Source organism: Triticum aestivum, chromosome 2B, assembly GCF_018294505.1.
Source record: "Triticum aestivum cultivar Chinese Spring chromosome 2B, IWGSC CS RefSeq v2.1, whole genome shotgun sequence".
Taxonomy (NCBI): Eukaryota; Viridiplantae; Streptophyta; class Magnoliopsida; order Poales; family Poaceae; genus Triticum; species Triticum aestivum.
The window spans coordinates 527,042,818-527,102,495 of NC_057798.1; the positions used below are offsets into that span (position 1 = coordinate 527,042,818).

Consider the following 59,678-nt stretch of genomic DNA (forward strand, 5'->3'; position numbering starts at 1 on the left):
AATGCTCATTGTTCATCCAATCGATCGGCTTCAGTTAGCAACAGTAGCGAAGGAATCGCTCGATCGGGTTCAGTTAATAGCCATCAATCGATCGCTCGGGTTCAGTAACGCGTAGCCTGTAGTGCAATCGCTCGGGTTCAGTTAGAGCCCATCGCCTCGCTCGGGTTTAGTTAGAGCCAACGCCTCGCACACACACGCGTACATGTACGAGAGAAACGTGCATCGCTCGGCCCTCGACCTCCCACCGTAACCGGCAACTCCCCGAAATTTTTCTCCCCCTCGCTTCTACCATGTTTTTTTCCGTCATGGACGGCCCAAAGAATGTCATGCAGCTGCGTCTCTGGCCCGCCCAGGATGAAAAGCCCATTTTTTGTCATGATTTTCTGTCATAGAAGTAGGAGCCCACCACATCTATGATAATACCGGGTTTTGTCACAATTATCATCATAGAAGTGTCATATGTATGACAGGAAAAAAATTCGTTCGTCCCAAAATGTCACGGATGTGTCTTTTTTTTTGTAGTGGTAGATCTATGTATTGCCATCTTCGGTATGAAATTCTTCAATTGAACACACATAACCTTTAGGAGGTTCTTTTGTTTTGTTAATGATCAAACTCCTAGGCAAGAAATCAAGGAATTCATTTGTAGCAAAAGGTTCCTTAAAGATATCGAAAAAGTTGGGGTGAACACTTATTGCTTTGAGGTCTTCATTTTCCTTACTAGAAGATTCACCCTTATTCTTAGGAACATAGATAAACTTGGCAACTTTGGTAGGAGGAGGATTTGAGGTATTTTTAACGGCCGAAAAAGCGGACCCCAAGTTGGTAATAATATTTTCAAGTTTATCAATTCTAGTAGAATCTTGATCTATCTTCTCATTAACTATGGTTTCCTTTTCCCTGAGATTTTTCAGAGTAACTCCTACCTCAGATCCATATTGGGTAACTTGGTTGTGGATATTTTTATCCAAATTTTTGATTAACTCAATAGTGGCAATTCTATTTTCAATAATATCAAGCCATTGCATCACATGTTCCAAAGTTAAAGTAGTTCCATTGACCAAAAGAGGTGGTGGGCCTAACAAATCTATCATGGCATTATAAGAATCAAAAGTATGGCTTCCCAAGAAATTCCCTCCGGTAATGGTGTCAAGAACATATCTATTCCAAGGAGTGATGCCTACATAAGAATGGAAGTGGATTGCTTTCTAGTAGATCTGTTTTGAGCATTGCAAACTCTATACCAAGCATCTTTTAGATTTTCTCCCTCCCATTGTTTAAAATTGAGAGCTTCATTATTGGGAGTACTAACAATGATAGGAGGACTAGCCATGATGGCGGAACAAACAATCTAAATCACGAACGCACAAAAAGCAAGCAAAAAGAGACGAACGGAAGGGGGGCAAACAAAAGGCAAAGGTTTTCGAAAATCGTTTTAGAAGTGGGGGAGAGGAAAACGAGAGGCGAATGGAAAATAATGTAATGCGAGGGAGAAGATTTTATGATGGTTACTTGGTATGTCTTGACTTGGCGTAGATCTCCCCGGCAACGGCGCCGAAAATTTGCAAGTTGACGGGAGATCAAATCTTGACTTGACTTGGCGTAGATCTCCCCGGCAACAACGCCAGAAGTCCTTCTTGCTACCTCTTGAGCATGCGTTGGTTTTCCCTTGAAGAGGAAAGGGTGATGCAGCAAAGTAGCATAAGTATTTCCCTCAGTTTTGAGAACCAAGGTATCAATCTAGTAGGAGACAACACACAAGTCACCTAGTACCTGCACAAACAATCAAGAACCTTGCAACCAACGCGATAAAGGCTTGTCAATCCCTTCACTTTCACTCGCAAAAGTGAGATCTGATAGAGATAGTAAAGTAAATATTTTTGGTATTTTTGTTGTATAGATTGGAAAGTAAAGATTGCAAAATAGTAAATGAGATGCGATGTAAATAAAAGAGATGTAATATAATAGAAAAGAGACACGGGGGCCATAGGTTTCACTAGTGGCTTCTCTCAAGATAGCATATATTACGGTGGGTGAACAAATTATTGCCGAGCAATTGATAGAAGAGCGCATAATTATGAAGACATCTAAGGCAATGATCATGAACAAAGGCATCACGTCCATGTCAAGTAGACCGAAACGATTCTGCATCCACTACTATTACTCCACACATCGACCGCTATCCAACATGCATCTAGAGTATTAAGCTCATAAGAACGGAGTAACGCATTAAGCAAGATGACATGATGTAGAGGGATAAACTCAAGCAATATGATATAAACCCCATCTTTTTATCCTCGATGGCAACAATACAATATGTGCCTTGCTGCCCCTACTGTCACTGGAAAATGACACCGCAAGATTGAACCCAAAGCTAAGCACTTCTCCCATTGCAAGAAAGATCAATCTAGTAGGCCAAACTAAAATGATAATTTGAAGAGACTTGCAAAGATATCAAATCATGCTTATAAGAATTCGGAGAAGAACCAAATAATATTCATAGATAATCTTGTTTATAAATCCACAATTCATCGGATCTCAGCAAACACACCGCAAAAGAGTATTACATTGAATATATCTCCAAGAACATCGAGGAGAACTTTGTATTGAGAATCAAAGAGAGAGAGAAGAAGCCATCTAGCTAATAACTATGGACCCGAAGTTCTGTGGTAAACTACTCACGCTTCATCGGAGAGGTAATGGTGTTGATGTAGAAGCCCTCCGTGATCGATTCCCCCTCCGGCAGATCGCTGGAAAAGGCCCCAAGATGGGATCTCACGGGTACAGAAGGTCGACGATGGAAAAGTGGTTTCGTGGCTCCCCCTGATGTTTCTAGGGTATACGAGTATATATAGGTGAAACAAGTACATCGGTGGAGCTACGAGGTGCTCACGAGAGTGGGGGTGCGCCTACCCCCCTAGGCGCGCCCTCATGCCTCGTGGCCTCCTTGTAGAGTCCCAGACTTCAACTCCAAGTCTTCTCGATTGCTTTTAGTCCAAGAAAGATCCTCGCGAAGGTTTCATTCCGTTTGGACTCCGTTTGGTATTCCTTTTCTGTAAACTCTAAAATAGGGAAAAGGACATAAACTGGCACTAGGCCTCCGGTTAATAGGTTAGTCCCAAAAATAATATAAAAGAGCATATTAAAGCCCATTAAACATCCAAAACAGATAATATAATAGCATGGAACAATAAAAAATTATAGATACGTTGGAGACGTATCACCTTGCAAGCAATGTGACTAATGAGTTAGTTGCGGGATGATGCATTACGAAATGAGTAAAGAGACTTGTCGGTAATGAGATTGAACTAGGTATGAAGATACCGACGATCGAATGTCGGGCAAGTAACATACCAATGACAAAGGGAATAACATATGTTATCATAACAGTTCGACCGATAAAGTTCTTCGTAGAATATGTGGGAGCTAATATGAGCATCCAGGTTCCGCTATTGGTTATTGACCGGAGAGGTGTCTCGGTCATATGTACATAGTTCTCGAACCCGTAGGGTCCGCACGCTTAACGTTCGATGATGATTTGTATTATATGAGTTATGTGATTTGGTGACCGAATGTTGTTCAGAGTCCCGGATGAGATCCCAGACATGACGAGGAGTCTCGAAATGGTCGAGAGGTAAAGATTGATAAATTGGATGATAGTATTCGGACACTAGAAGTGTTTCGGAGAGTATTGGGTACATATTGGAGTACCGGGGGGGGTACCGGAACCCCCCGGGGGAAGATATGGGCCATAGGAGGGAGGCACACCAGCCCACAAGGGGGTGACGCGCCCCCCACAGGGAAGGAGGCTGAATTGGACTAGGGGAGGGGCGGCGCCCCCCTTTCCTTCTCCCCCTCTCTCTTTCCCCCTTTCCCCTATGGTAAAATGAAGGGGGGGGCGATTCCTACTAGGAGCCCAAGTAGGATTCCTCGTACTTGGGCACGCCTATGGCCGGCCTCCTCCCCCTCCCTCCTTTATATACGTGGGGGGCGCCTACAACACACATCAATTGTTCCAAGCCGTGTGCGGTGCCCCCCTCCACAGTTTACGCCTCCGGTCATATTCTCGCAGTGCTTAGGCGAAGCCCTGTGCGGATCACATCACCATCACCGTCACCATGTTGTCGTGCTAACGGAACTCGTCTACTTCCTCGACACTATGCTGGAGCAAGAGCTTGAGGTATGTCATCGCACTGAATGTGTGCAGAATTCTGAGGTGTCGTACATTCGGTACTTGATCGGTCGGAACGAGAAGACGTTCGACTACATCAACCGCATTAAGCAAAGGCTTCCGCTTTCGATCTACGAGGGTACATGGACACACTCTCCCCCTCTTGTTGCTATGCATCTCCTAGATAGATCTTGCGCGAGCGTAGGAATTTTTTTGAAATTGCATGCTACATTTCCCAACATTATTGGAGCAAATACCTATCAAAGGGGGCCCACTAGGTGGGCACAACCCACCTGGGCGCGCTAGAGCCCCCAAGCGCGCCCTGGTGGGTTATGCCCTCCTCGGTCCACCTCCGATGCCCCTCTTCTGGTATATAAGTCATTTTGACCTAGAAAAACAATAAGGGGAGGACTTTCGGGACGAAGCGCCGCCTTCTCGAGGCGGAACTTGGGCAGGAGCACTTTTGCCCTCCGACGGAGCGATTCAGCCGGGGAAATTTCCCTCCCGGAGGGGGAAATCATCATCATCATCATCACCAACAACTCTCCCATCTTGGGGAGGGCAATCTGCATCAACATCTTCAACATCACCATCTCCTCTCAAACCCTGGTTCATCTCTTGTGTTCAATCTTTGTACCGGAACCTTAGTTTGGTGCTTGTGGGTGACTAATAGTGTTGATTACATCTTGTAGTTAATTACTATATGGTTTATTTGGTGGAAGATTATATGTTTAGATCCATTATGCTATTTAATACCCCTCTGATCTTGAGCATGATTATCATTTGTGAGTAGTTACTTTTGTTCTTGAGGTCAAGGGAGAAATCTTGTTGCAAGTATTCATGTGAACTTGATATGTGTTCGATATTTTGATGGTATGTATGTTGTGACTCCCTTAGTGGTGTCATGTGAACGTTAACTACATGGCACTTCACTTTATTAGGGCCTAAAGGAATGCATTGTGGATTAGTTATTAGATGATGGGTTGCGAGAGTGACAAAAGCTTAAATCCTACTTTATGCGCTACTTCGTAAGGGACTGATTTGGATCCAAAAGTTTTAATGCTATGGTTAGATTTTATCTTAATTCTTTTCTCGTAGTTGTGGATACTTGCGAGGGGGTTAATCATAAGTATGAGGTTTGTTCAAGTAAGAACAACACCTAAGCATCGGTCCACCCACATACAAATTATCAAAGTAGCGAACACGAATCAAACCAACATGAAAGTGATTAGATGAAATTTCCGTGTACCCTCAAGAATGCTTTTGATGCGGAGCATCCCATGATCATCCCTATGGACGCATCTACATCTCCTACAACACCACTTGGACCTATGACTAGAGCACGTGCAAGAGCTCTCGAAACCGAGGTGACATCACTCCTCTCACAACTCCCTTCGATTCACACGAGACAGGGCTACTACCTCAAACGGAGACGCTTTGCATACTCAGGTACCAAGGAGTTAGTCATGGAGAAGCTAGGAAGCAAGGAGAACCGGAAGTGGAAGACATGCATGAAGATGGAGAGGAAAACGCCAAGTCCCAGGCTGGCCGGACGATTTAGACGAGGGCCCAGACGATCCGGACAGAGCCCGGACAATCCGGACCCCGGTCCGGACGATCCGGCGAACTCGCCCAAAGACACCCGAAGCTGAACCCTGAAGCCAGACCATGCGGACGCCGACCCGGATCATCCGGACATCGCCCAGATATTCGGACCCCTAGACGGACATTCGGACCTGCACCGCCACCGCTTGCGTCACCAGCTCATCCAGGCCACCACCCGGATCATCTGGACAGAGCCCGGATCATCCGGCTCCTCACCCGGATCATCCAGACCTCGCCTGCGTGCACGTGTTGGGCTGAGGCCCATGTACCCCTTCGCCCCCCTGGCCTATATATAGGACTCCTCCTCCTCTCTTCGAGACTTAGTGTTGATTTAGCTCATTTGTGAGATAGAGCCTTGCTCATCCATCCGGATCTGCTCCTCGTGAGGGACCGACACCTCTTCGGAGAAGATCCACCTGGATTCAAGACCTCCATCCGAAGAAGACCATCAAGACCTCCTCACGGAGAAGAACCGGTTACCTTTTGTATCGTCTCTTGTTGGATTTGGATCTTGTATTACCTCGTGCCTCGATGATCTAGCACATGTGTGACTTTGTTCTTGTTGGTTGAGTGATTTCTCGTGATTTTCTCTCGTTCCCCTCCTTGTGTTCTTCGTGTTCCTCGAAGGGATCCACTCCAAACGTGAAAGATCGGCCTTTAGGGTTCTACCCTACATCATCTTGGTGTCATGAGCCATGTTGATCATGTTTTTGGAGCCCCTATCCTTTGTTTTCTAGCTTGATTTTGTTGATTTCGTCCTAAATCCAAAAATCCCCACCAAAAATAGCCCCCAAATTTTGTTGTGATTTGTTGGTTTTGATGATGTTTTGGTGATTTTGATCCATGGATTCGTTGTGTAACTCATGGATCTTTCTTTTCCCCACCATCTCACCCTCGAAATCCATCCAAAATCCGCAAAATCTTCGAATTTCTCCCCGTTTTCGAGTTCATCCCGAGCCATCCCGTGCGTAGTTGACCTGCCCGGATCATTCGTACCCTGACCCGGATCATCCGGACTTGCGTGGATCATCCGGCTCCTGGCCCAGATCATCCCGCTTCATTTGCCAAAACTGCATTTCTGCAGTTTTTCTCCACCACCACCTACGCCTCCGCACACCCCCCACTTCGACCACCACCACGTTCATCCGCCAACCCCATGACATACCCCTCCGTACCACCATTCGACTTCGGGTTCGATAATTTGAGTTGTGGTTTCCCGTGTCCTATTGTGTTTCAGCTATATAGGTACGGCGCGACATCAAGATCACCACCGCTCATCTTTGTCGACTACTCATCATCGCTACGGACGGTAACTTCGACGACATCTTTGTCTATGCCTTGCCATTGCACTGATAACCACCATAGCCTTACTTTTGCGTTGCTTACCCATCGAGACTAGCCATCGAGTATTGCGGGCAACGTGACTTGTGCACATTAGTGATCACACTCTCCATAAGCATACATACCATATCATCTCTTGTGTCACAAAGTTGTCATCGCATACACAATTGCTACCTCGGTTCGTGAAGCTTTGCATGAGAAAAGATCTCAAAAGTGAAAGAGTCAAACAAGATTTTAAGCAAAAAGAGAAAGATAAGCAAAGAGCTTATAAGCAAGAACCATATCATCATACTACATGAAGATTGTCATATCCGATCATCTTGGACCATATCACCGAAATACCATACATATAGCATACTTGGGATATAGGTCGTTGCATTTTTGCCTAGTAGGTTGTGCACAAGTTCCGTATCCGCCTATTATGCAATCGTGCTAGCGTCTCTCTAGTATTGTGCAACAAGAGCATTTTCGTGGACTCCACATTTTGGCTCATTTTTGGTTTGCACATTCCCATTATTCTATTTGCGTGTGTGTTTCCGTGTACCACTACTTGCTTGGTCTACTTGTTGCATTTGCGAATTTGCGAATCTTTTTCAACATCTTTGAGTCAAACTAACAATTGCATCAAATTTTGTGCCACCATCCTAACCAAGCTCCACCATAAGCTTTTACTTGTGTAGGTGTGAGAACCGACAAGAATTGGTACCAATTGTGCTATTTCATTGTCCGCACTTGAGTGATCTTGATCCATCTCCAACATCGGGCGAGGTACATTTGGTATAAGTTCTAATCCCTCTCCCACTCACATTTTGCTTGGAATGATGGATAGGCCAAGTTCTTCTACAAACCCGCTCTTCATCGAGCAAGACGACGACATGTCATCATTCGTCACCAAGAGCCACCTCTTTGGTGCACAACGAGCGTTGCATCAAGAGCAACAAGCGATGACCGACCGCATCAACAACCTCGCCACCGACTTGCGACTCTTTGAGCAACATACAAGGGACTACTTCGACAACAAGCTCGACGCTCACAAGCAAGAGAACGATGCAAGAATGGACGAGATCTATGCCTTGTTGGTGAACCGCCCTCCGTCCACTTCTTCCTACTCAAGACGGAGCCGCTCAAGTCGACACTCCGACGACACCTTCTCCGGCTCAAGTACATCGACATCGAACACTCTTCGACGAGCCGCACGTCAAGACCGTCATGAATCCCGCAATCCTCTACACGGCAATCATCCGCAAGAGCAAGTCGACGAGCAAGTCCTTCGTCATCAAACTCACCAAGATCCTTTTGCACAAGCTCAAGAATGACAACGTCAACGTCGCCAAGAGGAAGAACGAGCGCGTCTACATCAAGAGGAACAAGACGCCGAGGCATAACATCTTCAACAACAACAACGTGAAGCACAAGCTCTTGAGGCGCAATGTGCCCTTCAAGAATCAAGTTGAGCCATCGCCAAACGCAACCGCGATAGTCTCAATCAAGAGGAAGCACTTCGAGAAGAAATCCAAGAGCGGAACTACCAACCAAGAGTGCAACGTCAAGTTCCTCAAGCTCCTCCTCAAGCTCGACAAGCTCCTCCACAAGCTCGACAAGCTCCTCCACAACCTCAAGTTCAACATGAGCAAGAAGACGACGGACATCCTCCACGCCAAGAGCAACATGAGGTTGATTATCCTCCACGTCAAGGGCATCATCATCACCCTCGACAACAACACAATGAAGAGCAACGCTATGGCAAGCTAAAGTTCACCATGCTCTACAAGTTCAATGGAAGCAATGATCCCGAAGAGTACCTCTCATGGGCATTGAAGGTCGACAAAATCTTCCGTTAGCACAACTATGAGGAAAAGAAGAAGATCACTATGGCATCACTTGAGTTCCAAGATTATGTGCTCATATGGTGGGAACAAGTCCTTGAGCGCCGAGAAGAAAGAGGTGAACCACCAATCACCACTTGGGATCAAATGAAAGATGTCATGCGAGCACGTTTTGTGCCCACCTACTACAACCGCGATCTCTTCAAGAAGCTCCAACTCCTCAAGCAAGGGACAAAGAGTGTTGAAGAATACTACAAGGAAATGGAGATAGCCATGATACGAGTCAATGTCACGGAAGATGATGAGCAAACTATGGCACGCTTCTTGAATGGCCTCAATCATCCCATCAAGAAGATTGCCGACTTCCAACCATACTCCAACCTCATTGAGCTCGTGCATCAAGCTACCAAAGCAGAACTTCAAGTGCAAGATGACTTTAAGTACGCCAAGTACTCATCCAATACCTGTGGCTTCTCCAACACCCAAGCTTCAACGACCCCGCCAACTTCTACCTCAACCAAGCCATCTACAAGCAACGATGACAAGTCAAGTTACAAGAAAATTTCGACTAGCTCAATTCGTCTTCCTCCTACTACAAGCAACTTTAAGCCACGCGCTTCATAATCTATTCCAACTGATGAGACCGTCAAGACAAACTCCTTCAAGTGTTTCACTTGCGGCGGTCGAGGCCACAAGTCCTTCCAATGCACAAACAAGCGCACCGTGATCCTCAACGATGACGGAACCTATGACTCCATGAGTGAAGAGGAAATGGAAGCCCTTGAGCAAGTGGCCATGCACCGGCGCGTGAACAAAGATGAAGATGATCAAGTCTTTTGTGATGAGGATTCGAGCCCCGCTCTCGTTGTCTCCAAAGTCTTGACTCTTCAACATCAACAAGACGAAGACCAAAGATGCCACATCTTCCACACAAAGGCCGACATCAATGGAAGGTTCGTCAAGGTCATCATCGATGGAGGTAGTTGTCACAACTTGGCAAGTGAAGAACTATGCTCCAAGCTACAATTGGTCAAGATGAAGCACCCGCACCCATACAAGGTCCAATGGCTAAGCGATTCCGGCACTATAAAGGTTGAGCATACGGTCAAGGTTTCCTTCAAAATTGGAGCGTATGAGGACACTTTGGAGTGTGATGTCGTCCCGATATCCGTTTGCCACCTCCTTCTTGGTCGACCATGGCAATTCGACCGCGGAGTCATCCACAATGGGTGTACCAATCACTATAGCTTCAAGATGAAAGGGAAGGAGTTTGTGCTACGACCTATGTCCCCTAGTCAAGTGGTAGCCGACAAGCAAGCCACCCATCGTGGAGAGAAGAGTGAGAAAGTGATCCACCCAAAAGAGAGTGAGAGCCACAAGCCAAAACAGAGCGCGTCCATGATGAGTGAAAAGAAACACTTCGTCCTATTTGCCACAAAAAGTGAGATGAGAGAAGTGTGTGAGAACCCATCGAGTGTTTATGCACTTTGTCCTTGTGTGCAAGGATGGGGAACCAAAAACTAACACCTCTCACGATCTATCTTTAGTGTTATCTTCTCTTTTGCAGGAATTCCAAGACGTTTTCCTCGATGAGCTACCTCCGGGACTACCTCCACTATGAGGTATTGAGCACCGAATCAACCTCATCCCCGGAGCACCTCTACCAAACAAAGCTCCATACCGCGTCAACCCTGAAGAAACCAAGGAGATCCAACGGCAAGTACAACAACTAATCAACAACGGACATGTACGTGAAAGCTTAAGCCCTTGTGCCATTCCGGTTATACTTGTGCCCAAGCAAGATGGTAGTTTTCGCATGTGCTCGGATTGTAGACCCATCAATGCTATTACCATTTGTTATAGGCATCCCATTCCTCGCTTAGATGATATGCTTGATGAACTTAGCGGTGCCACCTTTTTCTCAAAAATTGATCTTAAAAGTGGCTATTATCAAATCCGCATACAAGAAGGTGGTGAATGGAAAACCGCTTTCAAAACCAAATTTGGCTTGTACGAGTGGTTGGTTATGCCTATGGGTTTATTGGAAGCTCCCGATACATTCATGCGTCTTATGCATTTTGTGCTTCGTCCTTACATTGGAGTGTTGGTTGTGATTTACTTCGATGACATTCTTTTTTTAGCAAATCCATGAAAGAGCATCTAAAGCATGTTAGGGCTGTTTTGCAAACTCTTCACAAGGAACATCTTTATGCCAACATGAAAAAAATGCACATTTGGTGTTGACAAGCTTGTTTTCTTGGGTTTCGTGGTTTCTTCCAAGGGTGTCCATGTTGATGAATCTAAAATTGAAGCAATCAAAACTTGTCCCCAACCCACCAATTTGCAACAAGTGCGTAACTTTCTTGGCCTCGCGGGTTTTTATCGTCGCTTTGTTTAAGATTTTAGCACTATTGCCGCTCCTTTGCATGCTTTGAGTAAGAAAAATGCTCCTTACCCTTGCAATCTACCGCTTTTGATGAGCTCAAATCTTTGCTTACTCATGCTTCGATTCTTGCTTTACCCAACTTTGACAAAACTTTTGAGGTTCATTGTGATGCAAGTGGTACCAGAATTGGCAGAGTTTTGATGCGAGAAAAATGAGCCATTGCATATTTTAGTGAAAAACTCTCCGGTGCTCAACTTAACTATCCCATCTATGATAAAGAATTGTATGCTTTTAGTGCGTGTGCTACATGTTTGGGAACATTATCTTAGACCTCATAAGTTTGTCATACATATCGATCATGAAACGTTAACTACTTGAAAGGTCAAACTAAGTTGAACAAGCGCCATGCCAAATGGAGTGAATTTATTGAATCTTTCCCCTATGTGATCAAGTACATTAAGGGTAAGGAAAATGTAGTTGTGGATGCACTTTCACGCATATGCACGCTTGTTACTAAACTTGAGTTGAATGCTGTTGGCTTTGAGCACGTAAAAGACTTGTACGCGAATGATCCTTCCTTTGCTACTCCTCATGCTAAGTGTTTGACGCATACATCTTGGGAACGATATTACATCAAGGATGATTATCTTATGAGAGCTAACAAACTTTGCATTCCCGAGTCTTCTCTTCGTTTGCTCCTTTTGCAAGAGGCTCATGGAGGCGGACTCATGGGACACTTTGGTCGCGACAAGACATTCGCCACGCTCTCCAAGAACTACTTTTGGCCCAAGATGTTCCGCGACGTCTCACGCTTCACCAACTGATGCTCCACATGTTGCAAAGCTAAGTCTAAAGCTCAATCCCATGGTCTTTACATGCCTCTTCCTATTCCTTATCAACCTTGGGAAGCCATTAGCATGGATTTTGTACTTGGTTTGCCTAGAACTCAAAATGGAAAGGATTCCGTGTTTGTTGTTGTGGACCGATTTTCTAAGATGGCACGTTTCATTCCATGCAACAAGATAGACGATGCTTCACATGTTGCCAATCTCTTTTGTAGGGAAATCTTGCGACTTCATGGAGTACCAAAGATAATCGTCTCGGACCACGACGTCAAGTTCTTGAGTTACTTATGGAAGACGCTATGTGCCAAGCTCGGAATCAAGCTCTTGTTCTCGTCCGCATACCATCCTCAAACTGACGGACAAACGGAGGTGATGAACCGTACGCTCTCCACTCTACTTCGCGTGTTGATCAAGAGGAACATCAAGGAGAGGGAGGAGTGCCTACCCATCGCCGAGTACGCCTACAACCGCGCAAGACATTCGACTACTGGAAAGTCTCCCTTTGAGGTCGTCTACGGCTTCAACCCATTGTCCCCATTGGACATTCTACCTCTACCACTACAAGAGTGCACCAACTTGGGCAGGAGCACTTTTGCCCTCCGGCGGAGCAATTCCGCCGGGGAAACTTCCCTCTCGGAGGGGGAAATCATCATCATCATCATCATCACCAACAACTCTCCCATCTTGGGAAGGGCAATCTGCATCAACATCTTCAACATCACCATCTCCTCTCAAACCCTAGTTCGCCTCTTGTGTTCAATCTTTGTACCGGAACCTTAGTTTGGTGCTTGTGGGTGACTAGTAGTGTTGATTACATCTTGTAGTTAATTACTATATGGTTTATTTGGTGGAAGATTATATGTTCAGATCCATTATGCTATTTAATACCCCTCTGATCTTGAGCATGATTATCATTTATGAGTAGTTACTTTTGTTCTTGAGGTTAAGGAAGAAATCTTGTTGCAATTAGTCATGTGAACTTGATATGTGTTCGATATTTTGATGGTATGTATGTTGTGACTCCCTTAGTGGTGTCATGTGAATGTTGACTACATGGCACTTCACTTTATTAGGGCCTAAAGGAATGCATTGTGGATTAGTTATTAGATGATGGGTTGCGAGAGTGACAAAAGCTTAAATCCTACTTTATGCGCTACTTCGTAAGGGACTGATTTGGATCCAAAAGTTTTAATGCTATGGTTAGATTTTATCTTAATTCTTTTCTCATAGTTGTGGATGCTTGCGAGGGGGTTAATCATAAGTAGGAGGTTTGTTCAAGTAAGAACATCACCTAAGCATCGGTTCACCCACATACAAATTATCAAAGTAGCGAACACGAATCAAACCAACATGAAAGTGATTAGATGAAATTTTCGTGTACCCTCAAGAATGCTTTTGATGCGGAGCATCCCACGATCATCCCCATGGACACATCTACATCTCCTACAACACCACTTGGACCTATGACTAGGGCACGTGCAAGAGCTCTCGAAACCGAGGTGACATCACTCCTCTCACAACTCTCTTTCGATTCACACGAGACAGGGCTACTACCTCAAATGGAGACGCTTTGCATACGCATGTACCAAGGAGTTAGCCATGGAGAAGCTAGGAAGCAAGGAGAACCGGAAGTGGAAGACATGCGTGAATACCAAGAGGAAAAACGCCAAGTCCCAGGTTGGCCGGACGATTCGGACGAGGGCCCGGACGATCCGGACCTCGTCCGGACGATCCGGCTAACTAGCCCAAATACACCCGATGCTGAACCCCGAAGCCGGACCATCCGGACACCGACCCGGATCATCCGGACATCGCCTGGACATCCGGACCCCCAGCCGGACATCCGGACCTGCACCGCCACCACCTACGTCACCAGCTCATCCGGGCCACCACCCGGATCATCCGGACAGAGCCCGGATCATCCGGACCCCGCCTCCGTGCGCGTGTTGGGCTGAGGCCCATGTACCCCTTTGCCCCCCTAGCCTATATATAGGACTCCTCCTCCTTTCTTCGAGACTTAGCATTGATTTAGCTCATTTGTGAGATAGAACCTCGCTCATCCATCCTGATCTGCTCCTCATGAGGGACCGACACCTCTTCGGAGAAGATCCACCTGGATTCAAGACCACCATCCGGAGAAGACCATCAAGACCTCCTCACGGAGAAGAGCCGGTTACCCTTTGTATCGTCTCTTGTTGGATTTGGATCTTGTATTACCTCGTGCCTTGATGATCTAGCACATGTGTGACTTTGTTCTTGTTGGTTGAGTGATTTCTCGTGATTTTCTCTCGTTCCCCTCCTCGTGTTCTTCGTGTTCCTTTTAGGGATCCGCTCCAAACGTGAAAGATCGGCCTCTAGGGTTCTACCCTACATCAGCTTTGCTTATCATAAGAGACCGTTTTGGCCTGGCCTTTGCCACAAAAGGATTGGGCTACATTGTTGCATATTATTGGTCGTTACAGTTATTTGCTCGCTATAAATTATATTGCTATCAAACTACTCGTTACTTATAATTTCAGTGCTTACAGAGAATACCTTACTGAAAAACACTTGTCATTTCCTTCTGCTCCTCGTTGGGTTCGACACTCTTACTTATCGAAAGGACTAGGATTTATCCCTTATACTTGTGGGTCATCAATTCTCTATACTTGCGGGTCGTCACAGAGGTGCTTTGTGATGGGTTCGATCTTGCGGTGTTCAATCCTAGTGACAGAAAGGGACGTGACACATATTTGCATTGTTGCCATAAGGATAAAAAGACCGGGTTTATTCATATTGATTGTTTACTTTGTCTACATTATGCCATCTTGCTTAATGCGTTACTCCATTCTTTATGAACTTAATACTCTAGATGCATGATGGATAGCGATCGATGTATGGAGTAATAGTAGTAGATGCAGGCAGGAGTCGGTCTACTTGTCTCGGACGTGACACCTATATACATGATCATTGCCTTGAATATCGTCATAACTATGCGCTCTTCTATCAATTGCTCAACAGTAATTTGTTCACCCACTGTATGCTATGTTCAAGAGAGAAGCCTCTAGTGAAATCGATGGCCCCCGGGTCTATCTTTATCATATATTAAAATCCAAAAATACCTTGTTGCAACTTATTACCGTTTTTTTATTTTGTGTTTTTATTTACCTGTCTATCACTAAGCCAAGGTAATGGCACCCCCTTGTTTGCGGTGGTTGCAAGTTTTCTTGTGTGTGTAGGTGTTGTTCATGAGGTCATGTGTGGTTCTCCTACTGAATTGATAACCTTGGTTCTTAACTGAGGGAAATACTTATCTCTACCGTATTGCATCATCCTCTCCTATTCGAGAAAATCCCAACGCAGCTCACAAGTAGCAGCGTGATGGGACTTGCAGAAGAAGACTCTGGAAGGCTTGATGTTCAAGACAAGGAAGTCAGAGACGTGGAGGACCCGCTAATCGATAGATCATCCTACAATCCGTAGGTATTATTTGTACCTTGTACACCTCAATCGCAATATACAGTGAGCGGGAATAGATTTGTTCTCTATCAGAGGGCCTGTACCCGGGTAAAATCGTCTCATGTTTCCCCTTCGACCTAATCATCACGCCGGGATACCCTACTGGGAGTTCCGCCGGAATCATCTCCGACAATGGTGGCCCATGTAGGTTCCGCGTGGTGAACGCAAAGGTCTGATGGGATCTCGATGAACGCCAGTGTGATCGACGCGCCAGGTCAAATGTTCGTCTTTGGTGCCATCACTCTTGTCGCCGACTCGACCGGCCAGATCGGCCAGGTCGAAAGCTACGCTCCAGGCCAGATCATTAGATTTGGCAATCTGAAGTACGTGGTGGATTCCTGTGGTAAAATATCATCGATACAAAATAAATTATCATAAAAAATAATGCAAAATGGACGTATCAGTGTCGCTATCTCCCCATGGCTACGTGGACCTGACTGGTGGGCCACCCTTATTATACAGGGTTAGAACGCCGAAAACGGTACCTATGAGAATGTGATAGTTTTTTTTGCATCATATTATTATTACCCGTAGAGTGGTAGTATTTTGTTCAAAAAAAGTTGTAGAGTGATATTTTTATACTAGTATTTACTCGTGCTCCTTCACACAAGGAGCACTCAGAAGTAACTTTTGCGCATTGCCCTTGGATGAGCCTTCTAAATTTCTTAGGCCTATGCTTGTAACCAACTTACTTTTTACCTAGCAAAAAAGACCCCTAAATAAATCTGAGAAAAAAGAGTCACATAAATGATATAGAAAAAGAAACACATTGAAACGACCTGATCCCATAATAAATGATAAAAAACGATGTTGCAGTGAATTTTGATATCCCATGAAACTGGAGCATAAGATGTCAATCATTTCTTGTCGTAAAAAAGAAGAAGATGTCAATCATTTCTTGTCGCAAAGAAGAAGAAGAAGAAGATGCCAATCATTTAAAAAATTTAGGGAAAGTATTTGGAGTATTTTTTTGAGAGATTCGAAGAAACCACCACCAGCCCGGAGTTCGGCCGCCAGCCCAGCCCAACTCCGACCCCCAGGACTGCCGACCCCGGAATCCTTTGATGAAACACGTTTCGAACAAAACCACCAGGAGCCTGGACCCACCAACCTCCCGCAGCCGCTGTCCCCACCTGTCATCCACCTGCGAAACCACGTCCCCAAAGGAGCCCGCGGGTTTCCCAAGTCCAGAAAGGGAAAGCCGCAAAGCCGGCCGCGGCCCCGCACCAACGCGAAGCGGCGCCTACCCGCTCGCTCGCTTCCGTCCCCGACTCCCCCTCCCTCCCCATCCTATTCGCTCCGCCGCACCACCCACCACATCGCCCGCCTCCCGGAATCCGCTCTCCTGCCGCCGCCGCCGCCGCCGCCGCCGCCACCCCGGCCGGAGGCCACGCGCCCCACGCGGCCGTTCGAACCCGAGGTCAGATCCAAACCCCAGCCCCAGGTCCGAATCGCGCCGCAATTTTTCTAGGTTTTGGTACGGATCTAGGGTTGGCCGTGGAATTCCGGGGGCGGGGGCGGTTCGCTCTGATTCCTCCGCGGCTCGGATTTCGTGCTCATGGCCGCCGGGCGCCACGGAGGCTACAGGGACTACGAGGCCAGGGAGCGGGAGCCCGACGCCGAGGCCAGGGAGCGGGAGCCCGACGCCGAGGCCGCCAGGAGGAGCCAGAGCCTCGGCGGCCGCCACCGGAGCGACGCCGACCGCCGCCGCGACGGCGGGCGCAGCAGCGGTGGCAGGGAATTCTCCAACGGCTATGGCCACCGCCGTTCGCATCCGCCCAAGAGCCGCCTCTCCACGAGGCTTGGGGACCGGGAGCCCGGTGAGGTGCTCAGCGGGAGTGCGTCAGACGACTCTGGTGGGAGGTCAGGCAGAGCGGCGGGGGAGAATACCATGTCCAGTTCTAGCAGGGAGGGCGAGGTGGCGGTGGGGGCGCCTGCTGCCCCTTCGCCCAGCAAAAAGAGGAAATTTTCGCCCATAATTTGGGACAGGGATAGCCCAAAGCCGCCGCCGTTACATTCTGGTGCAGTTACTGTAAAGGGAGTGGTGGAATCCGCATCTGCTGATATAGCAAGTGACAAGAAAGTGGTGGAGTCCTCTTCTGCTCAACTCCCTCCCCCTCCCCCGCTGCCTCCACAGGGGCACATCCCAGAGAGGTTGGTCGTGGAGAATTCACCAATGGATGTGGACCTCGCCGTTGATACTGACAACACTGAGCAGTTGCACGAGCTGGAGGATAGTAAAGTGCTTGAGGTAGAAGAGAGTAAAGTAAAGGAGGAAGAGGAGAGTAAAGTAAAGGAGGAAGAGGAGTACCCAACAATGAGGAACATATCAACTTCAAGGTGGGCAGGTGCTAACGATGACGACGAGGAGGGTGTAACACTGAGGAAGAAGAAAGGCTTATCTCCTGCAGATTCCGCTGAGCTGGGGCAGGGTAAGAAGACTCCTACTCCAGAACTTGGGGAGGTTGTGACCAGTGATATGTCTGGACGGAGGACCATGTCAAGGTCATCTGATTCAGGGAGATTGGGTAACGACGAGAAGGAAGATTTGGAATTAGGTAAAGGTGACTACATGGATGTTGATAGAGGGGAGGCTAGTGTTAATGGTTCAGCTAATCGTCTATCTTCTGACTCGGAGGATGAAGTGCGCAGATCTGAAACCCCTGAGCCAGTGAAGCCAACTCATCGATGTATCAATATGCTGCAAGGTTGCAGAAGTGTTGATGTGTTTGAGAGGCTCAACAAGATTAATGAAGGCACCTATGGTGTTGTATATCGAGCAAAGGATAAGAAGACTGCTGAGATTGTAGCATTGAAGAAGGTCAAGATGGAAAAGGAGAGAGAAGGTTTCCCGTTGACCTCTCTTAGGGAAATCAATATCCTTTTATCTTTCCATCACCCTTCAATTGTTGACGTTAAGGAAGTAGTAGTTGGCAGTAGTCTTGATAGTATTTTTATGGTGATGGAGTACATGGAGCATGATCTTAAGGGTGTCATGGAGACAATGAAGCAGCCATATACCCAAAGTGAGGTCAAATGCTTAATGCTTCAGCTATTAGAGGGTGTAAAATATCTTCATGACAATTGGGTACTTCATAGGTAATGGTTAGCTTACCTTTTGTTCTTGTTCTTCAGATATTATATAACCAGGTTCCTGTTGACTATGTACTGATGATATGCATCTCATTTATTTCAGGGATTTGAAGACTTCAAATCTATTGCTGAATAACCGTGGTGAGTTGAAAATATGTGATTTTGGACTGTCTCGTCAATATGGGAGCCCACTAAAACCTTATACTCAATTGGTTGTGACTTTGTGGTACAGGTAGGTCACCAGCCAACATCAGATTCCACAGCAGCGCTTTGGCTACCTTAATTTTTCACTGTAAGTTCTTTTATTTGTAAATCACACTAACGTCTGTTTCTCCTCCTTGGCTACAGGTCACCTGAACTATTGCTAGGAACAAAGGAATACTCTACTGCTATTGACATGTGGTCCGTGGGCTGCATTATGGCAGAGCTTCTCGCCAAAGAACCACTGTTCAATGGAAAAACAGAGTTTGAACAGCTAGACAAGGTACTCCATTTGTCTTATGTATGCTTTCCATGCATGTCTCACAGTGCATATTCTTCTATGTTGCTGATAGCTATAGCCGCCAATATAGATATGTATTCAGTGATAGCTTATGGTGAAGCTACTTTTCTTGTAGATATTTAGAACACTTGGCACACCTAATGAGAAGATATGGCCTGGTTATGCCAAGTTACCTGGTGTCAAAGTCAACTTTGTTAAGCAACCGTATGTTTCTTATACCTGCTTTTGTTGTTTCTCCACCGAGCGTATATGATTGTATGATTGCATCATATTTTGAATTTTTTTTCTTCAGGTACAACAGATTAAGGGATAAGTTCCCAGCTGCGTCTTTTTCTGGGCGTCCAAACCTATCTGAAGCTGGTTTTGATCTGTTGAATAAGCTCTTAACTTATGATCCTGCGAAGGTAAAATTAATACTCTTCAATGGAACTCGTAACTGCACGAATCTTGCATTGTCATTTTTTTACGCTTCATTCTCATTTATATTACTGACTAAGCACACTTGATTTTTCTTGTACAGCGTATATCAGCGGAGGCTGCATTGGAGCATCCATGGTTCAGTGAAGTACCTCTACCTAAGTCGAAGGACTTCATGCCAACATTTCCAGCTCTAAACGAACTGGACAGGTAATTTTTTTACCCATTATTTTTGCATATCCTATGCTTATAAACATTTATGTCCAATAGTTCATTTATATCTAATGTTATAAAATATACAGGCGTACCAGACGGTATATGAAGAGTCCTGATCCTCTAGAGGAGCAACGGTTGAAAGAACTGCAAGCAAAAGGCAACCGTGGCCTTTTCGGCTGAGCTCAAACCGCTTGCTTGGGTTTTGTTCGTACTGACTGCTATGCTTCAACCTGAATCAGTGAGGTCAGATGGCTTCTGAGGTGAGATGTGCCATGGACATGAAGTATCAGATCTTCTTGGTGTCTTCAAGCAACTGACAGCGTTCTTTAGCAGGCTTTGTGCTTAGTGACTTGTGGCCCATCATAGAATTCTTTTCACAGGATTAGCACTCCGACCAGATTGATCATGAAAGCAAATCTAACCTGCCTCCATCGTAAGGTTTGGCCTGTTGGCTTTATTGGCTACACACTTACACCTGTTTCACCTTTGGAACCTCTGTATGTAAAATATTCCAGATTGATACATTGTAAACAATGCTCAGTGTGTTGGATTTACAATAAGATCATAAGAATCTATCATTTTTCTCTGTCTGCTCCTATAGTGCTCTTTTCTTTTGATCTTTGCATTTTGTTTGCAAGAAATGAAAGTGGCGAAGGGGAAGGATGCCTTTAGCTTTTCTTCAGGAAATCATGGACAGTAATACAACTTGAAAGGTAAATATATTCAAGAGTCATTTACCTCAAGACATGTATTGCTGATTAAAAATTGATGAATACATGTTCTGAAAGATCATACCCAAGGGCTCTGTTTTATTATTCATAAAGAAACACCGTTTTAAATCTTAAACATGTTCGTAGCATTAAGAACTCCCAATTCTGAAAAAGGTGAAAAAAAAGAGAATGATAGAGAATGAAGAAAAGTGCCGAAAAAAGAGAATGATAGAGAACGAAGAGAAGTGCAAAACCTGACTTAAATGAGGACCCGGCCTGGATGGGTGTATTCTCTTTTCCACCTTGACGATGTATACAAGTCAGTGTTAGTATCTACTCCCTCCGTCCGGAAATACTTGTCATCAAAATGGATAAAAGGGGATGTATCTGGATGTATTTTAGTTCTAGATACACCTCTTTTTATCCATTTTGATGACAAGTATTTTCGGACGAAGGGAGTAACAGACATTGTATTATTCACCAAGAATTCCTTTATCTGAGCTGTCCTTCCATGCCTGTGCGTCATACGTAATCGATTTAGGATACGAGTAAAGAATGCTATGTTTCTTTAGTCACTCTTTGCGTTGTTTTCTATTTTATATTTATCGTGCCATTTTGGCACGCATGTATTTGCCGAGCAAATTGAGAACATGGAAGGAGCACTTGGATTTCATTTCTATCCTGTAGTTAGTCTACAATGCCGTTTTACGAAGCTGGTTACTTGCCCATGACAAGATCGAAGATCAGGGATATTTTTTCTTGAGCAATGTGGTTTGCTTGTTAAGTTTTGCCCCCATGTCTTCTTTGTGTGTAAATTTGCTGTTCTGTGCTATTGGTAGCCAAAGATGCACTCCATCGCTATGTTGTTTGCATTTGGTGATAACTACTTTTACATTCTGCTCAAGTACTAGAGAGTTGGTTGAACTTACTACAACTGTTCTATCTGTGACACGTCTGCAGCTTAAGCTGTGGCTGCTTCAAGAGGAAGCTTGATGGCCGCCAGCTTGTTGTACCTAAGTGACTAAATTTTGTGGGAGGTCTTGAAGTGTGTTCATCTGTTACTTGAGTGAGCCATAGTGGTCACTGGTCAGTTTACTATCCTTCCTTGTTTATTAATGCACCATATTCATCTAACTGTTTTTTGCGGATGGTCATCTGTTATTTGTTTGCATGGAGTATGTTTTTTGTTGAACTTTCATTTCTGCCTTCCCCATACGGCCGACACTTTGTTTTCTATTCGAAATGCCTCCTTGACTGATGTAAATGCCACTACATTGGCATTGTTTACGCGCCTCCACGAACTAGAGGCTATTTAGATTTAGTGAAGGAGGTCAAAATTAGGCTGAAATACTAGTGTTGCATGCTCTCTGTTCCCCAGTTTGGTTAGGTAGCCTGGTTGTTTTGATGGGCCACATTTGGAACAAACGTTTGGCATGCTCTTTGGGGATGCATAACTGCTTATGGTTCTTGATGTTCTTGTAGTAGTGTTGTTCTTGTCATGGGTTTATATGAGCTGCCTTTGCTACTACAAATGTTTAATTGCTACTTGCCACTTCATTCTGTGTGACGTTGGTGGTTCGGAGTTTTGCTTTGAATGTGATGGTCAATTTCTTGCCCATTTGTTTGCCCCTTATTTTAGTTTCAGCTGTCTTGTGGAAGATACATCAGCCCATCAGCAAACCTGATTATGGCTTTCCGACATAAACATTTGCGTAGTTACAGTGGTGTCCGGATGCAATCGGCGCACAGAGTAGAAAGATAGAAACTATGGTCTATTCCCTTTGTTCACAAATGTAAGATGTTTTAGATATTTCAATATGGACTACATACGGATTGAAATGAATGAACAAACACACTAAAATGTGCCTATATGCATTCAAATCAGAAAATAGTTAGAAAATCGGGACTTGAATTACGGACGGAGGGAGTACATTATAACCTATGTTGATAACTGAGGCTCGTAGAGTGGGGTTTTTGTTGGTGGGTACACATGCAAACGTTTTATTTGTTTGATTTGTCAAAGTTTTGGAGTCTTTCTTCTTTGCGTGGACCTCACGAATGCCGTTCCATCATGAATAATTTGTTAGATAAAAACAAAGCAACATTTGTTGCCAATTTTTAAGAAGTTACTGTTTTTTCTATTTTTTTCGGATTTTACTGCTTATCCAAGGTGCATGTGTGCCCGGGATCATAATTGCACTTTAAGGGCTCGTCACCTTACGGAAGAGCAAGACGCTTTTGGATGCTATATACCTCTTGTAACGAGCAGCCTGATATCGCTCGCTCGCTGGACGTGAACTGCCATAGTGCCATTCAGTGTCTTTGTTGCACTCCCGCTGAGCTCGTCATGTACTTCCTCCGTTCCTAAATATGAGTCTTTCTGGAGATTTTGATGTGAACTACATACGGATGTATATAGATATAGTTTAAAGTGTAGATTCACTCATTTTGCTTCGTATGTAGTCGACATTGAAATACCCCGAAAGACTTGTACTCCCTCTGTTCCACAATTCTTGTCTTAGATTTGTCTAAATACAGATATATCAAGTCACATTTTAGTACTCCTTCCGTCCGGAAATACTTGTCATCAAAATAAATAAAAGAAGATGTGTCATCAAAATAAATAAAAGAAGATGTATCTAGATGTATTTTAGTTCTAGATACATCTTTTTTGTCCATTTAGATGACAAGTATTTTCGGGCGGAGGGAGTATTAGGTACAACCGTATCTAGATAAATCTAAGACAAATTTTTTTGGACGGAGGGAGTATTTAGGAATGGAGGTACTAGTAGTTTTACGGGACCATCGGTTCGAGTCGTCTGGATTGCCATAGTTGAGTAATCTTGTTGCTCATCCATTGGCGTGGGCTTGTGTAGACTCCATCATTTGCAGGTCAATGTGGAGGGTCTGGATGACAAAGCAAGGAGCACGCGCAACTCGAGAGGCAATTCGGTCTGGATGACTGAAGCAATACTACTCTCCGCTGCAGCGCACACTCTATGTGATTATTACGTGTAAAAGTTCGTTAATTAGTTAGAATCAAATACTTCCATGAGTGCATATATGTTGCTGAAAGAACGTTTCACGGTGAGGGCATCTTTGATAGATGATGTATATGCAAGAATAACTAACAGTTGCATCTCTAGGGCCCAAAAACCCACCTCCAACGGATGATTTAGATGAAAAAAAAATACATCTTCGCCTCCCTGAGATGAAAAATACAACATCTTGTGATGCAAAAGGCCCCAAAACCCACCTCCAACAGAAGATTTAGATGAAACGAAATAAATCTTCGCCTCCCTGAGATGAAAAATACAACACCTTACAATGCAAATTTGCAGCTTCACTTTCAGAAGATGAGAAAACGGTGGTTGCGTGCCAACCTTCAATTGCCCTTCACTTCCTTTCCCTTCTTTCTCTCTTTGCCCATTGCACAGCTGTTGCCGCCCCGACTCACCCGCATCATTGCCGTTGCTGCATGCCTGTGCCACCTCCGTCTGTCAACCACCCCTACCGCCTTGATTCGCCGTCGTCGCTGCCTCGTTTTCGCCGTCGCCGCAGCCACCATCGGACCAGCCAAGCACTTGCCCATCCATTGCCGCTCCGCCCGCATGCTGCGAATCTAACGTATTTTTCGCCGCTCAACCGCTGCCGCCGGTTCGCCCCTGCCGTCGCCGCTGCCACAACCTGACCGCTAAGCACCCGCCCAGCCACCACGGCTCCACCCTCACGCTGCGAATCGATCGTATTTTGCGCTGCTCCACTGTCGCCGGCCGGTTCATCCCCGTTTTCGTTTCCACCGTCGCCGCTGCTTATCTGCCACCGCCCAGCCCTTACACCCACCCCAGCTTTTGCCCTGTGGCCGCCGCCCAGATTCGAACGCCGCGTTCCGGCCGCCGCCGCTCAGCTGCCCCATTTCTAATCTTTACATCTCCACTTGCATCATCTATTGAAGTTGTGTTTTTACATCACTAACTAATTCACGTCATCCGTTGGAACTGTCTATTTTAGATGTAAAATGCATCTTTTGAAGACGTAAATTTTTAGATCTCCTAATTTACATCTTCTATGCTCTGAGACGGTAGGATGTGGTCTTCTCACGAACCTTCTCACATCACAGTTCGCCCGGCGGTGCACGCTCCCGGAAACAACTATGTTTCTCGCCGACAGGACTCACTGCTGCCGGTGGACGTGGTTGTGACGTGTGACGTCCACGTGGTAACCAGCCAAAGGCCCTCGCTGGAACATATGGGCCCGGCAGTTAACAGACACCGAGACCGTACAAGCACTTCGCCGCCTATATGTGGCCGGCAAGTGGCCCGGAACACTACCTGGCCTGCACCGATGAGGCGACCACCGCCCGAGCTCTCTCCCGCCGTCTCTAGTAAATCCTGTCCGTCTCGGGTTCAGGTCCCGTCGCTCATCCGAAGTTCGTAGTCATCCGTCAAAGCAAAATTACCGCAGAGGGCTCCCCGGTGCGACCCACCGAGTGCTGTTCAGATGCGATTGTACATTCAATCTTCCGCTGGAAATCATCCGTGTATCAGCTAAAGCAAAGAAAAAAAAAGTTCAATTTATTAACGTGGTTCGGAGTACACATTTCTTCTTTTGTTGAAAGAAAAAGAAAGAGATTTATTGCATCTCTCAGTCTATGCATCCAGATGCGGCCGGCCAAATTTGTTGCAACTGGTTGCTAGTGTAGTACTCCTTCCAGTTCAAAATATTTGTCTTTTTAGAGATTTTAAATGGAGTACCACATACAGATGTATATAAACATATTTTATAACGTAGATTCATTCATTTTGCTTCTGTATATAGTCATTTGTTGAGATCTCTTAAAAGATAAATATTTAGGAACGGTGAGAATAGTATACACTTTTTTTATGGATAGTGTAGTACATATTGAGATGTACAAATACATCAATGCAACACAGACCTACTCAAAAGCGATGGTCATCTAACCAGTAAAGGCCAACTCGAAATCTGCTAGAAAACCACTGAATTTATTAACGTCTGGGTTTTCTGAAGTTTTAGGAAACATTTTTCAGGAACCAAGGTTTTTTTTCTTTCGAATTTGTCAACATCGATGTTTTTGGATGCCTCTTTTTTTCTAAACCAGTTGAGAAAATTTTGTTTAAAAAAATGAGGCATTCATTGCCCACATATGTTAGAATACCATTCTCACAATAAAAGAATGTTACAGTACTGAGCTTTTTAATATAAAAAATACTAAGGTCTTAGATCACTGCATTTTAAAAACTATGCTGCCAAACTTGGGCCAAGATTTTTTTTCTCTCTCTGATATGCAATCCAACATAAGTAATTTTTCATTTTTAGGAACCTCGTCCATCATAAGAATAAAATATTTTATTTGGCAATAATTTTTTTAAGAGGCTAAGTATAGGGTTTTAATACTTTTATAGGGAAATAAATTAAAATTCTCAAACCTTTCCCCTTCTTTTTTTTGGCAAAAGGGATGCGCTCATGATCCCCCTTTTCTGTCTCTAGCTCTTGCGGCAGGAGGTTGGGGACCCCGGATCTTTGTTTACAAATTGCGTTCCCAACAACGACTCTAAGGCACTGGCGACACTACCAATGGATTAAGTGATGACGCCACTAGTGGATTAAGTTTACCCGAACTCCACCTCGACGGTGACTCTGAGGTGGCGACTATAATGCTGGGGAATAAGGTTTCCTCGATTCCGTTCGTTGGTGACAACATCCTCAACGACGATGGCAGCGAGAGTCCATGAGGATGGTTTGTCTCTACTCTTCTTGGGTCATGTATCTAGCTAGTATGAGTGCTAGTGATTTGACATCCATCAGCGGTGCCACCAACATCATATTCTTTTCTCTTGGCTCCGGCCCCGTTGCACCAGCGTTCTCTTCGTCCGTCATTGTGAAGCCAACGGAGGTCTTGTTCAGGAGGTGCAAGGTGTGTCGGCTCGGTAGGCATCGACGGTGATCGTTGTATGCCAGAGTTGTTGCTTCTTCTTTAGGGTGTTGGTTCTCTGCTCGAAGCCTCGACGACTTCCCTGACTATATAGAAGGTGTGGCTTGCTTTGGCAGCGAAGCGGCGGTGACGATGGTGCACCATCGGTCACCCCGGATCCCAGAGGCAGAAGGCGCGGTGAACACCAAAAACTTGGTTGTAATTTCCTTTTTTTTCTTCGAGGTGTAATGTAATTTTCGGACATGTTTTTTTAAACTTAATTTCCGGACATGTTTGATATAGAGCTTTGATGCTCTTTTAGCAAAACAAACAAAAAAATGTAAATAAATTAAAATGACCTAAGGAGCGCAACGGTCTATAATCATCTGATCTGATGCCAGGTCTATCTATAATCCCGTCGATGTTTGTTTCCAAAAAAATGCACACATAATCGTTTTTCCATTAACTTTTTTCACACCGCAAGCCACAACGGCTCCAGAGCTCTCCGCCGCGGTACAAAATCCAAAAACTTACCGTTGCAAAGAAGAAGATCGAACGGGGCATTAAAACCGTTCCGTTTTCCGTGCCCCGATAAGACGGCAACTGATTAAACACGAAATTCAAAAGGAGCAAGAAAATAGGCAACCTCCCAAAACGAAAGCCTCCCATCCCAACGTCTCACATCATAAGACAGCAGGGGCGCTCCCGTCTTTTCCCCTCGCCAGGCGTTCCCCCTCCGGTCTCCTCCTTCTGCTCCACTCCCCCTGCGCCTGGGGTTTCCTCCTTCCACTAGAAGCCAGCCTCCCCTTCTTCTACCCCACACTGCTCCCTCCTCCGCCTCCCCACCCGGCTCCGGCTCCGACTCCCGCCCCCGCCCCCGCCCCCAGAGGATCGCCGCAGTCTCGCAAGAGGACCGCCGACGGAGGGCATTGGCCGGCGCCGCGGCGCTTCTGGTCGGTTCTTGCCTCTGCCTCCCCCATCTGCTCTCTGATTTCGCCGCTGCGCGGTTCTTTCTCCCCCGTTTCTTGGCTCGATTTGCCTCGCGCCCGGCGCCTCATTGCGGAATTTGGTTTGGTTCGGTTTCGCAGTGTGATTTAGGGCTGCTGCCTGCCTGCCTGTGTCCGGTGGCTGCTCGTGCTCTCGGCGCCGGCGCGATGTTCTACTCCAAGACGATGCTGTCCAAGAAGGGCCCGCTGGGCGCGGTGTGGGTGGCGGGCGTCCGCGGCGTCGCCGCGCTCACCAGGGACCAGGTCCTGCGCACCGACGTCGCCTCCTCCGTCGGTAAGCGATATCACGCCTAGTTTGCCTCCGCATAACCCGCCTCCTGCAATGCGACAAAAGCTCCCTCTTTTTTCTGTGGGTTTGTGGGTTTTTTGGGTTTGGTTGGGGCCTCGGTGAGGAGAAATCTCACCAATTTGTGGGGAAAAAGAAGTCTTCTTTTCTGGCGGTCTCATGTTCTTTCCTGGCTTGGTTAAGGGCTTGGAGGAGATACGGGTTTCTAATCTGGGGTGAGTGGAACAGTAGATTGGGAGGGTTTATGTGGGGGTTTATATCTTGCACTGTGAATGAAGGATGAGAGGAGAATCTTTGGTTCTTCACCCCAAAAAGAAGACCAAGAGAGAACCACTCTTTTCTCTCGTGACTTCGGTTCCCCTTAATAGGTTGTGGTTGGTGGAGTGGTGATTCAACCTTTTCTTCTCGATTTTAGGAAGCATCGATGTGCACATCTATCTTTTTTTTTTTATCTTCTTGTGGAGTGTAAGCATCACTGTTCGCAAATTTCGTTTCACATTTTCTTCCGGGGAAACGAACATATTGCAGTTTTTTTTTAAAGATTAGAAGATGAATGTTAGGATGTTGATAAAAAGCTTAACCTGACTATGGGATGTTTTGGCCAACGGAAGGTTATGGATCTTTGTGGATGGTTTGGGGTTCACGGCTCTTGGCCGGTGAGAACTTTTGGCATATGATTTTTTTTTTAATCTATACGTTATCCAGGCGTGAACCTGAACTGAGTTTCAGGTTCAGGTACCAACTGAATATACCATGTGAACCAACTTTACTGTCGACAAAAACTACATAATGATATTTAATTCACTGGGAAACTGCTTGAATATCGTTAAATATTGCGCCTTTCTGTTGACAGACATAGCCCTTCAAGTATTTTCTTTCTTTCTGATAGTATTGTGATGACTAGCTCACACATTTCCTGTTCATGGCAGACAAGATTTTGCCCGACGTTGAAACCACATACAGAATACTTGGGCTGCTTCTGCTTGGCGTTGTTAGGATTTACTCCAAGAAGGTGGAATACCTCTGCTATGACAGCAATCAGTTTTTTGAATCAACTGTAAGAGGGAAGAAAGTTCTAAAGCGAGGGAAGAAAGGTGCTTGTGCAAGAAGATTGGTGCTAGACCAAGAAGACACTAGAAGAGCGAAAAGAGTTGCTGTAGTTCAAGTCCCAGGATTGGACGAACCAGCTGACCTTCCACCAATCTTCACCGTACCCAAAAGATTTGAGCTCGACTCTTTTGATTTGCAGATACCTGAAGACAGGTAATGAACAAGCATGGCCGTAAACTAGTTTCATTTCTTTGTTACTTCAAGTGTGGTGTCTCATTTGTTCCTTCTAAATTCCTCTGCAGAGAGGATGACAATGATGATCATCACCAATTGCCTCGTCAAGGTAGCAAATGCTGCAACTTGATGTTGCTGTTATTGCTAAGGAATCATTTATGACCTTCAATTATTTTGTGCAGATACTTTGCTGGAAGATGAACATCAGCGTATGCCAAATTTTTACGAGGTACCCAGCTTCCTTCCTACCATTCACTGAATAATCAAGACATGTATGCGCATAGAGTGAAATGCTTCTTATAACATCTGAAACAAAGAAATTGGGGAGCTTGCCAAAAAATATGCTATGTAGTCTAGGCAGCAGTTTCCTACTGCACGCGCCTACCACCTAATGTGATCTATAAATGCGATACTTCCCAGGCAGACAGAATTACTAAGCTTGCATGCATCAGGCAGCAGTTTAAGTGACCTGTACCTTCCACCAATTGATCCTGTTCTACCACCGATGGGGACCACAGTAGGTTCCACGTGTTACCTTACCTGATTACCATGGTCCTGTATCAGTAGTTTCATGAATTTTCCGATTAAGGTGTTAAGTATCCATTTTGTTTGTGGTTTGTAAATTATTCCACCCACGTGTGTTGCCTTAGATACGTTTGTTCCTTTGCATTAGCAATAGGTGACATGCAATACTGTCAGCTTCCTCTTGTTTTCATGCCTTATTTGTCTTGAGAAACTAAAACTTAAGATTTATCTAATGGAACAGTCTTATCAGGGGATGCCATATGCTGATCTGGACTCTGCTTACGTTGTGCCAGTATGCATGTAAGTACATAGGCTACGTTACCTAATGGTGTTAAAAGATTACTTCCAGTGGATTTCTGAGCTGATCTCTTGATGCAGCATCCCAGCTGAAATGATCAGTGTCACTGATGAAGTCACCGATCTTCTGTACTTGAGTAACATAGGGGATGAACTTGAAAATGAAAGTCAGAATGCTGATCCTGCTTGCTTTACACCAGTGAAGGAGTAAGTATATGAACTGTCACCCCCTCTCCCGACTCTCTGTTTGCTAATACGAGACTATGAAACAGTGTTCTTCCACCTGAGGCGATGGATATGATGGCTGAAGTAAGTGAGCTTCCAGAGAAAAGCAAAGAGGTGAAGAAAGCTAGAAGAGAAGTGAATGGTGAAGAGAATGGTGATCCGTCTTGTTCTACCCCTTTGCCGGAGTGAGTATTGCTACTCCCTTTCTTTTGTTACATCAAACTTTCTTTACTTCAAGATAATTCTGAAAATTATCATTGTAATTTGACATTATTAAGCATGCATTGATGCAGGAATCAAGAAATGCAAAGACCTGTGAATGCTGTGGAGAATGTGGTGTCTGCAGATCTTGATGAAAATCATCCTGTAGTCGAAGAATCAGAAAATGGGTTAGCGGTAGGAAAACCGAACACAACACTATCTGTAGAAATTCCTGACATCGAGGAACAAGAGTCTCTGGAACCTTCCACTCCAGAGCCCTTGCGAGAGGGAGCCTCAGGTTAACTTTTGTGAGAAGTTCCTATTCTACTTATTGTCATTATCTTGCTCATGTTTGTGACATATTTATCTCATGTACTAGAAAAATTTGGTGTTGCAACACCTGCTCAAAATGAGAAGCGCCAGGTTACCAGAAAAAGGAGGAGGGGGTTATACAATAAGAGAAAAGTTTGGGTGTTGTGGGATGAGAATGTTGTCCTTGATAATGAGTAAGTACAGTAACTTGCTTGTAGAAGCTCTTTCATCTGTTGCATTGCCTATTCCTGTGTGCTTGTATGCATCTAGCAGCCAGTTTGAACTTCTCTATCAGCTTAAGAAGTTTGTATGGTGCAAATGAGTTAGTAATATGGAAGAGCTTGCACAAGCTCTTCCATATGTTGCAAACCATTTTATTTTTGTTTGAGAACTGGGAGTGGTCTGATCTGCATTGACATGCTTCTTTAAGGTGTTTCCTCTTTTTGTATGAGAATTGGGAGGGGCTGATCTGCATTGTCATGCTTCTTTAAGGTGATTCCGTAGTACATGCAAATTATAATATGGCCACATTAGCATGCTTTTTAAAGGTGATTCTGCAGTATGATGGAACATTGAATTTCTATATACATGGTCCATTCATACTATAACATTGTTACTGTTTTTGGAACATCCCCCCGACAACACAATGAGTTTGTAAAATAACTAGCTTGCACAAGCTCTTCCAGATGTTGCAAACCTTTTTTTTTGTTTGAGAACTGGGAGTGGTCTGATCTGCATTGACATGCTTCTTTAAGGTGTTTCCTCTTTTTGTTTGAGAATTGGGAGGGGCTGATCTGCATTGTCATGCTTCTTTAAGGTGATTCCGTAGTATGTAAAATGAAATGCATGGTCGATGCAAATTATAATATTGCCACATTAGCATGTTTTCTTTAAGGTGATACCGCAGTATGTTGATGGAACATTGAATTTCTATATACATGGTCCATTCATACTGTTTTTGGAACATCCCCCCTACAGCACGATGAGAGAAATTGTAGACGGGGTTGGTGTAGAGGATCTAGTTGTCAAAAGAAGGAAGGCGCCTCACACTCGCCATCAGATTTGGAGGGAGTCAAGATTTCGTTCTCTGCAGGATACTTTCATGGAGCCAATTCTTCAGTGTGATAACATTGAGCCAATTCTTCAATGTAAGTCAATCATTCATCTAGTCAGGCTCAGTTATTGATGCAAACGTTAGTCATCAGCTTAGCTGATCATCTTATTTTAACAGATTCGACTACAGTGCGCCTTAATTCTACTACAGCCGATGCCTCATGCGGGGAATCCGTTAAAGCAAAGAAGTGTCTTTCATATGAACCTGCTGAATCCAACAATCCCCACAAGGAAGCTGCAAATGAAGAAACAGAATGTGTCCCAGATGAACTGACAAATGGCATCCATACTCCTATTGGGTGCTACAATCAAAGTCAGCAAAGTCAAGATGTTTGTGAATGCAATGATGATACACCTTATGAAAAGAACAGCACACTAGTCAATGGAGAGGAATCAGGGCTGCCAGAAGAGAGATTGTATGAATCAACCAGTCACAGTGCATTGCGCAATGAATCGTTGACTGCTGACATAGATGCGGTAAGCACACGTCTACATCTAAACTCAGTGGCAAAAAGGATTCTATTTATGGTTTTACACTACACTTTATTCATTTGAGAATGTTCTCTGGTTGCAGGATATTCCTATGGATGAAGAGAATGCTGCCAGAGATGAAGGTAATGTTCACAACCTATAGTAGTTTATACTGCTGTGCTTGTGCTGTTTGACGTTTGTGCTTCTTCTGATACACCACCCACTGTTATTGTTGCAGATTTCCCGCTTTCAACAAGAACTAGGTGAGAACAAGATTGTTGTTGCTTTTCCTTTGTATTCTTCCTGCTGTTATCTGCCTGTAATACTTACTCTCTAGGTTCACTATTTCAGGGCAGTAGCAAAGTGCCTTCATCAGCTATTCTTGGACCAGAAGAGCCAGCAGCAAAGCAATGTCCCCGTGACGCTCGGCCAGGCCCTCGAAGGCAGCAAGAGGAAAACCACAGCAAGATTCTTCTATGAAACTCTGGTAAGCTTGTTTCCTAGTTGAGCTGTCCTTTTCTTGAAAGATTGAACTGGATAAAAGGCTTGGATTGCTACAAATGATCGATCACTCAGTGTCTTTACATATTTATGCATATCCATCACATTTTCATTGTTCTTCTCTGCAATATAATTTGATGCCGGTGTCCTCTTTCATTGCAATGCGGGCCTCAAGAATTTGCAGACAACACATTTGTTCCATTCTTATTCTTACCAATAGTTGTTTGTGTCTTGCAAATTTCCAGTTTAGATTCGCACCATGTACTCCTTGTATACTCATGGTAAATAAATACTCCCTCCGTTCCAAAATAGATGTCCCAACTTTGTATTAATTTTAGTACAAAATTGAGTCATCTATTTTGGAACGGAGGGAGTAAATGCTAATAAGCTACGTACCTCTCTTGTGCAGATCCTCAAGAGCCGCGGGTTGATAGATGTGAATCAGGAGAAGCCCTATGAGAACATCACAATCTCTGCGACTCCACAACTCGACGCGGTGCTGCAGAATCCAGTGCCCCCTTCAACTTCTTAGCAGCAGATGTCAGGGTAGGTAGTTTTAGGAGAAAATGACTCAAAGTTTCAGTTTTTCGCTATATCCCGTAGCATCATCGCGAGAATATGTACTGGTGGCAGGCCAGTTGTATATATGGATCATTTGTTCGTTCGTATGGGTCAGGATTACATAGAGAAAGCTTTAGGATCTTGCTCGGTTAAGTTAACGACAGGCCGAGTTTCTTGCTGGTCGCATGCGGGATGTAAGTTAACTGATGAGGTGGGGGTTTATTCAGATTGCAGTTTCTTGCCGGTTGCATGTTGAATGCTGATGGCATCTGCCAATGAGTAAAATAGCAGGCAAACACTCTGCCTGGTTTGGTTTGATTGATGCCGAGCGTGAGCAATTTCTTTTCTTGGTAGTTTTTGGATCAATTTTCTTGGCAATTTCTTTTCTATTAGGGGGAGCAAGTCTCTTGCTTTTCTGGCTTCAGAGGCGACCTTCACTGCACATGCACCTGTGACCTGTCCAATGCAAGACTGGGGCTAATTTGGACGGCGTTCTTGTCGAATAGGAAATATATTTTTTGGCAATACAATGTTCTGGGCTCCTCATCTCTTCTCATGCAGTGCGCTAGACCACACACAATGAGTAAAATACAATGTTCTCTTGTCGAAGGAGAACAATCTAGAGTAGAATGAAAAATGAGTGTAATATACAGTCAGGTTATAGGCGTCGTTTCAGGGAACCATCGTGACGCACGGGGAAAAAAGGAGCGGGGATTATCCCTATAACCACAAGGGTTATTTTTTTAACACTCCCCTTAATCACCGTTTGATTTTATGATAGTTCATCAATTATTAAGTCTCCTCAAAAACCCTGTGGGTAAAAATGTGAGGAGAATAGTGTTGTTTGATATGTTGCCAAAACTGCTGAAACCTAGTAGAGAAAATAAGAGAAAATGATGCAACATATAATGGTTATTGTCTCTTTTAACTCAATACGAGAAAACCCATAGAGACTTGGTGAACAAACCAGTTACATGATTTGACTTGCAAGATATGCCTCATAGTTACATGTTGAAGACTCTTTTGAAGACTCTTTATGAGAGGGCTATCACACCTAGTAGGAACACTAAACTTGTTTACGATCTGACATAGTGAGGATTTGATCAATGTATCCAATGATATCGGTGTTCACATTTCTGTGAAACTGAAAAAACCAGGACAAGATGTTTGACGCCTTGAAGATATCGAAAGATATTCTTGAGTACCAACCAATTGTGTTCAGTGGATTCAATGGCATTATGGAACGTTGAGTCCCAATATCTCATTTCCATTATTGTGGATTCAATGGCATTATAGACCTTTCTCTATGTCTAGAGAATGAACTACCATGAGAGTTATGGATGGATAAGATTTGTCCACAATGAATTTCTCCAATATATTTTGGATATAGACAACATAGTATACCATTCAGTTTAAACCCCGTCATTTAGATGATTACATGTGTCGTCATTGTAGACACACAAACATGGATAATCATCATTGTAGGAGTAATCCTTGTGAATAAGGAACTCACTACGTCGGTTGTACCAAATATACCGACGATAATAATAAGTCAGGTGACTTATTGATTTTACACGATGTATGTCTCAATTCAGAGTTGAGGTTCTGTCGGGAACCATATATATCCGAATCTAGTGATCTACATGGATATGTAATCATTACATCTATCAACTGCAGAGATGATTTTGAACTGACAAGATATAAGTTATCAGAATGAGATTCCACCTCTGGAGAATAGTTGGGTATTTGCATGAACCCTTGTGCTACAATACTTGCTACAATACTTGCTACAATACTTGCTATTTGCACAACTTTTGCTCCCAGCCCATGCACCCTTTATACACCCTGCCTAACACTATTCGTGCTTCATATGGTTCATGTTTTGTGGAGTACTGTAGCACCGTACTCTCCGTGCACTGTAGACCTACTTCTGTTAACATTGATCTCACCGTTCATTCTCGACCGGACAGTCGAAAAAGCGGTACTATGTTACATATAGGAGTAGTTGACATGCGCACAACATCATTTGTTATCGTCATATCTTACTACACTAGCAACAAGATTGTCTAGTACTGACGTATGAACGACTGCACATGCCTAGTAGTAGGAGCACTGTGTATGTTCAAGTGGTTGCCGTGTTTCGCACTCCTCTGTCGTAAGAGTGGAAACACTTGCTGTAATCATTTTTTCTTCAGAAAAACAGTGGACACGCTCTACCGTGTGGATCCTCCTCCAGCCATGCACTAAATTACTCACTTTCGCCGACGTGTGGGACAGCCAGCACCTGGGTCCACCAGCCATGCACTAAATTACTCCGTAGTAGTGTGACGGTAGACTACCCCGATCAAAGCGCCGCAGTAATGCCCAATGAGCCGTCAAATCACAAAACCCCCTCCTTTCCAGCAGTAAGTTGGACGGATGAAGCAACCATCATTTCACTCTTCTCTCTCAGCTTCCTCTCTTGAAGAAAACCCCCACTCGCTTCGCTTCTCCCTCATCTCATTCCTCCTTTCACTCTTCTCTCTCAGCTTCCTCTCTTGGATGGACGCTAGAGCACCGGCCGACGTGATGTCTATGGCTCTGGCCAAAACCGTCGAGGCTCATGGTACGAAGAAGCGCAAGCACCCCGCCGAAACTACCGCACACAAGCTCAAAGCCATCGCCCTGTCCAAGCCCCTCTCTCCGGGATCCCTCATTAAGCAAGTCCAGGTAATGTCTCTTGTTGACGATCTTTTTCTCGATCTTGATAGTGTTTTTTCATCTAACACGCAGTACTAGTACTGGTAGTACAACTTTCTGGGTGATCTTGCATGTGATTTTAGTGTGCCAAACGATGTTTCTAAATTCCTCTTTTGACCAAAACATGCGAGAGGTTGACACTGATTTCTTATAGATTACTTTCAAGTACTCCCTCTGTCCCAAATTTCTTGTCTTAGATTTGTCTAGATACGGATGTATCTAATAAATGTGGGACGGATGGAGTACTTTATGAACATCAATGCTACATTTGAAGAGGGTATATTTGCCTCAGTAACTTGTATTATGGATACTGCAAGTAATCCCTCTGCTCTCATGCCTTTGAAGACATGTTCTAGTGTCTCTGTTCACTCATTTCTGTGCATATATGTAGTCATATATGGAGTATAATATCGAAAATCATCTTATATTTCTGAACGGAGGTAGTAATAAAATATGGTTTCTGTTTGAATTAGAACCAGGTCCGCGGTGGAGATGAAGTTCTCAAAGTCATGCCGTGTGAACTAGAAGACCTGGGGATGAGTTCTACTGCTAAACTATCCAGCTGATGTGCCCTTGTCGCCACGTGTCCTGAACTAGTGTTTTCCTGTAGCATTGTTGTCAGGCATGTTCTCGAGGTTGTACTTGACCACAACAATTTCCTAGCTGTGCCTTCGATTATGAAGGGTGTGGTTCTTGTAAAGCTTCCCAACAAATCTGATGCAGCCTGTCTTCATCATCATGTTTATGAGTGAAAAAAGCACTCTGTTAGGTTCTCCAAGGTTGACAAGATGGTGATGGTGCATGTAGACATCTCTCACGAAGTCCATGGCCTAGTTAGTTATGCGGGGTTCATCCCGTAGGTCAGTGGCAAGAAATAGTCTGCAGAGTTTAATTAGTGCAACTTTGCTTGTCTATAGTAAGTACTATTGTTCAGTACTTGATTTGTGTTTGTGAACCCTGTATTGTTTATTAGTACTACCACTTTTGGTGTGTGGTCAGTCCTGAGAACGGTCTATGTTAATGTCTGTCCACTCAATTCAGTCTGTATATTTTGAAGTATCCAGATCATCTTTTTTGTGAGGACGGTTTATCAATTATGGTTACACTCCAATATCTGTATGCATTGCAGGGTTTATCACACCCACCAGGATTTCCAGTCCCATGGATGTTCAGTCCATACGATTTGTCATGACCTTTGGACTGTCCTGCTTGTGGGAGTAGGAGGGCCCCCTGCATGCCACCCGTAGTTGGACGATCAATCTTCTATTTAGTACTTCAACATAGTGATTTCCTGGTAAGGATTCACTCGTGTCACATCAAGTAAATCTTATTGATTTACTGTCTAAATCTTATCGATTTAATGTCATGTTTTCTTTCTTTTCCTGCAATTTTATGATGTAGATTTTGCCATGTGACATTCATCACAGAATAAACCGTTTGGTTTGCTCTACGATGGCTATTTTTGCAGGTTTCACTTCTTATGTCGTGTCAGTAATGAAGGCACTGTCCATCACTTATATTACTGGAAAAAATTAGATCAGTCTCTGAGTACAAGCTGAATCCCTATGCTGAACTGCAGTTTGGTTTAACAAAAATGCCACAATTAGTCCTTCTCGCGTTTAAAAGAAATGAAGAAAAAAACTGGATCACGGTCACGGATCCTAGTCAAGTTAGAAAGCTGATCATAGCAGACCAGACACGATCGCCGCTGTCTCGCACATCGGTACCACCTTCAATAACGGATCGAGCATCGTCAGTTTCTCTAGCACTGACAACGGCAGCAGCTCAGTCTGATCTAGCTAAGGATTGGGCACCGACCGCGTCAGCGGATCAGTCTGATCTACCGGAGGATCGGGCATCGACACCGGCACCTGCTTCGACACCGGCACCAGCTCTACAAGGAGCACCATCTCCGGCAGCAGCAGCGGCTTCGGCACCTGCACCAACACTTGCACTTGCATCTGCTCCGGCCCGTGTAGTTGCACCGGCAACAGACTGGGCTGCAGTTCACACTTCATATACCAAAGTCCTTACAAAAACCGACATGTCCACCTTCTTTGTAAGCATTGGCCGCCCAAGTGCTTCGTTCTTTTTTCTTTTCATATTGTTTCACATGATTCACTGTGTTGATCTAACTGTTTGGGTATGTCTTCTTGTTTGCAAATAGAGAATTCCTAGAGTAACGAGGGAGTTGTTCAACAATCCGGGCGACCGCGGCCAAGTTTCTCTTACCATGCGCAGCCTTGGTGTGAATGAACCTGCTCAATATACCGTAAGTACAAAGGATGGTCACATGATGATTGATGCTAAAGGATGGTCAAGGTTCAAATCTAAATCATATCTTGCGGTAGGGGATGATGTCAAAATCGAACTTTCTCGGCAAGGAGAGCCGGTCCAAATCAACTTTGAAATTCTTCAGTAGCAGCACACAACTGCCGAACTGATCTATCCTCTGAGAGATTTTGATGTAATAATCTGGCATGGTGAAACAAGTGTCCTGTGTGTATAAATAGTACGATAATATTATTTATCACATGGTATATCGTTGATAGAATTGCAACTATGATTGCTGGTTAGGAACTGTCGTTCGATTTCATTCCAACAGCTGTCGTGCGTTATTCACTTTTGTGTATTCGCCTTGTGACAACATCTAAAACCAGCGCCGTACCAATCGCTTGTAATATGAAAAGTACTGAGGTAGAACACATGGGCCCCCAAACATGCAGGGTGGGCATGCGGCCCAAAGTCCAGAACCGTGAGCCTGTCTGAGTATTATATTCTCAGCTGAACCCCCATAAAAAAAGCTGAACCCCCATAATGCCCGTGCGTTGCATGTAACATCAAGATGCATTTGTATGAGTATTTTATCTTGTGAGAGAAAAGGATGAACAAGGGAAGGCCTTATTTGCAAATGTGGAGAGGTGTGTGAGTACCTTTTTGCAAAATTGCCATAGTTTCCTTCCTATCCGTCAGATATAAATCGGACGGCCTATATTGCAGGATGGCAGACACACCATCATCACCAACTCGTCTATACTGTGTTAAAAACAACTCTGTTTTTATAATTATATATGTTATATATATTCCCCTTGATTTTTCTTATGTATAAAGTTGTGATATAAAAGATTTGTATATTTCTTTACAGAGGGAGTATCTCTTTGTCAAAAAATATATTTATGTGTAACTAGTTACTCCTGTCTTTTTACTTCCTTCCGCTGATATGTGGGGCAACCGACAACGGGGTCCACGTGCCATATGCACAAATTAGAGTGCACAACTGCACGGTATACACACCCCGGTCGTAGCGCCACAATAATGCCCAATGAGTCATCAAATCACAACCCCCCCCTCTTTCCAGCTTTAGCAGTAAGCTGGACGGACGAAGCGGCGATATTTCACTGGGCCTGAATCCCCTTCTCCCTCGTCTGCTTGTTCAGAGAAAACCCCCTCTCGCCGATTGATAGGGTTTTCTCATGGAGAACCAGTTACGAATTCTTCATCCACCCCCGATAAGTCCAAGTCCCTTGGTCGCAAGTAATCCTAGGATGGCAGCCGCCGTCGTTGATGCATTTTTCTTCCTACTGAATCTAGTGTGTTTCATTTGCAGTGCCCAAAGTGCGAGTACCCTACAGGTTTATGCGCCCTCGGCGAGACGCCACACTTGTTCCTTCTCATCCTAACACAGGATTTTGAAACGCGCACAATATGTTCCTAGAATCCTCTTTTCTATCTGGGAGGGTGGTTTTTTTTGAACATGCTGTCGACTAATTTGGAAATTTGGATTGCTATATTTGGATAAAAGGTAGTACTAGTAAGATGGTCCACTGACATGAAGGAGGAAGTTATTTCTAGATTTGGATACGGAATACGTTGTGTTCTCATATTATTTTTCATGCAGTGTATTATTTGCTCTGCCAGAACACATTTACTCAAGATGCTCGGCCTTGCCATAACTAAATACTAGTTTAATGGTCACAGTGAAGACAAGCCATGGATATTAGTTCCGAGTTGGCTTCATGAACCAAGAAGATCACTGCTTTTTTTATGGCCGAACTTGGATAAACTTTCTCAAGTGTTACAGACTGAAAGTTGGCGCACGAATGTTGATGGAAATAGCAGAACCGGGTCTCATCTTTGCGGCAATCTTCCACCCCGACGTCATTCCAATTGTTCATCCATGTTAGTTTTGTATCTGGTTCTTGCTTGTTGCCTCGATTACTTCTTAATCCACCTATCCTGTATAACTAATCACAATTTAACTTTAGAAGTAGCAACGAATCTCTCACAAAGATGCTATTTCTAACTAATATTTTCTTATAATTGGTGGCATGTGTAGGTTTTTCAGAGTTAAGGAGGCTGCTTGTTTGTTATTATGCATTAACTCGGCTGTTACTGATGGCACTGAAGTTGACTGGGACGACATCCACAAGTTCCTACACTTTATTGATCGTCTTGAGGTCCTTGTGGGGCGTTTCAATGGTGGAAGGCCACGTGAGATATGTGTGCCACTGGTGCACTCGTTGAACAGGTCCAAATGTGTCGAGAAACTTATGGTATGAGCTGTTTTCTATTATATATGTTGTTCATAAACTATTGCTTATACACAGTTTTACAGCTGTGATCTTCTTGAAACAGAAACTGCCGAGTTCTATTGTTCCTATACAGATGCCTGACCATGGTCGGGTCAGAATTGCGCTTGGTCACAACATGATGTTTATGTCGACCTACTCAATTCCCCTTGGAGGTGAAAAGATACTTATTCATGGGTGGTCTCAAATAATGAAGGCCCGTCCATCTTGGAGAATAGGACAAAAGATTATGTTCATGCTTTTCCATGGCTCTAAAGCGAATATCCTGTTTATTGACCACATTGCGAGATAAAGCCGCTTTTAGAAGGTTGTGGATGCGCGGGGTGGTGCCTGGGCCTTGTCCTGGGGCTTGGCGGCCTCACCCTTGATTAATTGTAGGCAAAGTAGCACTGTTCGAGGCGTGCTTTGTATGGTTGAACATGTATAAGTACTCATACTGCTTTCTGCTTTGGTTGTTAAGTGCCCCTGCTGGTTTCGGTTAAGGTTGTTAAGTACTCCTGCTGCTTTTACAGTCTGTCGTGTTTCTTCAGTCCTGTCTTCCTCCAGCCGCCAAAACCAAACCAGCGCCGGTGGGGCTGCCTGCTTCCGCCTCCCACGGCTGGCTACGCCTCAACGCACGCATCACCGCCCCACCATCTCCTAAATCGTTAACACCGACGTCCTCCGCGCAGTTTGGTGCGCTCGCCACAGCGGCACCCTCTCGCGTTGTTAACATGGTCAACAAACAACAGGAATCGATAGAAGTAGGTGGAGAGGATGACAGTAGGGGCCCACCACGTCAGCGTATGGAAAAATAAAATGCTTCCTCCTAGTGTTTTCCTGACATCTGGGACCCACGACATTATGAGCGTATATAGCCAATAGACAAGAGAACAGCACAAGATCGGCTGACACCTGGGACGTAGCTGCTCGAGCAGTATTTTTTTTGTTATTGTTGAGACGGAGCAGGGTTTGAACTGGGCTGTGGCCTATCTTGCCCAGGCTTATATTTTATGTTCACCATGTGACCAACCCAGCTATTTTTTCTTTGTGAAAATGTGCCCAGTTTATTTTTTCTCAAGAATACCCAATCCAAGCCTACTTATTTTTTTACGCCCTGATGGGCTGCATCTCTTTCAAGAGGCCTGCAAATCTTGAAAGTAATATGAAATGGGTTGTAAATATAAAAATAGATGACAAATTGGCAATTACTTTATAATTTCTGATTTTTTTTTCACATTTTCAGATTCTTATTTCACTAGGCATTAACCTAATTTCAATATATCTTCAAAGTACTTTAAATTCGGCTCGACATTTCGGTATTAAAAATAGTTTGGAACCCACAGAAATATGCGAAATTGGCCCTGGCCAACCAAAAAAACGACTGCAATAAATTGCATAAGAAGTTGCCATGAGATATATATAAATTATTAAAAAAAGAGGGAGTGGTCTGACTTGTGGGCCTGTTTAGTTGACGCGTATGCAAGATTTTTTTAGTTATTATATATGTCAACAAACGATTCTAGCAGACGTAACCGTTGGATGTCAATCCAACGGCCATCGTGTTTCTTCAATCTCTGATCTTCTTGCTCCAGCCGCCAAAGCAGCGCCGGCGGGACCGCCTGCTCCAACCTCCCGTGGCCGGCTGTGCTGCCACGCAAGCGTCAGCGCCCCCTACTACTCCCACCGCTGGCCAGGGCATCCCTCTACTCACCCACACCCCCTGGTATTCTGCGGGGACGGCAGCCTCACACCGCAGCCGAACCGGTGAACCCTTGTACTCCTCTCCACGCGGGCTTCCACTGCGGCGTCTTCCCCGACTCCGCGTCGTCCCCTTCCTGGGCCTCGCCGTCGTCCACCGCCGTGGTGCTCTCGGCGCGGCATGGTCAATGTGGTCAAACCGACTTCCATCGGAAGAGTACTGTATGTGGAGAGGCTGACAGCTGGGTCCACGGTAGCCGCAAGGAAGTGCCTCCTTATTATGCGGAAAATAATTATTCCTCCACCCGACAGCAGGGACCCATCGGACGGGCCACCAGTATTTCACGAAAAAAACATTTCCCCCTGACTGCTGGGACCCACCGGACGGGCCACCGTATTTCGCGAAAAAAAACGTTCCCCCCGCTGTCAGCTCGTACCCACCGGAAGTGCCTCCTTATTACGCACAAAAAAATGAATACCCCCTGCTAGCTGGGACCCACCTTGGTGGGAGGCTGACTTGTGGGCCTACTAAGTTGACTGGAACGGAGGCCTTTGTCAACTTTAGTCAATATATGAACGATTCTAGCTCAAGTGGCCGTACGATGTCCATCCAACGGCCGTAGTGCCTCTTCAACCTCTGGTCTTCTTGCTCCAACCGCCCAAAGCAGCGCCGGTCGTGCCACATGCTCCTGCCGCCAGTGGCCGACTGTGATGCCGTGGAGGCCTCACCGCCCCCTACTACTCCCACCGCTTGCTAGGCCATCCCTCTACTCACCCACACCCCTTGTTATTCTGCAGCGACGGCAGCCTCACACCGCAGCCGAACGAGTGAACCCTCATACTCCTCTGCGCGTGGGCATCCACTGCCGCGTCTTCCCCGGCTCCGCGTCGTCCCCTTCCTAGCCTCGGCGTCGTCCACGGCCCTGGTTCTCTCAGCGCGGTGTGGTCAACGTGGTCAAGGAACGACTTCCATCGGACGTAGACTGTACGTGGAGAGGCTGACAGCTGGATCCACGGCCGCAGCAAGGAAGTGCCTCCTTATTACGCAGAAAATAATGATTCCTCCACCTAACAACAAGGACCCACCGGGCGGGCCACCGTATTTTGCAGAAAAAACGTTTCCCCCTGACTACTGGGACCCACCAGCTACATCTTCGCACGCAAGGAATTGCCTGACAGTCGGGACCCACTTGGTCGAAGCATACGTAGCGCTTTCATTCTGGTCGCGAACGTGTACATACATACTGGTGGATGTAGAGGCGCGCACGTGTCGTAGTAGAGGCGCGCACGTAGCATGTACATGTACGTACAACGGCCAATGTGCAAGAAAGAAAATAGGGCCACGTATGTGTACATACGGGCGGGGTCTCGAACGCCTACTCGTGCATACGTACGACCAGGGCTCGTGTACATGGCTGGGTCGGAACGGAGAAAAAACGTCGTCGTCGTGTTCATAGGGAGCCAACCGGCCGGGTTGGAATGGAATGCGTTGTCGTGTTCATCGGGAGGGCTTGGACGGAACAGGCGATGGAAACGAGGCCTGCCGTACCGTAGAACGGAGGAAACGGCCTTGTGTTCGTCCGGCCACATTCAAAACGGGATCCTGTTCATCAGGAGGGGTCTGGCATACCGCAAAATGGAGGAAACGGACCTCCTACGGTCGAAATGGAGGTCCTGTTGATCGGGAGGGGTGTGGCATACCGCAAACGGGTGAAATTGACCTGTGATGGAGTGCTACGGTCGAAACGGGGGTCCTGTTGATCGGGAGGGGTGTGGCGTACTGCAAAACGGACGAAACGGACTTGTGTTAGAGCGCTACGGTCGAAACGGGGGTCCTGTTCATCAGGAGGGGTGTGGCGTACCGCAAAACGGGACTCCACGAGGTACTGTTCATCTCCAGTGTCAACCTCCTCCAGCCTCCACGGGCTACTGTTCATCCACCGTCGACCACCTCCAGCCTCCACCTGCGACTGTTCATCCATAGGCTCCTGTTCATCCAGCCTCCACCGCGCGCTACTCCACCGGCTATTGTTCAACCACCCCTCTCCACGGGCTCCCGTTCAACCACCCCTCCATGGGCTACTGTTCATCCACCCCTCCACCGTCTACTGTTCATCCATCCCTCCACGGGGTCGTCCTATTCATCCATCCCTCCACGGGGTCCTGTTCATCCAGCCCCAACCGGCTCGATCAATCGGGGTCTTGTTCATCCAAAGGCAACACCACGGGTCCTGCTCATCCACTCCCACCGCTCACTGTTCATCCACCCCCCACCCCCCGCGACGCTCATTATTCATCCAAACCCCCCTGCAACGCTCACTATTCATCCAGAGGCAGCATCGATCGGCTTCAGTTAGCAGCAGTAGCAAAGGAATCGCTCGATCGCTCGGGTTCAGTAACGCGTAGCCTGTAGTGCAATCGCTCGGGTTCAGTTAGAGCCCGACGCCTCGCACACACACGCGTACGTGTACAAGAGAAACGCGCATCGCTCGGCCCCCGACCACCCACCGTAACTGGGAACTCCCCAAAATTTTCCGCGCCCTCGCTTCTACCACGGTTTTTTTCGTCATGGACGGCCCAAAGAATGTCATGCAGCTGCGTCCCCGGCCCGCCCAGGACGAAAAGCCCATTTTCTGTCATGATTTTTTGTCATAGAAGTAGGATCCCACCACATCTATGATGATACCGGGTTTTGTCACAATTATCGTCATAGAAGTGTCATAAGTATGACAGAAAAAAGTTTCGTTCGGCCCAAAATGTCACGGATGTGTCTTTTTTTTGTATTGATGGCAGGACCACAAGCCGACGAGATTGACTAGGAGAACATGATGAACAAGGAGTTGCATGATAAATTTCAGCAAATGATGAGTGGCTAGGTGGGAGATGTGCTAAACAGATTTGCAGAGGCTATGGAGAAGATAGATGCCATGGAGAAGTCGTTCGAGACAAAGCTGGATACCAAGTTTAATGAATTTCTCAAGCGTCTTCCTCAACCACCACCAGCTGCACCTACCGCACCTCTGCAACGACAACAATAACACCCCCTTTCGAATCAATTTGGACGAGCGACGCGTGTTCCTCTTGAGGATGGCCAAACTTCTGGTGCTGTTGTACCTACTGTTGATGCTTCTTTGGCTCCTGCTACTGCTGCTGGTGGTGCCGAGGAGGATGACGATTATGCGGGCGATTACGAGGATGAGGTTGATCAAAATCAGAACTACGTGCAACCACCAGCACTAGGTCGTCCACATGCATATAATCGCAATGGTAGGCCTTCACTACCACCTCAGGTGCGAGATTATAACCATATTCCTAAACTGAAATTGAATATTACACCGTTTGAGGGTAGGTACATTCCTGATGTATATCTTACTTGGGAGTTAGAAACTGAACAACGTTTCACATGCTTACAATATCCCAAGGAGAGACGTGTTGCTGCTGCTATTTGTGAATTCACTAGTTTTGCTTTTGTTTGGTGGTTTGAACATTGTAGATTATATCCTATTCCAACTACTTGGGCTGCTTTGAAAACTGCTATGCGTACTCGTTGGGTTCCACCATATTGTCAACGTGAATTGCTTCAAAAATTGTAGCGTTTAAGACAAGGAAACAATTCTGTAGAAGAATATTATCAGGAATTACAAACCGACATGATTAGATGTGGTATTGTTGAGGATAACGAAGCTATGCTTGCATGTTTTATGGGTGGATTAAATGAGATTCGGACCATTCTCGAGTATAAGGAGTATACTAATATCACTCATTTCTTCCATCTTGCTTGCAAAGCTGAACGTGAAGTGCAGGATCGACATGCATTGGCGTGAACTAACTTTTCTACAGGCCGGCCTTCATCATGGACACCGCGTGCATCCTCTACTCCCACACGTCCTACTGCAGCACCACTAACTTCAGGTGCCAATTCCAACCGAGATACAAGAAAACAGGCACCATCACCACCATCTCCCAGGAATACACCTTCCGGTTCCGCACAGAGCTCTTCATCCATGGCATCAACAGGGAAAACACATGATATTATTTGTCGTTGTTGCAAGGGTGGAGGTCATTATGTGAGAGAATGCCCATCTAAGCGCGTGATGATTGCTACTGAGGATGGTGGGTATGAGTCCGCTAGTGACTACTTTGGCTCTTATTACAAGTGAAGAACATGGTGGACATGATTCTGATCATGAGACGCAATACATGGCTCCTGAAGATGCTGGCAGATATGAAGGTTTAGTTTCTCAACGTGTTTTGAGTGTGCAGGTCACACAAGCTGAGCAAAATCAGAGGCATAATTTGTTCAATACAAAGGGAGCTGTGAAGGAATGTTCTATTCGCGTCATCATAGATGGAGGGAGCTGCAACAACTTGGCTAGTATAGAGATGGTGGAGAAGCGACATCTCACCACAAGACCACATCCACATCCTTACTACATCTAATGGTTCAACAACAGCAGCAAGGTTAAGGTAACACATACTGTTCGTGTGCATTTTAGTATCTCTACATATGCTGATTATGTTGATTGTGATGTGGTACCTATGCAAGCATGTTCCTTATTACTTGGTAGACCATGGCAATTTGATAAAAATTATGTACACCATGGTAGAAACAATCAATATACTCTTGTTCAAAAGGATAAAAATATTACTTTGCTTCCTATGACTCCTGATTCTATTTTGAAAGATGATATTAATAGAGCTAATAAAGCAAAACAGGAGAAAAATAAGAGTGAAAATCAGATTGTGGCAAAAGAATTTGAGCAACAAATGAAGCCTAATAATAAACCATCTAGTGTTGCTTCTGAAATTAAATTGAAAAGTACATGTTTACTTGCCACCAAATCTGATATTGATGATCTAGATTTCAGCAAATCTGTTTGCTATGCTTTTGTGTGCAAAGAGGCCTTATTTTCTTTCGAGGACGTGCCTTCCTCTTTGCCTCCCGCTGTCACTAACATTTTGCAGGAGTTCACTGATGTCTTTCCACAAGACATGCCACCGGGATTACCACCCATTCGAGGGATTGAGCATCAGATTGACTTAATTCCCGGTGCATCACTACCCAAACGTGCACCATACCGTACCAATCCAGAGGAGACAAAGGAGATTATGCGTCAAGTACAGGAGCTGCTCGACAAAGGTTATATACGCGAATCTCTTAGTCCTTGTGTTGTTCCTATTATACTAGTGCCAAAAAAGGATGGTACATCGCGTATGTGTGTTGATTGTAGAGGCAATAATAATATTACTATTCGTTGTCGTCATCCTATTCCTAGGCTAGATGATATGCTTGATGAATTGAGTGGCTCTACAATATTCTCAAAGTTGATTTGCGTAGTGGATACCATCAAATTCGTATGAAATTGGGGGACGAATGGAAAACAACATTTAAAACTAAGTTTGGATTATATGAGTGGTTAGTCATGCCTTTTGGCTTAACTAATGCACCTAGTACTTTCATGAGATTAATGAACAAAGTTTTACGTGCTTTCATTGGACGATTTGTGGTAGTCTATTTTGATGATATACTGATTTATAGCAGATCTTTGGAGGAACATTTGGAACATTTACGTGTTGCTTTTATTTCTTTACGTGATGCACATTTGTTTGGTAACCTTGGGAAGTGCACCTTTTGCACCGACCTAGTATCTTTTCTTGTCTATGTTGTTACTCCATAGGGAATTGAAGTTGGTAAAGCCAAGATTGAAGCTATTGAGAGTTGGCCGCAACCCAAAACGGTCACACAAGTGAGGAGTTTTCTTGGACTCGTTGGTTTATATAGGCGTTTTGTGAGAGATTTTAGCACCATTGCTGCACCTCTCAATGAGCTTACGAAGAAGGATGTGCCTTTTGTTTGGGGTGCCACACACGAAGAAGCCTTCACGATATTAAAAGATAGGTTAACACATGCTCCTTTACTCCAACTTCCTGATTTTAATAAGACTTTTGAGCTTGAATGTGATGCTAGTGGAATTGGATTAGGAGGTGTGTTATTACAAGATGGCAAACCTGTTGCATACTTTTCTGAAAAATTGAGTGGGCCTAGTCTGAATTATTCTACTTATGATAAAGAATTATATGCTCTTGTTCGTACTTTAGAAACATGGCAACATTATTTATGGCCCAAAGAATTTGTTATACATTCTGATCATGAATCTTTGAAACATATTAGAAGTCAAGCTAAACTGAATCGTAGACATACTAAATGGGTTGAATTCATTGAGACTTTCCCTTATGTCATTAAACACAAGAAGGGTAAAGAAAATGTTATTGCTGATGCATTGTCTCGTCGCTATACTATGCTTTCACAACTTGACTTCAAAATATTTGGTTTGGAGACCATCAAAGATCAATATGTGCATGATGCTGATTTTAAAGATGTAATGCGGAATTGTAAAGAAGGAAGAATGTGGAACAAGTTCGTCATTAATGATGGATTTGTGTTCCGTGCTAACAAGCTATGCATTCCAGCTAGCTCCGTTCGTCTTTTGTTGTTGCAGGAGGCGCATGGAGGAGGATTAATGGGACACTTTGGCGTGAAGAAGACGGAGGACGTACTTGCTACACATTCTTTTGGCCAAAGATGAGACAGGATGTTGAGCGCTTTATTGCTCGCTGCACTACATGTCAAAAAGCTAAGTCATGACTCAATCCTCATGGTTTATATATGCCTTTGCCTGTACCTAGTGATCCTTGGGAGGATATATCTATGGACTTTGTTTTAGGTTTACCTCGAACAAAGAAGGGGAGGGATAGCATATTTGTTGTCGTGGATAGATTCTCGAAAATGGCACACTTTATACCATGTCATAAAAGCGATGATGTTGTTAATGTTGCTGATTTGTTCCTTCGTGAAATTATTCGCTTGCATGGTGTGCCAAATACTATTGTTTAAGATCGTGATACTAAATTTCTTAGCCACTTTTGGAGATGTTTATGGGCTAAGTTGGGGACTAAACTGCTTTTTTGTACTACTTGTCACCCCAAAACTGATGGACAAACTGAAGTAGTCAATAGAACATTGTCAACTATGCTTAGGGCTGTTTTGAAGAATAATAAGAAAATGTGAGAGGAATGCTTGCCTCATATTAAGTTTGCTTATAATCGTTCATTGCATTCTACTACTAAGATGTGCCCTTTTGAAATTGTGTATGATTTCCTACCTCGTGCACCTATTGATTTGTTGCCTCTTCCATCTTCGGAGAAGGTTAATTTTGATGCTAAACAACGTGCTGAATTGATTTTAAAAATGCATGAGTTAACTAAGGAAAACATTGAGCGTATGAATGCTAAATATAAACTTGCTGGAGATAAGGGTAGAAAACATGTTGTGTTTGCACCTGGAGATCTTGTTTGGTTACATTTGCGTAAGGATAGATTTCCTAATTTGCGCAAATCAAAGCTAATGCCACGTGTTGCTGGACCTTTTAAGGTGTTAGAGAAAATAAATGATAATGCATACAAACTTGAGCTGCCTACAGATTTTGGGGTTAGTCCCACTTTTAACATTGCAGATTTGAAGCCTTATTTGGGAGAGGAAGATGAACTTCCGTCGAGGACGACTTCATTGCAAGAAGGGGAGGATGATGAGGACATCAATACCATTGTTACACCCACAACCCCTGCTACTATACATACTGGACCAATTACTAGAGCTCGCGCAAGCCAATTAAATTACCAGGTACTTTCATTTCTTGGTAATGATTCTAATCTTCATGAGAATATGATGCTGCCTAAATTGGATACATTTGTTTTGCTTACAAATGAAGGGCCTATCTTGGAGAAGGATGAAGAGCAAGAACAAGCATGGAGATGATGGCATGCGCAAGGGGAACAAGAATGGAGTTACAACTGATGATTTCAGGACGTTGAAGCCACCATAATGAGTGCATGAAGCATTGGATGAAATATACAAGATGCTACTTCATAATTTCGTCCACATGCTATTCTAGGTGCTGCATCACCTTATTATTGGGCCAGGCCCATGTAATTTAGAAATGCTTGATTGTAGGCTGTTTTTAGAGTCCGTATGTGTGGGGAAACAAGAGTTAGGGTTGGTTTCGGACCCCTCCCTCAAGGGCCACGAAATTCCCCCTCTTCCACCATATATACAGCCCTTAGGGCGTCGTTTAGACTTTGGATTTTGTTTAGATTAAAGTTCGCCATAGCTGCAACTTCGCGTACTTTGTTTGTGTTCAACGACCAACCAAATACGTCACAGAATCCCACGTTCATCAATAAAGCTTTCCTCTTATACTCGCAATATCTAGATTGCAATCTCAGTTTCTTGCTTGTTCTTCATTTGCTTGCACGAAATAGACCCTCGTGGTCAGGTTGATCGTGCTCCGGCATGGTCAGTAACCTCTTGGAGTTGGTTTAGCGATTGCTAAGACGCGACGGCCTCGCACGTTCGTAGTCGGATCGCCAAAGTCTACTCCACCCAAAATGATACTACCATCGCATCGAAAGACGGGACACCTTTGCCTCTATCATTATTGCTTTCAAAAAATTTCTCGTGTCAACATAGAACAACAGGAGTGTTGTGTTAATTTTTGTGATTTTTCGGGGTTCGTTTGGACAATTTTATGCATTAACTGAGTTTTCACTGCATTTATGTGCATAATTCAAATTTGAACTACATGCACATGCTCTAGTGCATATAAATTGGTTGAAAAATCAAATCTGTGTCCTCGGGTGCATGCTTAGGTCCCATGCAAGAAATGGGAATGAATTTCAAACACCCTGCCACCGTTGATTGTCGGCAAAACATTGAGATACTTGGTTTTTAACTTCTAGTAAATCCAAAACTCATCTAAAATTCATGAAACTTGGCATGGTATCATGGATCAGCATCAACATGCCGTGGTAAAAAATTTGTCCCATTTGGGGCAGGTTTGGGTATACGCTTCTCACAAACCAGAGCTTATCACAACAAGCATGATGGTTTTGATAGGGAACGCCCCACCTTTGGGGACAGAACGATATCCATTGCCTCTTATTGCTTTCAAGTTTTTTCTCGTGTCAACAGAACAACAGGAGTGTTGTGTCAATTTTTGTGATTTTTTAGGGTTCGTTTGGACATTTTAAGCATTAACTGAGTTTTCAATGCATTTATGTGCATAATTCAAATTTGAACTACATGCACATGCTCCAGTGCATATAAATTGGTTGAAAAATAAAATATGTGTCTTTGGGTGCATGCTTAGGTCCCATGCAAGAAATGGGAATGAATTTCAAACACCAGGGCACTGTTGATTCCCGACAAAACGTTGATATACTTTGTTTTTAAATTCTAGTAAGTCCAAAACTCTTATGAAATTCATGAAACTTGGTCCCATTTGGGGCAGGTTTGGGTATATGCTTCTCACAAACCAGAGCTTATCACAACAAGCATGATGGTTTCGATAGGGAATGTCCCACCTTTGGGGACGAAACGATATCCATTGCCTCTTATTGCTTTCAAAATTTTTCTCGTGTCAACATAGAACAACAGGAGTGTTGTGTCAATTTTTGTGATTTTTTGGGGTTCGTTTGGACATTTTTATGCATTAACCGAGTCTTTAATGCATTTATGTGCATAATTAAAATTTGAACTACATGCACATGCTCTAGTGCATATAAATTGGTTGAAAAATCAAATCTGTGTCCTTGGGTGCATGCTTAGGTCCCATGCAAGAAATGGAAATGAATTTCAAACACTAGGGCACTGTTGATTCCCGGGAAAACGTTGAGATACTTTGTTTTTAAATTCTAGTAAATCTAAAACTCGTCTGAAATTCATGAAACTTGGCATGTTATCATGGAATGGCAGCTGACATGCTGTGGTATTTTTCATGTCCATTTTGAGAGAAGGCGCACTCGTATAATGACAACCAACAAAGGCATTTTGAAAAAATAGCTGCCACTTTAATATCTCAAATGTTTGTATAATTCAAATCATGTGCGTTCTGTTAATCATTCACGTGACGCCACGTGTCTTGGTTTTTAATGGATATAGGAGGTGCCGTGTGGATAGCTGCTTGACTGAACGGGAGGCGTGCGAGCGCAGTCCGGTGTGCACGCTCACCGAGAAGCGTACAAGCTGTTCAAAGCAGGATTTGTGCATCTCTTCAACGCAAATGGTTCAGATTACGGTATGCAAATTAAACCCAGACTTCGGCGCTAAGCCAAGAGACACTGCGATTTGTCAAAATATGGAGCTAAAAATCAATAGCACCATCTATTGTTTGCAACTAAAATTCAGTAATTAAGCATAGATTTCATTCATTCTAGAAATTAAGCAGTCGTTCTCACCAGGAAGCGAGACAGCCTTGGACCGCCGCCCGCCTCACTCCCACTGGTCTATATTAATGGCGCCGCCGAGCGGCCGCACCCCCCATCCTCGCCAGACACAGAATTTCTCTCTCTCCGCCCGCATCCTCGACGCTGCTTTGAGTCCTCAAAGCTGTCAGTGTACGAGGATGCCGTCGAAGCACCCCATCGGAGGGAGTGGTGACACTGGGGCTGCTGAAGCACCGGAGCATGGCGTGAATATGGAGACAAAGGTTTCCATCACCGCCGAGGTGCAGAACAAGGCTGCCAACAAGCGGAGGCGGGTCGAGAAAGAACCACAAGCGACTCCATCAGGCCTAGAATTCATCAACAACCTCCCCGATGATATGTTGATAGTCATCATATCCCTCCTCCCAATCAAATATCGGGCAAGGATAGCCGCCCTTTCCCGGCGGTCGCGCCACCTATGGCTCCTCACCCCTGTCGACCTCCTCGACGCCCACAAGCTCTGCCATGGCTATCGCCAAAGCTTGGATGCATTCTCCCAGATCCTCGGCAGTCACCATGGTCCAATCAAAGATGTTATCACGGGCAAGTTCTGTTCCAATGGCAAGGACCGAGCCAAGCTTGATGAGTGGTTCCGATCCCCCACCATAGATCAGCTCGAGAAGCTCAGTTTTAATGATGGGCATATGCGCTTGCTGCCAACGTCCGCACTCCGCTTTGCACCCACGCTGCGCCTCGCCAAGTTCATGAACTGCCACCCCCCCTAATGAGCGCTCGCTCTTTTTCTACCATGACCAAAGCACCTCGAGCTCGTCACCGTCCGCATCCCAAAGGATGACATGGAGCGCCTGCTCTGCGACTGTACTACAATCGAGTTCCTTTGTATTCAGGCGATGAATTGGTCGAGTACCTTGCACATCACCTCCAGGACTCTCCGGACTATTTATGTGTGTTGCTGGTGCTGCAACAAGAGATCACAAAAGGTGGACCACAATATGGTCATCCAGGACATACCTTCACTTGAGAGATTACTTGTAGTTGATCAACAAGGGCTAACAAGAATCAATGTCATTTCTGTGCCGAAATTGAAAGTGGTGGGCTACTCGTGTGTCAAATACTACAACTTTCAGGTACAACAGTCGCCTTATACCTCTCCTTGATATCAACGTTATTTCTAGTTTTGAAGATGTATGTTCGTCTGTCATCCAGCGAAGCTTCACCCAGACTCTGGGCACAGTGAAGGTCTTGGCACTAGAATATGTCGGCCCCAACCTGGACCAAGTTGTCAGTTGCTTGAGATGCTTTCCGTGCCTGAAGAAGCTGTATATCGAGGTGATGTTCCTTTCCTATTAAATGTTAACCATAAGGGAGTTCAATTTTTTGCACCTTTTCCCAAGTTTACAATGACAATGTACTACGATTTCTAAAGGAATTTTGGAGGATTTTAGGACATACACCCCACCCCATATTGGTTGATTCATTCATATGGTTACAATCGTCCATAAGCATTTCTCCTTTGGATTCATCTGTACTAGTTTTCTTAGGGATTTTTTTCATCTAATCCAACCTCTTGTGAAGAAGGCTACATGTTTCTAGATTGTAATCAAATGCCCATGTTAATCATGCCAGATCGAAGATGGCACGTTGGTGCATTTTACAAATCTTGCAAACCAAATGGGCGTGTAGAAGTTTTCAAAACTGCATGTAGGCACTTACACATTCTCTTCTTTTGCAGATAATAATAGGCCCGGAGGTGGATAATGTTTATAACGATGATCACATCGAATGCCTGGATCTGCATCTCTCAAATATTACTTTGAACTCCTACCGAGGGACCTTACCAGAGATTATGATACGTCTCCGTCGTATCTACTTTTCCAAACACTTCTGCCCTTGTTTTGGACTCTAACTTGCATGATTTGAATGGAACTAACCCGGACTGCCGCTGTTTTCAACAGAACTGCCGTGGTGTTATTTTTGTGCAGAAATAAAAGTTCTCGGAATGACTTGCAAATCTACGGAGCAACTTTTCAGAATTAATAAAAAATACTGGCAAAAGAATCAGCGTCAGGGGGCCCACACCCTGTCCACGAGGGTGGGGGCGCGCCCCCTCCCCTAGGGCGCGCCCCCCTGCCTCGTGGGCCCCCTGGACGTCCACAGACCTCAACTCCAACTCCATATATTTGCTTTCACAGAGAAAAAAAATCAGAGATAAAGAATTATCGCGTTTTACGATACGGAGCAGCCGCCAAGCCCTAAACTCTCTCGGGAGGGCTGATCTAGAGTCTGTTCGGGGCTCCGGAGAGCGGAATCCGTCGCCGTCGTCATCATCAATCATCCTCCATCACCAATTTCATGATGCTCACCGTCGTGCATGAGTAATTCCATTGTAGGCTTGCTGGACGGTGATGGGTTGGATGATATTTACCATGTAATCAAGTTAGTTTTGTTAGGGTTTGATCCCTAGTATCCATTATGTTCTGAGATTGATGTTGCTATGACTTTGCTATGCTTAATGCTTGTCACTAGGGCCCGAGTGCCATGATTTCAGATATGAACCTATTATGTTTTCATGAATATATGCGAGTTCTTGATCCTATCTTGCAAGTCTATGGTCACCTATTATGTGTTATGACCCGTTAACCCCGAAGTGACAACAATCGGGATACTTACCGGTGATGACCGTAGTTTGAGGAGTTCAAGTATTTACTAAGTGCTAATGCTTTGGTCCGGTACTCTATTAAAAGGAGGCATTAATATCCCTTAGTTTCCATTAGGACCCCGCTGCCATGGGAGGGTAGGACAAAAGATGTCATACAAGTTCTTTTCCATAAGCACGTATGACTATATTCGGAATACATGCCTACATTACATTGATGAACGGGAGCTAGTTCTGTGTCACCCTATGTTATAACTATTACATGAGGAATCACATCTGACATAATTATCCATCACCTATCCAATGCCTACGAGCTTTTCGCATATTGTGCTTTGCTTAGTTACTTTGCCGTTGCTACTGTTACAACTACAAAACTACTACTGTTACTTTTTCCATTGTTACCGTTACTTCCATACTACTTTGCTACTAAATACTTTGCTGCAGATACTAAGTTATCCAAGTGTAGTTGAATTGACAACTCAACTGCTAATACTTGAGAATATTCTTTGGCTCCCCTTGTGTCGAATCAATAAATTTGGGTTGAATACTCTACCCTTGAAAACTGTTGCGATCCCATATACTTGCGGGTTATCAAGACTATTTTCTGGCACCGTTGCCGGGGAGCACAACTCTATTCTTTGAGTCACTTGGGATTTATATCTGCTGATCACTATGAAGAACTTGAAAGACGAAAGAACTAAGATTTATCCCTCAACTACGAGGGGAGGTAAGGAACTGCCATCTAGCTCTGCACTTGATTCTCCTTCCGTTATGAGTAAACTTGCGACACCTAAACCTGCTTTTGCTATTAATTCTGATATGTTGCATGTTATTGATGATGCCACTTTTGCTATGCATGATACTTGTGATGAAACTACTTCTATGCTTGATACTACTATGCCATTAGGTGAATTTCTTGATGAACAACTTGCTAGGGATAGGGAGAATGAAATTATTGAAACTGATAATATTGATGATAGTGATGATGAAGATTCTCCCCCTAAATATGAGTTGCATGTTGTTCCTGAGGGTTATGTTATGGATGAAAAAACTGCTAGAGATTTTCTTGCTTGCAATGATAGATCATATCTTAAGAAGTTATTAGCTAAGCTAAAACAAAAGTCTTTGAATGCTAGAATGAAACACGACCCCACTTTTGCTACTTCACCTATCTTTGTTATTGATAAGGATTATGATTTCTCTGTTGATCCTGAGATAATTACCTTGGTTGAATCTGATCCTTTTTATGGCAATGAATCGGAAACTATAGTGGTGCATCTTACTAAGTTAAATGATATAGCCACCCTGTTTACTAATGATGAGAAATCTCGCTATTATTATATCCTTCAAATATTTCCTTTCTCATTAAAGGGTGATGCTAAGACATGGTTTAATTCTCTTGATCCTGGTTGTGTGCGTAGTCCCCAGGATATGATTTACTACTTCTCTGCTAAATATTTCCCCGCTCATAAGAAACAAGTTGCCTTAAGGGAAATATATAATTTTGTGCAAATCAAAGAAGAGAGTCTCCCACAAGCTTGGGGGAGGCTTCTCTGATTACTTAATGCTTTGCCTGACCATTCTCTTAAGAAAAATGAAATACTTGATATCTTTTATAATGGACTAACCGATGCTTCCAAGGACCATCTCTAACTCCTCCACTAGGGAGCTACATTGACTTAGGTCTCCCTCTAGCTCAGAATCACTATTAGGACCATATTCTGAGCATGAATCTGTAGGTGGAAAGCGTTTGCATTGCATTGCATCCAGACTTGATTTCAGTCCCTTAATGCCAAGTTTGACAACCATGTCATTGTTCTACTTTATTCTTTTCATGCGCGCAAGCTCATAATTATTATGATGCTATTCAGAATCTGAGATTCATGAAAACATAAAAAGTAGTCAGATTATCCATGGAATGCATTGCGGATTCAACTCGAAGAGTGTCTCCCTATAAACCCCTGCATATGCAAAGTTCACCCCCAACCATGCTGACCAGACCACACACAGAAATACAAACCCCTTATGTCTCTATAACAGGCAGGCACACATTTCAAAACTGAAGTAGGAACATTAGAATCATATGAAATTCGTATTTGAACAAATAAACTAAGCAATTATGAGTGGCGTAATGTTTAGCTTCAAGGGTGGAGTGTTGGTAGTGCGACACAAAGCAAGTAGGCAGATTGTATTCCATGTAAAAGATCGAAACCTATATAAAAGATGGAAATGACACTGTCTTTCTATACAATGCAGTGTTCGTTACCCACACATGATGGAAGAGATCACATAGAGAAATACTATTCACTCATGTCTATGGTTCCAGTATTTAGAAACAGGGTGGTCCACCCTAAAAGAATATTGACAACAAATATGACAAGGCAAGCATAGATGTCGTGAATAAATCATTTACTTGTGAGCTTATTAGGACAAGTATGCAGAATTGTAACTGCAGTAAGAGACCGTCCAAAATCTGAATGAAGAAGTTTGTCTAGCACTTATTGTTTGCAACTAATCGACGTGAATAATTGGATATTATATTGAATGAGTAAGAAAGACAAGTAAAATTGTCAACAAACCTGGCTTGCGGTAGTAATCTGGGTCAATGTCACTACAACCAACAATCCAAAATGACTAGTTTCTGTTCCGAGGGCCGGAATTTTGAAAACCCTGTGAACTTTAGAGGTACTAAAGATTACCGAAATACATCTGAACCATTAAGTGTAGTAGCACTGAGCACACAACAAACCCTAATGACAATCCTGCCTAATGAGTAATGAATCAATTAGAAAATGGGTGATGAGGAGTGGCTGCTGAGTGTTGAGGACATATCTCAGGATAAATCGGGATGGCTTGGTGGGTGCTGCACGCCTAAGCCCTGAACGGACAGGGAAGGTAGGCACGGCGGCGCGCCCGGGCAGCGGTGACGCTGTTGGGCGAGCGGCTCCTGGCCTCCTGTTAGTCCGACGTCTCCTCCTAGAGTCATGCCGTCCAGGGACGGCAAGTCACCGGTGAGGCAGGCGGCTGGGGGCGAGTAGAGATCGGAAGTGCACAACAGAACAGAGGGGAATCGGGGCCTGGGATGACCCAAAATCCCAGGGTGGGCCGGCCCACCGTGGGCACCCTGTAGAGATACACACCCAAGCGGCGAACATGCATTTTTGAAACTAATTTAGGAACATTTAGCTGACTAATTAAACAACTCTGTTTTAATAATATCAGTTTCGTATTTGAACATCTAAGCTTGTTTAGCTTGAAGGGTGGAGCAGTGTTATTATGACACGAAACATGTATTCTGATCGTATAGTGATCATAAAAGGGGGAAACTCTAAGCATATTTTTTTAGCAAAAAGGGTTTCCCCTCCGATTTCTATTAAAGAAACCACCACGGAACCAACATGATCAATTAAACCCTAAGCATGATCAATTAAACCGTATTATGGCTGTGCCATGGCAGATTTGAAGCTGCAAACCGGAGAAATGATATTTAGCATCCATTGTTTGCTTCGAACTAAGAACTAAATTCTAAGAGCTGGAAAGAAAGTAGAGTAACCAAGTTAAGATCTATTTTCTGGTTGATATCAAAAAGTTGAGGAGATATGAAGTACCACCTCTCTTGCGGCACCGTGTAGGCATCGGGGGTGCGATGCCTGTCGGTGGCGTTGAAGCAGATCTGCGATGGTAGACGAGTGCATCGGGGGATAAGTCCTGTTGCGGTGGAAGAGAAGGTCGTGTGAGCGGCTGTAACGCCCCGGATCCGATGCGCCAGGTGTCCGCCAGTTATTCGCCGTCGTTGCCATGTCATTTGCTTGCGTGTTGCATTTTATCATGTCATCATGTGCATTTCATTTTTGCGTTCGTGTTCGTCTCATGCATCCGAGCATTTTCCCCGTTGTCCGTTTTGCAATCCGGCGCTCCTATGTCCTCCGGCGTTCCCCTTTTCGTCTCCTATTGTGAGTGGGTGTTAAACCTTCTCGGAATGGACCGAGGTTTGCCAAGCAGCCTTGGTATAGCACCGGTAGACCGCCTGTCAAGTTTCGTGCCATTTGGAGGTCGTTTGGTACTCCAACGGTTAACCGGGTAACCGCAGAGCCCTCTTTTGTTTGCAGACCAACACCCCTTCCAAATTGTCCCAAAACCCACCTAACTCCCCTCCATGCTCTCGGTCGTTCGATCACGATCGTGTGGGCGAAAACCGCACCTTATTTGGACTCTCCTAGCTCCCTCTACCTACAAATATGTCTTCCTCCCCGAATTCCCGCAGTCCAAACCCTAAAAATCATCCCCGTCGCCCGCCGGACATGTCCGCCCCGAGCCGGACGAAGTCTCCACCGCCGCCCAGCCAACCGCGCAGTGCCACGTGGCCCTGGCCACCGCGCGCCGCCCGCGGCCCGCCAGGCCCGCCGCC

The 59,678-nt window shown here is 44.6% G+C and overlaps 2 protein-coding genes across 8 annotated transcripts; both read left to right on the plus strand.

The window, feature by feature from the left end:
- The first annotated feature begins 16,900 nt into the window (after positions 1 to 16,900).
- LOC123045829 (cyclin-dependent kinase G-2) lies at positions 16,901 to 23,701 on the plus strand. Of its 6 annotated transcripts, none has more exons than XR_006421600.1 (10): positions 16,901 to 18,771; positions 18,869 to 18,997; positions 19,114 to 19,249; positions 19,383 to 19,471; positions 19,560 to 19,671; positions 19,788 to 19,894; positions 19,987 to 20,160; positions 20,231 to 20,338; positions 20,539 to 20,613; positions 21,571 to 23,701. XR_006421600.1 is itself a non-coding variant. In XM_044469007.1 (7 exons), the coding sequence occupies exons 1-7, from the start codon at positions 17,231 to 17,233 to the stop codon at positions 20,078 to 20,080; spliced, it is 2,208 nt and encodes a 735-aa protein (XP_044324942.1). In that variant the 5' UTR covers positions 16,901 to 17,230; the 3' UTR covers positions 20,081 to 20,486. The 6 variants fall into 6 exon arrangements, 1 of the variants encoding a protein (XP_044324942.1); XR_006421599.1 differs by having other exon boundaries at positions 20,234 to 20,338; XR_006421597.1 differs by having other exon boundaries at positions 19,987 to 20,338.
- A 3,557-nt stretch (positions 23,702 to 27,258) lies between these two features.
- LOC123045830 (sister chromatid cohesion 1 protein 2) lies at positions 27,259 to 33,647 on the plus strand. 2 transcript variants are annotated; one of them, XM_044469008.1, is made up of 16 exons: positions 27,259 to 27,495; positions 27,631 to 27,823; positions 28,765 to 29,098; positions 29,188 to 29,228; positions 29,302 to 29,348; positions 29,886 to 29,944; positions 30,023 to 30,148; positions 30,214 to 30,351; positions 30,460 to 30,665; positions 30,747 to 30,873; positions 31,658 to 31,827; positions 31,911 to 32,269; positions 32,367 to 32,406; positions 32,502 to 32,526; positions 32,615 to 32,750; positions 33,174 to 33,647. In XM_044469008.1, exons 2-16 carry the CDS (start codon positions 27,697 to 27,699, stop codon positions 33,294 to 33,296), a joined length of 2,058 nt encoding a protein of 685 aa, XP_044324943.1. In that variant the 5' UTR covers positions 27,259 to 27,495; positions 27,631 to 27,696; the 3' UTR covers positions 33,297 to 33,647. The 2 variants fall into 2 exon arrangements, with proteins under 2 accessions (XP_044324943.1, XP_044324944.1); XM_044469009.1 differs by having other exon boundaries at positions 29,895 to 29,944.
- Positions 33,648 to 59,678: the final 26,031 nt, after the last annotated feature.

Bases quoted from the DNA above. Each gene is read 5' to 3' on its own strand.
- LOC123045830 (XM_044469008.1), top strand. From the start codon at position 27,697: ATGTTCTACTCCAAGACGATGCTGTCCAAGAAGGGCCCGCTGGGCGCG. The intron at 29,229-29,301 runs GTAGCAAATGCT...TATTTTGTGCAG, and splicing joins TCACCAATTGCCTCGTCAAG to ATACTTTGCTGGAAGATGAA. The intron at 30,149-30,213 runs GTAAGTATATGA...ACTATGAAACAG, and splicing joins TGCTTTACACCAGTGAAGGA to TGTTCTTCCACCTGAGGCGA.
- LOC123045829 (XM_044469007.1), top strand. From the start codon at position 17,231: ATGGCCGCCGGGCGCCACGGAGGCTACAGGGACTACGAGGCCAGGGAG. The intron at 18,998-19,113 runs GTAGGTCACCAG...CCTTGGCTACAG, and splicing joins GTTGTGACTTTGTGGTACAG to GTCACCTGAACTATTGCTAG. The intron at 19,250-19,382 runs GTACTCCATTTG...CTTTTCTTGTAG, and splicing joins AGTTTGAACAGCTAGACAAG to ATATTTAGAACACTTGGCAC.